We start from the raw sequence: 72,089 nt of genomic DNA, 5'->3' as shown, positions 1-72,089 counted from the left end.
GGATCAGGTTGCAAGCCTCTGCTGGGCGGTACTTAAGTCCCACTTAAGATCTATGTTGATGACTTGTCTTATGTGTAGGACGACCAGATAGCAAGTGTGAAAAAGCAGGACTTTTTTTTTCAGGGGACAGTGTGTATGTGTGTGTGGGGGGGTATAGTTGCATATATAAGACAAAACGCCTCATATTGGGACATCTGGTCACCCTACTTACGTGGTGCCTTTTTCTTGTCCCGGCCCCATGCTTGGGAGTGAACTTCACTATCAACAGCACAATGTCACCTAGCTCTTCTCTATCGTCAGTTCTGTGGCTGTCAACTGGCAGAACTGCCTGGTATAGTCCAACAGCACAGCCTTGCAGAGAGAGAACTTTCTCACAAGCTTTAAAGGCGGGCAGGTTTAAAACCAAGCAGAGTCTCCTTCCCACAGGAACAAATGTCCCCTTCTGAGCTAAAACAAAGCCAGCCTTTCTGAGTGGGTATGAAGCACAGCCTTCACAGAGGCTCCTGATGAGAGCTGGGCACAGAATGGAAAACTGTTTTTGTGAAGCCATTGATTGATGCTAACTAGTCATTTGATTTCACCCTTGCTCCCCGTTTGTGTTTCCATGAACATATATGTACGATTTTAGTCACACAAGCATTTGGGAACGAGCTTTTATTTACATGATTGTGGTTACTGGAATATTAATTAGTGTTATCGGAGGTAGACTAGTGTATTCAGAGAGGGAAGATAGTTTTACGGTTAAGTCACTTGTCCAGAATTCAGGAGATCCAGGTTCAGTTCCCAATTCTGCCACATATTCCCTGTGTAAGCTTGGGTGGGCTGCTAAATCTCTGGGTGCCTTGGTTCCTCATTGGAACCAAATCCTTGCTCCCACCCTTTCTCTGTTTTTAAGACTGTAAAGTCCTTGGGCCAGTGACTGTCTCCTACTATATGTCTATTCATTGCTAAGCACAGTGGGGGCCCTGATATCAGTTAGGGCTACTGCATATTTCAACAATATCTGCAAGTCAATGAGCATACTCAAGTGTCTTTGCCCAGCTCTGCTATATATGGACTTCTCAAGGCCCCTTCCAGCCCTCCATTTCTATCTCTATTTCTATATTCATACAATTATTTTGTAGAAATATGAGAAGAGAAAACCAAATGCAAAATCTATTTTAAAATCTGAGGTCCATGTATATAGACAAATATAATGCTATGGGGTTTTTTTTGAATGAAAGGGAAATGTTTTTAATGTCCAAGAATGTCCTCGGTGTGTACACATGTGTCTGTCTGCTCGGTCTCTGTCTCTTTCTAAAACACTCCTTCCCCACTTTTCTTGAGTGAGCCAGTGCTCCAACAATTTCATCAGGTGCTGCGGCTGTTTAAAAACATTAGATCATCCAGTCAAGGAACAGATACCACCCCATGTGGTTTAGGTGACCAATCAGACAGACCAAATTCTGAACAGCCACAGCTCCCAAGGAGCACATGCTGCGGGCCCTCACTCATGAACTTATGGGGCAATTATGAATATAGAAGAAATTAATAAAAATCAGGGACTGATTCATAGACAGTGTGTCGGGTCGGGGAGGGGGGAGGCTAATCCTAGTGAATACATTGGCTACTCCTTTCAGTGAGAAACAAATAACGTCATCAATTTTAAGGCTAGATGGGATGATTAGATTATTTAGTCTGCATAACACAGCCCATAGAATCTCATCCAGTTAATCCTGTACTTAACCCAATAACATGCGTTTGACCAAAGCATCTCTTCCAGAAAGACATCTAGTCTTGATATGAAGACAATAAGAGAGAGACAATCCATGGTACCTCATGTTAGTTTGTGTCAATGCTTAATCACCCTCACCGTTAAACATGTGTACTTAATTTCTTTATTGAATTTGTCTGGTTGTCTGCTACCAGCCACTGCTTTTTGTTCTGGCTTTTCCTTTAGTAGCCAGTGTTTTCTCCATCTACTGCTTGCTCGTTGCTAACTTCTGTTCTCCCCCACTTTGATTCTCAGGTAACTTCATACCTGATGGAATCTTCTCCAGGAACTCTACCACATTTCACCTCTTCTTGAAAAAAGGATAGTTTTATTTCAAACCAACATCCTCTCCGCTGGTTCTACACCCCACAGCTGAAGCCTCAGGGCAAACTCAGTCCTAGTGTGAGTGGAAGCAACTCCAATGAAGTCAGTGGAGTTTCCATGGATCACACTAGGTCTGAACTTTGGCCTCTACACTTGAGCCCACAACCTTGAAGGAAGAGGCAAAAGCATTACAGAAACAAGCACTCAGAGACGCTGCTCACTCTGGGAGGTCTGTTTCCTGCAAAGATGCCAAAACATCCCTATAATTGCAAATCATTTTTGCAGTGCTCGGAGTATAAAAGATGTTTAAGATGTCATCAGTGATTGATATATTTGCGAATTGCTACTTTCACTTGGGCTGGTAGCTGGAGCATTTTATTGCTTGTATTATTTTAGGTTATTTTGTGAGTGACATATTTATGGCAGTGCTCCTTTAATCTTCATTAGCTAGTCCCGGGAGATAAGTGGTAGAAAAAGCCATGCTGAGCTGATCATTAATGGGCAGAGAATTCCGAGGAAGAGAAAAACTTCTGGACGGAGCTGCAGGTTCAAGGGTGGGGAAGACAGGAAGATTATGATGGGATTGGACGGATCAAGGGACATAACTGCCTGCTGGTTTGTCTCTCTAAAAGGAATGTTTGGGACTTAAAAGGCTTTAAAGATTAAGGTCTTGTTCTTCTCTCACAGACACCAGTGCACAGTAAATCAGCAGTAGTTGCAGCAGGGTAAAGTTTCTCTGAGTGGAAAATCAGGTCCTTGAGAGTTAAAAGGAAGAGGCCCAATTTGCTAAACTGCTGAGTAGCTCCTGCTTCTGAGTAGGATCTGAAGGATTGAAATCAAAGGGGCTTAGGCACCTAACTCCTATGAATTATCTGGACCTTAGACATTGGAAGGATCAAGGCTAAGGTTATGGTTACACATTGAGCTAGGGATGTGATTCCCAGCTAGGAGACACATTCATGCTAGCTCTGATCGAGCTAGTGTACTAGAGATAGAGCGTAGTCACAACAGAGTGACTGGCAGCGGGGCTAGCTGCCCCACGAATATACCTGTCTGAGACCCTAGGTGCCATGGCTAGGCTCAGTTTTTAGCATGCTAACTCAGTCAGCGCGTGAGTCTCACACACACACCCCCAGCTTGAAATGTAGACATCCCTAAGGTCTTTCGCCTGTTCCATTGACTTTAATAGAGAAAGGAAAGTATCCTAAAGAATAGCTCACAGGAGGTTGGGTGATCTTGTCATAGAGCAGGTCACTAGGGAGTCATGGTCCCTAACCCTGCCAATGCCTCACCATATGGCCTGGGCAAGTCATTTCACCCCTCTGATGCCTCAGTTTCCCCATCTGTAAAGTGAGAATATTAATATTTTCCTCAGAGTAGTGTTGAGGTTTGGATAAGTGTTTGTGAAGGGCTTTGAGACACAGCTGCTACTAGAAGGGTAAAGTCTTGTTCAAGACTGGAAGTGCCAACACTGGGGAATATTTAACAACATTTACTTGAGGGGCTTGTTCTGGGAAGAGCTGGTCAACATTTTTTCAAAGTTGCAAATTTTGATAAAAGTTTGAAAGTGGAAGTTTCTAAATATGAAATTTTGAAATCCAGGAACAATTTCATTTGTTTTGTGAAAAGAATTCCCGCCTTTTCTTTAATAGAGCTAATTGATATTTTTTGAATTTTTAAATTTTTCAAAAAGGCAAAGATATTCAAAAAAAGTGGTTACACATTTTGGTCCCCATCACCCCCACCTTTTTCATCTTAGACCAGAAATAACTCCTGGATATTTTATTGCTCACTCCACACTCCTTATATGTTCATCCAGTCTCTTCTCCTCCTCTATCCCTCCATCTCTCAATTGTCCTCACTTAGGACCCTCCAGTTACTCCAGGATAAACCATACATAAGAGTCACTTCACAGTTTGTACAGTTAATCATGTGAGTCTTTCCAGGATCATGGCCTTGCTCTTTAAGGCATCTGCACATGATTTGGCTGAACATCACAGAGTGCTTGGTAACCCAGTTTGGTGGACTCACCCTAATATCTAGTGGACCTTGCTGTGCACTAATTAAACTACTCTGGAATCACTGGTTGTGCCTGTAGGAGACATGCAGGAGTCACTTTAATAAAGGGTTTCAGGGGTAGGCGGAGATGGGTTTGCAGAATTAGGCATGAGAAATTTGCTAATCAGAATAGTGACCCGTGCCTCCCTTTCACAAACCGCATCAAAATCCACGCTAATTAAGAATCCAGCTATCTTTACTCCAGCTTGGGGACTACGTCAGGGCTACTTTCATGTACTCTCCATCCAGTTTAGAATGAACAATCAGCCCGCAGATAACAGAGGTGCCACAGAAATCCCTACCATGATGGCTAAACAGCAGCCTTGTACCGAAAGCCACTTTAGACTGCACAACCAAGCAAAACGCTCAGCATGAAATAAATAAAAAGCAGGAAATGTTCTGCCCTCATGGAGGACTGCCGTGCAATGGGCTCATTAGTGAGAAGTGCACTGAGCTAATTTGTTAATTTCTCCAGTTGCTGTTTCAAGAGAATTGCAAGTTTCTAACATTGCCTATGGAAAAAAAGAGAGAGAATTAAAATGCCAAAGTGCGCAAAGACTAATGAAGTGCTGTAATTCGTTGTGCGATTTCCGCCCCCCCCCGCCCCAACATTTCTTTAAGCTGCCAGTGAGAGTTTCATTGTTTCAGAATAACTAGATCTGGCACAAATACACAAGAGGGAGGGGGAAGAGTTGCCACAGCAATTAAAATCGATTTCCTAGCTCAGCTCAAGTTCCACACATTGGCACCTGGGTGGGCCCTTGGTGGATGAGAGCTTAAAAACATTGCTCTTAAAAAACCATTGAACTAGAACTCAAGAGAAGGGGATTCAATTCTCAGCTTTGGCCCAAACTGCCTATGTGACCTTGAGTAAATCCCTTAATCTCTTTGCCTGTCAGTTTTTCATGATAAAACCTATGCCTGTCTTGGCTATTTTGCTTGTAAGCACATCAGATTAAGCACTGTCTGCACAATGCCTCCTTAATTATTATTTGTGGTGTGGGCAGCACCTGAAAGCCCCAGTTAGGGTACCACTGGGCTCGGCGCTGTCCAGGCATGTAACAAAAACATCATTCCTGCCCCACAGAGCTTAAAATCTACCAAGTGCCATGGGGGCTGTAGTAGGGAAACCATTTGCCTGGCTCTCTCCTGAGGCCAGAGGTGTTTCCACAGTGGCCCTCCATCTGTCCCCTCTCTTCAGGGCCCCTTAGAAATGCCATACAGTCTCGCCCAGGGAAATTATCAGCCCCCCCCTTGAAACTGGGTCAGTAACCCAAAAGTAATTCAAAATAGTCCTCAGTGTCCCAGACACAAGGTCCATCATAGCAATTCCATAGTTCAGACCCATCTCCAATGCTGCTGTGCTGGCCTGGCCTGGCCTGGCCTCCCTCTATCATCAGGAGCCCTGTTCTGAGAGGGAAGACGGCATATATATTGCTCTCCTTCTGAGAGCTCCTCCTGATTGGCTGGGAGAGAGGAGCCCTGCCCCACCCTGCACGACAGAGCTCCCAATCCCAGGCCCTTAAAGTAAGTGTCCTGAGATCTTCCCATCCCACTGCAAACTCCCCGGGACCACTTCCTGTCTTTCTTTTCAGCCAGTTCCCAACCCTGCAACAGGGTCTTCTGGCTTCCCCTAGGCTTGAAAGGCCCATACTCCTCATTACAAGGACCTAGTCATGGTTGGTCCAAGGTCCTGTTTGTTCTCTATCAGTACTGAAGATCCCATTGCATCTTTGTAAGGGAAGTGGCTTGCCCTATTGTCCCTGGTGAAAATATTTCTCTGCCCCCCACTGGAGCGCAGCACATTGTGTGCCCGTTGTCATCTTGGCTGTACCTCAGCTCCCCAGTGCTGGCTGCATTCCAGCCTAGATTCATAGATTCCAAGGCCAGAAGTGACCATTGTGATAATCTAGTCTGACCTTCTGTGTAACACAGGCCATAGGACTTCCCTGAATTGAGCAGCAGGTGAAGGGATTCATATGTGCTTAGTTATACCAATGGTGTGTTACATCTATGCCACTTTTGGTATGAAAGAGCATCTTTAAAGGGAGGAGGGAAGGTAAGATTGCAGGCTTGCGAGTCAGCAGACTACATTCTATTTCCAGCTGAGCCCCAGAGGGCCAGATTTTCAAAGGTGGTTAGGCTCCTGAAGATGCAGATAGATGATAGCGGGATTTTCAAAAACACCAGGGGCTTGAAACCAATGAAAGTTGGGAGCCTAAATACGTCTGAGACTCTGGGCCTAGGTGCCTTCGTAATTAACCACTGGAACAATTTGCCAAGGGTTGTAGTGGATTCTCTATCACTGGCAATTTTAAAATCACAATGGGATGGTTTTTTTTCAAAAAGATCTGCTCTAGAAATTATTTTGGGGAAGTTCTATGGTCTGTGTAATACAGGAAGTCAGATTTAGCATCAAAACCATTAAAGTTTGAGATCTATGAATGTGCCAGCATGTTTGCTTTCAGAATCAATGTTCATCTGGCAGATGGTGAGAAGGCATTTGCTTTTCTTTCTGTTTGCAAAAAGAAATAGATTTTCAAGCATAAAAAAGATTACATATCTGGGAAGCAAGAAAATTATTTTTCATTGTTGGCACATTGGCCATGCTTTCTGGACCCACTCTTGCTAGGATGCAAACAGATTTCAGATCCCATATAGACAGGTAACTCCCAAATTTACCAACTCAACTGTTGTAAATCAACATAGTTACACAGCTTCGCTGACTTCACGTCAGTGGAGCTATACTGATTTATATTAGCTGGAGTTCAAGTGAATGGAATGACACCAATTTATACCCGCCTACTCCCTGTTAGTTAAAATGTCTTTGTGTGCCCTGTAATTCTTGGTGTCCCGTGAGACTTTCTCAGAGGGCCAGCTTTTCACAGCTCCTGTGCATGGGGCTTTCTTGTAAGAAAGTAGCCACCTTTATGTTAACCACATTGGGCTGCTAGAAAAAATAAAAAGACCCTGGCTACCCTCCCAGTTAGCATCACTTCAACAGAACTCTCTGTCCCAGAGAAACAACAGTTACTTACACCTTTGCCTGATTTCTTACACACATTGGGCCACTAATAAGCTACAAACAAGATATAACGAAGCCTGTCATGCCCGTTAAAGCATCCACTGCTGCAGCCACCCCTGCCAGCACTCCATAGGTCGACAATAGACTTTTTCAGTCCTTTTGTACAAGCCCAGCATGAAGGAACTCCAGGATCCCTTTATAAACAATGGGGCAAATTCTTCACTGAGTTATCCTCGGTGCAGTTCCATTGGCTTCACGGGAATTGCACAGGATGTAAGCCAATGCAGAACCCGGCACAGCATGTTGAGAGCCAGTGGAATTACACCAGCAGAAGCTGTGGCCCATTATCTTTCTAGAAATACCTACAAGGCACAGCATATGTATCATTTAAACACACAGCCCAGCAGGATAATAGCGCAAGATTTGCAACAGATCTGGTTGCAGACCCTCGGCAGGGTCATAAGTCTGCTACCCATCATTGGGATTGACTTTATCTGCCAACAACAAACAACAATAACATAGTGTCCCATCTAAATCTTGGTTGCTCCTTGGGTTCTGAGCTCATAGCAAGCAGCTCAACCTCTACCCTCTAGGTCCAGTAGCGGATTAATGATTTTGCCGCCCCCTAGGCCCTGAAATAATTGCTGCCCCCATATGAACTTGGTTTTAGTTTTTTTACAAATTCGCGCTGTCATTGGTGGTTTCAATCCGTGCTATGATTGGTAGAATCGCGGCGTCCATAGACACCGACTCCGTGGGTGCCCCCCCCCACCCCAGCTCACCTCTGCTCTACTCCAACTCCGCCTCCTTCCCTGAGCGCGCCGCCGAGTCCTGCTTCTCCCCACTCCCTGCCAGCGCTTGTGCGCGAAATAGCTTCGTGTGGCTGGGGGGGGGAGGGGGAATGAGGGGAGGAACGCCATGTGCTTAGGGGTGGGGCCGGGGTGGGGATTTGGGGAAGGGGACCAATAGGGGCAGGGAGGGGGCGGAGTTGGGGCGGGGATTTTGGGGAAGGGGTGGAGTGGGGGTGGGGCCGGGCGGGGGGCACGAGCACCCACCAGTGCCGGGGGAAGTTGGCGCCTCTGGCTGCTATTATAAATTTGCCGCCCCTGCAAATTTGCCACCCTAGGCCTAGGCCTTGTTGGCCTAGGCAATAATACGCCACTATCTAGGTCACCACCCTCAACTCTAGTCCCTGCTCTGAACTGTGCTTCCTTCCTTCCTTTGTGTTCTCTCCAGGCTTGCTATTATTGGGGGGTTGTGGGGTGGGGTGTTACAAGGAGTTAGTTAAAAGCAATGTGCTGTCAGCCCAGAAGCATCAGAGCTGCCTAACCTGCAATTCTCTCCAGACTGGTGCTATGATTGGGGTTCTGCAGATTAATGAGGAAGATTTCAAGACAATGAAATTTCACAGCAAACGGAGCCCAGGCCACCTGTTTGAGGCAAGAGGGCTCTCCAAAGTGAAAAAGAGAAGCAGGATTTTTAAAGCGTGCAGCTCTCTTTGATATGTGACTCCCTTCCCCGTACAACTAACACTCTTAACGTTTAATGATCCTTCCTGTCATCACTGCCTGATCAAACACAACTGATAAATGGGGAGCCGGCACTTTAAGGTTTTGCAGCTCCAGGAAAGAGCTTGTTGCTATGGTGATGCTATTTCTTTACCTCTTTTTTTTTTTTTTTTTTTGACTTGGGGATGAACAGGCAGAGTTAAGCAGGCTGCCCGCAGAATTTATTAGCTCCAAAACGGGCCAGAGCTCAGGAATACATCAGAAATATTGCCATTCAGCGCAGCCTGAGCTGGTCCTAATATACAAGCATGCACTCACAAGCCATTTGTGTAAATCAGTCTATGGGCAAAGACTTTGGTAGTGTCTAACTCCAAAGCATTTCGCTTGACTGGACAGATCCATAGCGGTTCCCTTATGGAAAAGTCCTAACGGATTTAATAGACTGTGATGAGTGAGATAGAAAAAAGCCTAGATAGGAAGCGAGAGAGAGAGAGAGAATTTTTAAACCATCCTGTACAATTCAATAGCAGGATATAATTGTGTAAGATGGCTTAAAGCTGGATAGCTGGGGCATCATTCTCTATGCTGTTCCATAGGCTTCGTAAGAGCCATTTCTACAGATGATTTCTGATTGACCCTGTTGATTTCACCCCTGTGCAGTTAGAATCATAGAATATCAGGGTTGGAAGGGACCCCAGAAGGTCATCTAGTCCAACCCCCTGCTCGAAGCAGGACCAATTCCCAGTTAAATCATCCCAGCCAGGGCTTTGTCAAGCCTGACCTTAAAATGTTCTACAGACATTTCTCATCAGGTGATATGATATCTAATGGCATCCCATCAAACACATTGTTTCCTGTGACTTTGAAATTGAAGGCGAGAGGGAGAGCCAGCAGTGCAGGTGCCACTCCCTACTCCTATACAGAAGACAGGGGAGAGGATGCTGTCTCTGTGGCACAGTTCGCATGCTCCCCCACTTGCATGTGGCAGAAGGCCAGGGCTCAGGGGGGTTGATACAGGATGGGCAGATGCAAAGGAGAAGCTGGCCATCCCTGGATCTTTCCCTAGTCATCCAGCAGACCTGGTGGATTTTCTAGCAGGAGTTACTGATGCACAGCCCTCTGAGGCTGCTGCTGAGCAGCTTGAGGAGGATGGAGGTGCTGGCTCAGCTACTCCCATCATGTCTCTTGTACAAGTCATGTTGTCAGGCCTGGAGGTGCAGTTATCTCTTCATGGTGGTTCCAGCCAACCTGAATCTGGCGTACTCTCTTTCTTCTGAAAACTCAGGTTTAAGGGCCCACAGCTTTGCCCGCTTCCTGGAACCCAAAAGCTCAAACTCCACCCCCTGCAGGAGATATTTCTGGGAAAAGCGGTGAAGAGAATTCGGCTGAGTTTGCAGACCCCATCCCACTCGTTCTTCCACAGTGCTCTAGCCCCCGGGGACCAGAGTATGTTTCACTCAGATTTAATCTGAAAACAGTCTCAAAGTTCCAGAAAGATCTCATGCTTTAAAAGTATTAGCAGAGAGCCAGGTGGGAAGAACGATCAAAAGAGAAGGTCCCGTTAGTTAATTTACAGGTTTAGTTAATCAAATCAAAATGGGGAGGGGAGCATTAATGTCATAAAATGTGTTGGCTTGACCTTTTTAGATATGAGAGAGACGAGGTAGGTGAAGTAATATCTTCTATTGGACCAACTTTGGCTGGTGGAAGGTACAGGCTTTCGAGCTTCATAGAGCTCCACTTCCTTCATTTTCAGATCTTGGGGAAAGGGGTGAGAAGCTTTTTGAGTGGGATTGTGAGGAATCAGCAGCTGATTAGCAGCAGGCCAGTCCTTCACTTCTAATGGAACCTGCTGATTTATATTAATTTGATTGACTTTATTTGAGTCTCATTGATTTGGACTAAATCCCACTGAGCTCCATAATGCCTACGCTGCTCTGAACAAAGCTTAGTGGTTTACGTGGCATGTAAATGAATTGCTTGTCATTGAGTTGAATTGAATTTGGCCTATTGGATTCAGTAAACTGGTTTAATTTAATGGAGCGCAGGGAAGTACATTGTCCCCAATTTCTTTAACTGGAAAACACTAACTACAAAGGGATATCTATACTTGGGAGGGAAATCCTTTTTGAAAATGGGAGGATTTTAATGGATTCAATGGAAATTGATGGGCAACAATAAATGTCACATGATTGATCAGAAATGCACTGAAATGTACATAGCAGAATGCACTGACTTGTGATTATCGTATTGCTATAACATTATTGGAAGAATTGGTGGTAGGTATAAAACTTTAGGAGACTGAGTATAAAACAGCTGACATTTATATTGCTAGGCAGCTGGGCTCAGATCCCTATGTATGCCACTTGATGTATGCTGCCTTCGTCTCCTCTCCCCATTTGTCTCTTGCAGCCACTTGTTGGCTTTTGTCATATGTTAAGAATATAAGTTCCTCAGTGCAGTGCCTGTCAATAGGGGCACTGGTGCCTGCATGGACCCTCTAGCTGATACCACAATACAAATAAAATAACGTGTCTCGATGGTGACACGTAACATGAACTACATTTAAATAACAATAACTACAACACTCATCCACCACCGTTCATCTGAAGGTCTCAACGTGCTTTGCAAACACTGAGCTAAATCTCTCAATGCCCCCAAAATGCTTCACTCCCGAAGTGCAACCACCTCAGGGCTGGAATGCCTCTGCTTTTTCACAACACACCGCAATGCTGCACAACAGTTTAAGGGAGGATGTGAGGAAGAACCTTATGTCCTAAGCTAGTTAATTACAGGAACAAATTATGATTAATATTTTATGTCTTTATTGCTAAAATATTCCACCTCAGTGGGAGTAGGTGTCATGGGGTCTACGCAGCTGTAGGGTGCTTCCTCCTGGTGGCTCTGGGGATTAGCTCTTCACAGGTCCAGCATCCACATCTGTCAATTCCCCTCCCATCTCTCTTCCTCTGGGACTCGGGGTGCTCCTTCATGACTCAGCCCTCCAGCAGGTCACTAGAGTCTTCCCCTATCAAAGTCCCTCTATACAAAATGGCAGTCTTTCCTTCAACACCCTGACTGTGCCACTCCAATGGCTGGTAGGGGAGCCTGGGCTCACCCTCTACTCTGAGTTCTAGTCCAGGGATCCTGTCTCTAGCAGTGGTGGTTTATTCACTCCCAGACCATGTTGCTTTCCCCCTGGACTACTTCCTACATCTTCCCACTTCTCGGCGCTACCTTCTAGCTACCCCCCTCCCTAGATTTACCAGCCCAAACTCTCTGCTCCTAAGACGTAACTGCAGGCTACCGGGCACTATAGCCTCAAACATGCCTCCCTTCCCCCAGGGAGTCACTGCAGACTACTTCTCCTGCAGCCCCTTTCTTGCTGCCAGCTATTGCAGATTTGTGCCCATGCAGAGCAGTACCTGCAACGAATCTTCAGGCAGCATTTTCAGGACTGTCACTTCATTCCTTCCTTGCAGAAGGAGCCTGGCTGTGAACACTGAAGGAAGCAGGCAGCCAGCTTGCTGATAGATTTGGAAGTTGCCCCTCAGCAGATTTCCACAGCGCTGTTCTTCAGCACTGAATTTCACACAGTCCTGATTCCAATAGTCTCTCAGTCCGCATCTGCTGATAAGGATGCCAGCATGTCTGCTTCCGGATCTCACCAAACACCAGTCTGTCATTCACTTGGGCGCTTCTTTTACCATCTGGCAGCATAAGGGGGTCAGGCACATCTGTTGTGAGACATTTTTCCGTTATAATTCAGCTGCCCATTTGAAGACTACCTGAGCTGCTGTCACCTCTTCATTTTAGGCTGCTGGAGAGACTTAATTTTGCATTGCATCTCTCCTGCAAACGGTGGGCCAGATTCTGATCTCACTTACACCAGTCAACGGGCTTCAGGGAGTTACTCGGGATTTACACCAGTGTGACTGAAATTGGAATCTGGCACATAGGGCCCTGGGGTAACCTGAAGGCAATGAAACTTATTTTCACCACCTGAATATCTGTCTCAAAGTCTCAAAATGTGCTACAGAGGTAAGTCAGACAAAAGATATTGGATACATTCCATAAAACAGTGGTGCAAAGACCTTGGGGGCTTGATTCTGGCCTCAGTGACATTACTGTATCTTAGAAGGAGCTCCAGACATCAGTTGAGTTACTCTGGTGATAGCCAGCGTAAATGATAGGAGAATTGAGCCAACTGTGATCATTGTTGCTTGGAGTTCTTTAAGTCAAGGCACTGGAATACAATTCTGAAGTGCTTAGCTAAGAGCTTATTGATCTGCAATCCTGGCCTGAAAGCAGGAAGGATGAGAATTCATAAGGGGGCCTTAGTGTAAATCAGAACCAGGCCCTCTGTGTTTTTGACATTTTCTTCAGTGTTGGGTCCAAACATGTCAAAAAGTTGGCAGTGGCTGGAATCTGTATCTGAATCTAACTGTGCAACTGTACCCTGTCTTTTGAATGAGTTCATCTAAAACCTTGGCTCTGAACATAAGTGAATGTTGGGATGTTAAAACTCCAGGGGCCAAATTCTCTGTCATTGTAAATGGGAGTAGCACCCTTGACTTCAATGGAATCTCCCTAGCTCTTGATCCAAATGTGGTGACTTGAGGCCATCTCCAGTACTTAGCAATAAAGCCCAAAATAAGAAACTCCCAAAATACAAATACAGCATATAAAGAAAACAATTCCAGAGGCTGTTGATCAAAATCTCTCCAATGACATCAGTAGTTTAAAATCTCATCCTTTTCCGAGGGACACCTGGAGAAGAGAAATGGAACATCTGGCAGTTGTCATTTAACATTCAGCCTTTCCTTCTCTTTTCTCAATTGTTCCAGCAAAGGAAGTGAGGAAAGAATTTGCTTAATTTGCTGGGAATCTGCCCAGTATTACTGCTTCTAATATTCCTCTTCCTCCCACTCTGAAATCCATAGGAAGATGGGGGCATGGGAGGATATTCAGTCTTCTCCATGTAGAAGAGAAGCAATGGAGTAAACCTGTGCCACACTGGGCTGTAGCAAGGAAATGACAGTCAGCTGTGCTCAAAATATGACATTGTTTTAAGAGTTCCTGATGTTTCTTTTATTAGCAAGCAGAAGAAGTTACAGTGGCTCTATGATTGTTCAATTAAAGTTCACGTTACTAATTTAGTAAAGAGGTAGCTGTAAGTACAGTGAACACTTCACACTGAACAGTGGTGGAACGTTTCTCCTGAGGAGCTCTGAGGAAGAAAAGGATTGATCCTCCAAAGTGCTGTTGAGTTCCTCCGAACTGCTATTGACTTGAATAACATCCCCGTGCGGTCAGTAAACCCAATAATTGACACAGTTTAAAGACGAGAAGATTGAGCTGCAGTGAGGTTGTGACTTGCTGAAGATCAGAGGGTGAATCAGTTGTAGAACCAGGAAAACAGCCAAGAAGTCGTGGTTTTGAGTGTCCTGGTTTTGCCCCCAGACAACACCCTCCCTATTACTTCTCCTACGATAAAAAGTACTATGGTGTCCCACCGTGACGGCTTTAATTCACTACATCCTACAATAGTGATAGTGCAAAGGTCTGGGCAATTCCAGGCTATTTCAGCATAGTGTGGTCGTGTTTCTTGATACCATGAAACCTTAATGAATGTGGTTTATCAGAGCTACATGACCATTAAGGGCCTGATTCCAATCTCAGGTACACCAGCTTCCATCAGTTTAGCTCAACTGACTTCTAAGAACCAGACGGTGCCAGATTTGCCACACTGGGCCAGATCCTCAGCTGGTGCGACTCTCTTAGCTGTGTTGATGTCAAGGGGGCTACACTAGTTTACACCAGCTGAGACTCTGGCCCATTGAGTAGCACCTGATTCCAGGAATCATCCCACTGATATCAATGGAACTCAAAGTATTACTCACTTTGAGCTAGGCTGGTAGAATCCGACCCTTTAGGCCCCGGTCCTGCCAAGATGTAGATGGCTGCTTACCTTCAGGCACTGTGACTTCCATGGAATTTCTATGGAGCCTTATATGGTAAATTCCTTGGACAGAGACCGTGTTTCCCTGTGTGTTTGTACAGCACCCAGAAAAATGGGGACTTAATGCTGACGAGGGCCTTTGGGTGCTACAGCAGTACAAATATTAAATAATCCCTCTTAGCAGCAGCAATAAATACAGTGGCTTCTGAATTGCATTGGTGAAAGGAGTAGGTGTGGCAGGCCCTGAAAGCACACAGAAGTAAAATAAGCAGGGGGTTTAGTCGAGATGCTTGTTAATAAATGTCAGCACTCTTCAATGAGTCAATTTGACTGATGCTTTCTTTATGAGGCATTGTCATTCTCAGTTTGTCTTGACCTTTACACAGTGTAATTTATTTCACCCTCACACAGCAAGTTTCTTTCTACCAAGCACACAGATGCACACCCAGACATACATCTCTTCCCTTCTGATCATCCCCTGTTGCTTACACTGCCAAGCGTTTGACTCTCTCCCCAGCACCAAAATTCTGGAAAAGAACCAGGAATGATGGGTCTTAAACAGGCACACATAAATAAATAACTAGCCTGTATTATTTATGATTATTGCTATCTGCCCTTTGCTGAATGTAGGCAAAGACAACCTCTCTTTTGTGTGTGTGTGTGTGTGTGTGTTGTTTTTGCTTTATTTTGTATTTGTTTCTTTCCTTATAAAACTCAAGTGACTAGGCCGGATGCGGTTTCCATAGCAACGCTCTCTCTTCAAGCAGCAGATGCTGGAAAAGGGGTTTGCAGTTTAATCCTCACAGAAATCTCCTGAGCAGAGATTGTTGGTATAAACTGATATATCGAGAGAGCACAGCAGCAGTGGCTGGCATAATTTAAATCCCATGTGCTTCTGTTTGCAGGAAGAACCTGCCTTTTCACCCTTTGGAAATGGCCGACACTGTAGCAAGAGGAGCCAATGTATCTTAAGGCCTCATCTTGCATTTGTACAGAGTTTTTCATCCTAGAGATTCCAAAGCTTTTTACCAAATGTACAAAGGAAAAAAAAACCACTCTGTGCTTGCCTCCTAGAATGGATTGTGGCAGCTGCTTCAAATCTCTCAACCCCTTCAGAGACAGTCAGCTGAGTTAGAACCCCAGAGCTTCAGCAGGAAAAGGCCAGACCTCTGTCACTAGAGCTAAAGGATTAACTCCATATGCTATTTAGAAGTAGAAGGTTCTTCTTGTCCATCATTGGACCAGTTATTTGTGGAGGATGTTCCCCCATGCACACACAGCAGCAACGCCCAACCATTTAGGACAAGAAGTGAAGCATGCTGAAACAACAAGGTAAGTGTACTTTGAAACAGACATGTTAATATAGACATAATTGAAATACATTAATAAAAACATCACACTAACCCTCTTCTACACTCTTTGGGCCACTAAGTTACGTGAGTCTGCTGCCCAGTCAGGTCACACAGGTGCAGTGGCTTTAATTCCATTCCTGTTCTCTTGTGCCATACACGGATCACCCTTTTGCTCTTCATTTGTGTTTGTGTGTAGACAGAAAGACAGATAGATAATTTCAGCCCAATTTGTTTAACAAAGTTATGTCACAATGAAATAGGAGGTTTAGATTGGAAGCTAGAATTTAACTACAGCAGCACTAGTTGTTCAGCAATCCCTTAAAGAAAAATCCTATTGAATTTAATGGAAAGTGATAACTGTTCTATAGTTGTTTTTAAATTTAACAGACCTGTTTTAGACATAGCAGGATGTTTAATCTGATGGATTTAAATTCAATTTAATTAACTGAAACGGAGTCAATTCTCAACTCTTCAATGTGGAAATCTGCAGGAAACCGCTGTCTCCAGTCTGAACAAGTATCCATTAGTAATAGATTTGGTATTAATATCATTCATAATCATTTGCATTTGTAAAATCTTGGAAGCTTGATTCCCTGCACTAACCATTAGAATGGCTTCAAGAAAAGATCTGCTCTGCTCCATGTTTTACTTCATTGGAAGTTCACTACATAGTACTCCTTAGAGCTTAATTTAGTTTACCCAGGTTATTCGAAACTGAGCCAAGCCTCTTTGTGAGATCCAGAAGTTACTGGACCCTTTCTTAGAAACAATTTAAATTTGATTCAACTTGACAAGATCAAAACATGTTTTAGTGACACCAAGAATTTTTACAGTTATGAAAATGTTATCTTGGATGTCAGAAAATTCCTCTCCATACCACATGAGCTGAGTAAAACTTCTCCCTTTCCAAATTTGCTCCAGTTCGATTGTACCCCTTTAAGACCTATAGTTAGACCATCACCCATTCCTTAAACACGTCTCACAGTGGGACAGAGAGATCAGAGAAATTCAAGAAGTTGAGACTGTAGAGTAATTGTTATCTCAGGTAGGAATGAGTAGGCAGTGGTTGTGGCCTCCTGATATAATGGGTCATGAATATTTACAGGGAAGTTCTAGGTCAGTATTTGAAATCATTTATGAAGAGCGCTGACCCTTTGTACTGTATGGCACCCATCCTTTTCCAGAAGCACCACTCCTGAATGTGCTGATATTGGCTGAATCCCATTCTGCCATTCAGCAGAAACCAGTGAGGAGACCCAGTGGTCAGACTGCATGTCTGTAAGAGTCATGCAGGGACAGTAATAGACAAACACTTAGCCTTTTGCTTTGCCTGACCCCCAAAATCCTACATATCCCACAACCCACAAACCTTGAGGAGAGGAGCTCCTTTGAGATCCCACTGAGGGAAGATGATGCCCCTGAGGTGTCATTTCCCGCTCCCCCTGGGACTGTGACACCTGAGCAAGGAACCCTCTATGGGCGGCAAGTATGACTGTATACAGTTTTTGTGTCTCAGGCAATGGTTCCAAAATACAACCTGACCTTGAAAAGGGTGACTATGCAAGCAGGCATAAGGCATGCTCAGTGCTGTAGCACTGAAATCACCCTGGATTCAGTTTTTCTTGCCAAGCCAGGGGTAAAAGACACAAGACATTTTGTCCATGCAGACTTCAAAAGATAAATGAAATTCAACAGATGGAGTAGAACAGAAATCTGAAGAAGTTGAGATAAATGACCACCCACATGCGTGTGCTACTCAGAAAGTTTGCAATTCATTGCAAAGCTTCATTTCTGTTTTGGTGTACTTGCGTTACATAAAGGGTGAATTTTATCTTGTGAATATACCATCGGAGAGGGGATCAGGACTCTTGGGTTCTGTTGCCAGCTCTGTCACTAATTTGCTGTGTTTCTTTGGACATGTCATACTTGTGGTCAATTTTTCCTAGAGGCTGCTCTCTCCAAACCCCAGATGACATCAATGAGAGCAACAAGGTGCTCAGGATTTCTGAAAAAAAATCAGGTCATTAATGGCTGTGCCTCAGCTTACCCTGGGTAAAGTCTTAACTGCCTTGTAATGCTTATGCATGTATTTAGATTTGTAAACCATTAAACAGACCCCACCATGTTTGTAAGGTGCAATGGTGGCCACAGACAAATGGCGTTATAGCAGTGGCAGACATTATTATAGAGAGGGAGAAACAAAAATACCTACCAGCTAGATGATGACATTACAGACACCTCATTCTTGCACAAATAGATGCCATCCTATATGGTTTTGCCATCCACGTGCACAGTCTTGTTTTGATTTTTATGAACTTTGGGGAGTCTCAGGTCAGATAAATGAGTGGTAGCTGCTAGAGAGAGGGAGTCCATTTCAAAATAACCTCAGCTTTGTTACTAATCACTCAAAAAGTGAGCAGACACACAATACTTCTATTGAATTAACAAAGCAAAACGGGCAAATCCAGTATCTCACAACATAACAGTCTTCACTGTAGGGGTGGTGAGGCGGGTCACGCTGTGGCGCCTGGCTTCTAAAGTCGTTCCAGACATCCTTTGTCTGTGCGTGAACTTCAGGTGAGGGCTAACAACCATTTCCCCTCTTGTACACAGATGGAGACGGATGACCCAGATGAGCAGTAGCTGTACATTTCTTACAGCATGTAGTGATGAATTATCTTGAGTCTATGTAGAATGGGTGACCTCTGCTGGAATGTAATAACCTGCTTGGATATATAACTGTTCGCTCTAGAAATTGAGCTAGTCAAACAGCTTCCTTAGTATGCAAGTGAGGAAGCCTCGCCGGTCAGCTGAAGGATTCAATTTCAAATTCGGTTGATAATCTGTTTGTAGGGCTGATTAATGATTATGGCATATGTGCATATACAAGCTGTATTGTTATATTATGCTTGATATTAAGGTGCATATAGATAGATAGATAGATAGATAGATAGATAGATAGATAGATAGATAGATAGATAACTGTGGTAAACAGATACTCCCCGTTTGACCAGTGTAATATGGTGGCTGTTGGCAGTCTACCCTTTATATAGTCCTCATCTGGCATGACCATTATGTTCCTAATTATTATACAACAACCCACCATGACAACTACTGGGCAAATAACTATTCACATCTATTAGCAGTGAAGTGGGGAGTAGAAAACACTCATCATACTTGCATATGTCCATAGAAGGGACAGAGGCATTCAAGCGGACACTTAGAGTTCATTGGGTCAGCTGTGAGCTGCTTATTAGTACATCTCTTAGCTCTTGTTTTTGAACATCATGTAGCAAATGTGCAGCGCACATCCCGGAAAATTTCTAATTCAGATCAGTTCGCCTCTGCCTAGAAAATAATTGTCAGAGCTCAAATTGGCAGCACACAGTTTGTTCAGGAGAAGATGTGGCCTATTATTTTAAAATTTCTTCTGCCAGACCGGGCTTGTTTTGAAACTGGTAGGTAGAAGTGATGCATGATCCCAGAGCGATATGGGGAGGGCTCTTTCTAAGTGATATACTTGTTAGATAAGTTACACCCACTTTAAGTTTCGCTCCATTCTTTCCTTTGCCTTTGTGTTTCTCTAGATTCTTCTGCTTGGCAGTGATCCAATGAGATAATGGTGAACAGTTCCATCACTCTTAGTGTCAATCATCCGTTGTCAAAATTATGAAAAGTATAATAAATCCCAGACCAGAAAAATGCTATATTTACATATAATTGTTTCATAAAAAGCACTGGGCTGTACAAACCCAGAACATCATCTTCCAAGGCATGGACTGCGGAGCTGGGGTGAGGGGAGCGGGACACTCGGGCCCTGGCCCATCACTTTTTGGCAGAGCGAAACCTGAGTGGTGCTCATGATTCTGTGCACCAGCTCACAATTCCACTCACCCAAATTTGGAGGTGGTGAGTGTAGGGACTTGTGGGCCGAGGGGTCAGGCTGGTGGAGTCAGGGCATCAGAGACCAGAAGAGGGCAAATCTATGCAAATCTATGCCTCCCCCACAACGCGCACACACACACACACACACACACACACTTTAAATGGCATTCTGTGGCCCTTATTTCCAGCTCCTCTCCTTGTCCTTGCTGATGGTTTAACACTGATGGCACTTTCATCCCCTCCCTGTCAGATGAAGTCCCATTAGAGTGACATTCCAAGGCCACAGATGCCTGTATTCAGGAAATGTACAGTAACCAGAAAAGGCAGGGGGAGGTGAAATCCCGGGGGGATGGCTGGTTATTGCAATGACCACTATCCTCCTTTATCTTTCCCTTCCATCCCTTCTGCAGGGGGCCCTCACTGTGAGATCTGCCTCTTCCAGTCCGCAGATGGACAGATGCTATACTTCAGACTCATTAAATGCTAAACGATGGCAAGCGTTCAAAACTTAATTCTGATTTTGGTTTGAAGAAAATTGACCTGGAGAGAAAGTGGAGGCTTTTAAAGCATTAAAATACAGAACAGAGGCTCAGAGGGCCCCACCATGTATTTCACTTAGGGGAAGAGAAAAACAAACAAACTAACATGCCCTTCACTCTGTAAGGCTTTATGGCTTAGTCAGCTTTCCCTTGATACTGCCCATTGAGTTATTGGGCTGGGAGTAGACAAGAGCTATAGTACATTTAGTGCGGGTGGGAGAGTGCGGAGGATGTCGACATAATCATAAATCTGCAATAGCCTGTTGGCAGAATTAACTCTTAATTGGAAGAAGGATGGGGAAATCAAGTGGATGCAGCTTCACTTTAGCGACTAAGCAATCCTGTGGTAACTGACAATGGCGTGGTTTTTACACGTATTTGCCGAGCCTTGTGGGGCAGCAACAGAAGCTTTTATCTTGAAATAATAATGACCCAGGAGAACAATGCAACCTCTTCCCCCATTGCATGCTGGGTAAATGTTGAGAGCAGGTAACTCCACTGGAGTGCAGTGAGATCAGGCTTGGCTGCCAGGAGGATCTGCATTAGGAACTCTCCTCATGTTGGAAAAATTGTTCTTGGCTGATGGTGTTAGCTTGCTAATGCACGTTTAGGGATAATGCACATCCCAGCTCTTTGTGGCTGGATCAGGCAGCACACAAGTATGCTTTTGACTTGCTCATTGTGGCTTAAGGAACATATTTTAGATGCCAGGGCAAAATGACATTAGTTTTCAGTTCATGGTAGTGTTTCATCATGACTTTCCCTAAGGGGCGCATATTCTCTAGAGCTGGGCAAGCAACAGTTTTTCTGCCCTGTGACAATTCTCAAGATTCCAAAAAGGAGCCATGACTCAAATTGGGACAGAAAGTCACAATATCAAAAGTTTTCCACAAATCAAAAAAACTTGCCTTTTTTTCAGGTCAGGCCAGTTGAAATTTTTTGTTTCTGTTTTGATCTTTTAATATAAATTAACTTAAATTTCAAAGGGGGAAGTCATTCCAGCCAGGAAGCAGAACTTTTTGTCAAAACGGGATGGTTCAACGATTTCAAAACTGGGTTTTTCTTTCCAAATTTTGTATTGAAATGGGAAAATTGTCAAAACCGAGCGCCTCCCACAGTAAGTTTGCATTTTGATGAATCTACATTTTCTGACACAAAACTTTTAGTTAAAAAATTCCTAACCAGCTCGAAGGGTCTGCTCCCTCAGGGCCTGAACCTGCGAGATGCTGGGAACCCTCAATTCCTGTTGGTTTCAATGGGAAGATAAGAATTTTCAGCCCGAGAGGAAGGCACTTGGCACCTGTATGGAGACATCATGAGCATGTTACCTGTCTTTCAGGTTCATATCTGTGCAACAGGTATGTGCATAATGCACTGGCTTGGGACTTAGGAGAATGGGGTTCAAGTCCAAGCTCTGCCACAGATAATAGAATCATAGAAGATTAGGGTTGGAAGAGACCTCAGGAGGTCATCTAGTCCAACCCCCTGCTCAAAGCAGGACCAGTCCCCAACTAAATCATCCCAGCCAGGGCTTTGTCAAGCTGGGCCTTAAAAACCTCTAAGGATGGAGATTCCATCACCTCGCTAGGTAACCCATTCCAGTGCTTCACCACCCTCCTAGTGACATAGTTTTCCCTAATTTCCAACCTAGACCTCCCCCACTGCAACTTGAGACCATTGCTTCTTGTTCTGCCATCTGCCACCACTGAGAACAGCCTGGCTCCATCCTCTTTGGAACCCCCCTTCGGGTAGTTGAAGGCTGCTATCAAATCCCCCGTCACTCTTCTCTTCTGCAGACTAAATAAGCCCAGTTCCCTCAGCCTCTCCTCATAAGTCATGTGCCCCAGCCCCCTAATAATTTCCGTTGCCCTCTGCTGTACTCTCTCCAATTTGCCCACATCCTTTCTGTAGTGGGGGGCCCAAAACTGGACACAGTACTCCAGATGTGGCCTCACCAATACTGAATAGAGGGGAATAATTACTTCCCTCGATCTGCTGGCAGTGCTCCTACTAATGCAGCCCAATATGCCGTTAACCTTTTTGGCAACAAGGGCACACTATTGACTCATATCCAGCTTCTCGTCCACTGTAATCTCCAGGTCCTTTTCTACAGACGTGCCGCTTAGCTAGTCAGTCCCCAGCCTGTAGCAGTGCATGGGATTCTTCCATCCTAATGCAGGACTCTGCACTTATCCTTGTTGAACCTCATCAGATTTCTTTTGGCCCAATCCTCCAATTTGTCTAGGTCACTCTGGACCCTATCCCTAATCTCCAGCATATCTACCTCTCCCCGCACCCATTTTAGTGTCATCCGCGAACTTGCTGAGGGTGCAATCCATTCCATCATCCAGATCATTAAAGAAGATGTTGAACAAAACTGGCCCCAGGATAGACCCCTGGGTCACTGCACTTGATACGGCTGCCAACTAGACATAGAGCCATTGATCACTGTCCATTTAGCTTGATGATCTAGCCAGCTTTCTATCCACCTTATAGTCCATTCATCCAATCCATACTTTTTTAACTTGCTGGCAAGAATACTGTGGGAGACTGTATCAAAACCTTCACTAAAGTCAAGATACATCATGTCCACTGCTATCCCCATATCCAGAGCCAGTTACCTCATCATAGAAGGCAATCAGGTAGGTCAGGCATGACTTGCCCTTGGTAAACCCATGTTGACTGTTCCTAATCACCTTCCTCTCCTCCAAGTGCTTCAAAATGGTTTCCTTGAGGACCTGCTCCATGATTTTTCCAGGGACTAAGGTGAGGCTGACCAGTCTATAGTTCCCTGGATTCTCCTTCTTCCCTTTTTTTGAACTATGGGCACTATATTTGCCTTTTTACAATTGCCTGGGACCTCCCCCAGTCGCCACAAGTTTTCAAAGATAATGGCCAATGGCTCTGCAATCACATCAGCCAACTCCCTCAGCACCCTCGGATGCATTAGATCCGGCCCCAAGAACATGTCCAGCTTTTCTAAATAGTCCTTAACCTGTTCTTTCACCACTGAGGGCTGCTCACCTCCTGTGCTGCCCAGTGCAGCAGTCTGGGAGCTGACCTTGTCTGTGAAGACAGAGACAAAAAAAACATTGAGTACTTCAGCTTTTTCCACATCATCTGTCACTAGGTTGCCTCCCCCATTCAGTAAGGGTCCCACACTTTCCCTGACCGTCTTCTTGTTGCTAACATACCTGTAGAAACCCTTCACATCCCTTGCTATCTGCAACTCCAGTTGTGTTTTGACCTTCCTGATTACACCCTTGCATGCTCGAGCAATATCTTTATACTCCTCCCTAGTCATCTGTCCAAGTTTCCACTTCCTGTAAGCTTCCTTTTTGTGTTTAAGCTCACCAAAGATTTCTCTGTTAAGTCAAGCTGGTCACCTGCTATATTTGATATTCTTTTTGCACATCGGGATGGTTTTTTAATGTGCCCTCGATAAGGCTTCTTTAAAATACAGCCAGATCTCCTGGACTCCTTTCCCCCTCATATTAGCCTCCCAGATGCTGAGTGTGACCTTGGGCAAGTCACTTAGTCCCTCTGTACTTCAGTTCCCCATCTGTAAAATGGAAATAATAGCACTGACCTACCTCACATGGCCCTCAGTGAAACTCAGCACTCTTGATGACATTCACTATGAGTTTCTGGGGCTTCATTCTGATCCAGAGCTCAAATTTCAAGAGATGCTAACCTGCAGCAAAATCAAAGAACTATTTGCAAGAACCCCTGAAAACAGTGTCACCAAAGTTGCTCTGTCAGCTTCATGGACAATTGCAAAGCCTATTTATTTTCTTATCACTCTGCTCTCTGGGCGCCTCTTCTTTCATTTGGCATGAAAAAAGTTACTTTTTTTTTAAGCCAGCAGGGTAGGTCTGTGAGTGAACTGTGCAGCTAACTAATGGAACTGTAACTTATAATTATTTATTACCAGAACTGGCTCAGTTCTCAATACATAATTCATTTTCTTTTCAGAGGTTGTAGCTCAGACCAGAGTTGAGTAGGAAAATAACTCCCCACTAAGATCTGAGGTATAATCCGGTTGTGAACACTACACATTCAGAGGGGTTTAGAGAGTCCTCAGTGTACAGAGTCCTTTGCCCCATCTTGTTCCTATTTCATCGGGTGAAGAGGACTCCTTGGGTAGCAACTCTGTTCCTTTTATTCCTCTCCTGCGTATCTGTCATTCCTGCCCTTCCCTTCAGGGATCTGGAGTTGAATAGCAGGGCACTGCTGTTATTCTGTAATGTTTGACGTGCTACAGCATCAGCATCTGTTCACATCTTCATCGTTCTGGTTCTTTTCCTTGAGTAATTCAAACATGAAGCCAGATCCTCAGCTTGTGGGAACAGTGGAACTCCACGGCAGTCCATGGATTTATGCTGATGTCCACCAGCACAGGACCTGGTCCGTGGTTTTTAAAAATGAAGGGGGTGATTGAGTAGCATGGTTTATAAAGGGCTAATAAGTTATTAATAGAGGTCATCAGCATGAGCAGTTTGTGTTGCAGATGGTTTTAAGATCATCCTTAGAAGTTACGGTTGATGGTTATAAGCAACTTATTGGACTCTATAATGATCTATACTAATTGATGAACCATTTATTAAAACATCTATTAATTAACCCTTTATAGCCTGTTTATCAATGGAATCTTAATATAAAGCATGACCAAAACCTGAAATGACTCTTCTGACAATCCCCTTTCTGTAGTAGGGACGGATTATTTCCCCCATTTTACAGATGGAAAACTGAGCCCCCCGAAGGATAAAGTAACTTGTCCAAGGCCACACAGGAAGTCTGTGGCAGAACCCAGAAATAGAACCATGTCTATTGATTCTCAGTCCACGGCCTCTAACCCAGGCGTCCATTCTTTGTTTCCTTCAGTTGAGGCACAACCTGCATTTCATGAGTTAGTTTGGGCCAGTTGTGTTTTTAATCAGACTAGTTCACCCCCACTTCCTGTTTTCTTACTGCAGATGTTGCATTCCATCAAGATTAATGGGAGCTAAGTGTATACCAAGCCCCATGGTGCGTAAGGCCAAACCATTTTCAGATGTGCTTCCAGAGTATGAAAACGCACCAGCCTTACAGTTGTATTTACTGGGTTTTAACCATTTTCTTCTCCAACATTATTTCTCATTAAATATTGGGACGGTTTGCACAGACTGTGTAGGGATGTGTTAGTGAGAGGAGAGGGCTTTAAAAGAGATGGATAGAAATGAAATCCTACATGGAAAGTAATAAGACACCTATGATTTATTTCACTCTCCGTATAAGGTAATTATGTACCTACACAGTCTTAGAATGTGTATTTCTTTCCTCCAACAGACCAGAACAGCCTCTTTGGTTCCAGTCTAGCAAATAAATATGTATTTATGTACTTTATTAAGATAGGTATTACTTACCCAGAAGACTGGAATAACTCTTCCATTCTACTATTTTGGGTAGAACTGCATTTACATTTGTTTGATGTGTGTATTACAGGCTGGGGAGAGCACTGCAGTTTTGCGACTCTCTAAACAGCACTATCATGAGCCAAACTAGCATGTTTGTGTGTAGACACATGAGCATACACACCCACACAGAACATCACATTGGGGAGGAGATAGCTATGTGATAAATAAAGCTGATTATTAAAAAAAAAAACAGGGCTGGGGAAATCACACACATTTTCTCCAAAATTGTCTCTTTTTCACACAACGGGAAAATTCAAAATTTCAAACAAAACACATTTTTAACAGTAAGGGTGACTGGAACAAACTCCAAGGGAACTGGTGAATTCTCCATCTCTTGATGTCTTCAAATGAAGACCTGCCTGGAAGGTATGCTTTAGCTCAATACAAGGGTCACTGGATGAAATGTAATGGCTTGTGTGGCAATGCACCCCTTTTGTCACATCAAGACAGCATTTCTCCCTCTGGCGCCGTGGGGGGCTGAGGGAAATCAGTCCTGCTCTGGAGGTTTCATTCTTGGTCCTGCTTTGAGCAGGGGATTGGACTGATGAGCTTCTGAGGTCTCTTCCAACCCTAATCTTCTATGATTCTTAATGTTGGTTTATTTATCATATTTAAGGGTAGGCCCTGGGGACCAAGAACAAAAACAAACAGACAAAATAATACTTTTCCTAACTTCTGCTGGAGGATTGCATCCTCCTATGCTAGCTACCAGCCACCCACTCTGGTCCCAGCTATGCTGGGAACTAAGGCCTCCTCCTCAGACAGAAATAAACCCAAGATTTCCCTGCTAGCAACAAGCAGCTCTTTATCTAGAACAGTGGTTCTCAACTGTGGTCCACCGTTTGTTCAGGGAAAGCCCCTGGTGCGCCGGGCCGGTTTGTTTACCTGCCGCGTCCACAGGTTCAGCCGATCGCGGCTCCCACTGGCCGCGGTTCGCCACTCTAGGCCAATGGGGGGTGCGGGACGTGGTGCGGGCCAAGGGACATGCTGGCCACCCTTCCTGCAGCCCCCATTGGCCTGGAGCGGTGAACCATGGCCAGTGGGAGCCGCGATCGGCCGAACCTGCGGATGCGGCAGGTAAACAAACCAGCCTGGTGCACCAGGGGCTTTCCCTGAACAAACGGTGGACCACAGTTGAGAACCACTGATCTAGAAGAAGCCTTCCCCCCTTGCTGCACCCAACCCTTTGGCAGTCTGCTCCTCCTCTAGCTCCTGGAAGAGGTTTTTAAAGGTTGCAGGCTGCCCTTTATGGGACTCAGGTGTCCATGTTTAACCTGAGGTAACCTCTTTCAGTTCATAGGAGAAAGGGCTTTAACCATTCGACGACTGATATACCTGCCATTTTAGAACCCTTTTAGAATGGTCAGGTCTGACTTTGTCACACTTGTGATATACAAGAGGTCAGACTAGCTGCTCTAATGATCCCTTCGAGCCTGGCAATCTATGTATCCATAATGATACATGGAACTTTCCACCACTAGATCACCAGTTCAAGTCCAGTCTCAGGTGGCAATGAGCAAAAGTTGTTCCTACTTGCTGGTTGTTCGGTGGCCTATCCTAGGGTTTTATACCAACGCCCATCACCATAGTTTCTGGGCACCTTCCATGTAAAATCAATAACAACAAAGTGTGATTCGAGTGTGGTTGGTCTCTGTCCAGTTCCCAGGGGACAAGTGTCCACATCACAGAAATCAGCACCATTTGGCAATCATGCTGGCAGATATAGGAGAGATGCCTTGACATGCATACGCCTAGGAGGCTCACCTTCCCTTTAACGCTTAGTTTTAGTCCTTCCACACCAGCGTCGGAACAGTCTGGGGAATACAGACAATACAGCACCTTTCAGTTCAATTGTGTATGACAGAAACCCTACAACACACCGTGCAAAGTGAGCATTGGAAACGGTCCAGAGGAGAGCAACAAAAATGGTAAAAGGTTTAGAAAAACCTGATCTATGAAGAAAGGTTTAAAAAACTGGGCTTGTTTAGTCTTGAGGAAAGAAAACTGAAGGGGGGTTACCTGAAAATAATCTTCAGATATTTTAAGGGAAGTTATAACAAGGGTGGTGATCAATTGTTCTCCATGTCCACTGAAGGCAGGACAAGAAGCAATGGGCTTACTCTGCAGCAAGGGGCATTTAGGTTAGATATTAGGAAAAACTTTCTACCTACGAGGGCAGTTAAGCTCTGGAACAGGCTTCCAAGGGAGGTTGTGGAATCCCCATCATTGGAGATTTTTAAGAACATGTTGGACAAACCCCTGTCAGGGATGGTCTAGGTTTAGTTGGCCCTGTCTCAGGGCAGGCAGCTGGACTTGATGACTTCTCGAGATCCCTACCAGCCCTACATTTCTATGAGTCTATGATTTATAATCCACACACTAGAAAACAGGGAGCAAACAGAGAACTGAACAAAAATCAGTTCATGTGAAAGAAGCCCACAAGAATGGAAGAGGTCCCTAGGAGCAAAGGACATACCTCATTAGATTATCCTTTTTCTTCTGACATGTCTTATGTAAATTAAAGAGTAGTCACCTGCCCCTGAGTTTTGTTCTAAACCAACCAGGCTCATTGAAAGGTGTACGAAGCTTTGCATAGTACTAATACTTTGCATACCTGTCGCCTTTCACCGGAGGTTCTCACAGCGCTTTACAAACATAAATTAATTAAGCTGCACAGCACCTCTCTGTGATTATGCCCCTTTTACAGGAGGGGAAACTGAGGCAGAGACGTGATCCACCACCCCCCCAGTCACAGTGGCATAGCTGGTAATGGAACCCTGAGAGCTATGAACAAAGCCGTTCATTTATCTGGTTTATCAAGCAGCAGATCAGGGCTTGATGCTGCACTGTTGAAGTCCGTACGTACTATCCCATTGACTTCAATGACACAGGAATAGGCATTTTGCTACCACTGCAGTTGTAAGCTCCTTGGGGTGGGGGCTATCTTTTTGTTCTATGTTTGTACAGTGCCTAGCACAATGGGGTTCCTGATCCATGCCTAGGCCTCCCTAGGTGTTATTTCAATACAAACAAACAAACAATAGTAATAATCTTCCTTCTTAAAATTAGTCCAGGAATTTTCTACCCAAATAAATAAATAAATAAATAAAGGGGGGGGGGAGGCAGATTTCTGATCTTGTTCCCCATGATTTGAAGCAATGTAACCCTTTAGGAATTGGGAAGGATTTTTATTCTGTACCTGCCTACTTGTACATTCCTTGTTTGTACTGGACTGTCAGCAAGGAACAGTTTCTAGATTACATTAGGGATGATGCACTAGTGTGGAAACATTGTACAGATTAAATCTTGTCTCACTGTGGCTTCACATCATCGCTGTATATGGCTTAGTTGAATGATAAGATTTGAAAGCTGGCAAGATAGAGCTTGCTGGATCAGTAATGTTCATTAAGATAAAATCAAAGACATTCTCTCTCTCTCTCTCTTTTTTCCACAGGGCACATAATATAAAAATAAATGAATAAATATAGCTATTGAGCAATTCACAAGAGAGAATCCTTAGCTTTGAAATCATGGTTTCCAGTCTTTTTTATCAAGAAAGAAAGAAAGAAAGAAAGAAAGAAAGAAAGAAAGAAAGAAAGAAAGAAAGAAAGAAAGAAAGAAAGAAAGAAAAACTTAACAGCATCAACCCGGCTGAGCTTAATTCCAATGCTTTGACAGTGCTGGCTCCTTGAGGGATAAAGAAATGAAAGAAAAAAGGGAAGAAAAGCAAAATAATTGAAAGGAGTAATTCAGTTCAGGAGGAATTATTATCCTAATGATTTATGGCTTCATTAATGACTTTGATTGAACTAATGATTTTTTTTTGTACTTATGCAGAATTAGGGCTGCTGGCTGTAAGGTTATTGGATGTCAACGCCAAGGAGACTCATTTGTCTCCATTTAAATACTTAATGATCTCTCTCTCTCTTTCACCACATCGATCAATGGGATCTCGGGTTCTTTCTTCACTTTATGCCTCGCATGTATTGACGCGGAGCTCTGGGGCGGCAATGGAAAAGTAAACGTTGACGTGAGTTGACAAAAGTGACAATGGGCTATAATCATCAATGGGCTATAACTGATGGCGTAATGGCTGCCTGCTAGGACCCGTTCCATGGCCAGAGCAACATCTGGACATAAGCCAAACATTCAAGTTGCTATCTAATTCATGACACCCTTAACTATACAAAGAGGAGGCAGAATAGCAACTCCTCCCCCCATCCTACAGCACCCTTTCTCCTTCCCTCCTCTCTGCATGCTGGTTTGCTAGGGCTGACATTTTGCATGCTGCCTTTCCTATCTCAGCTGCAGTAGTTTCCTTATCTCCTGCAGAGCTGCATTAGCCAGGATTCTCATGGGCTCCAGCGCACTGACCACAGTGACATTTCAAAGGATGCCCCCCTGTTCCTCGTGCTTCAGGATCATCTTCACTGACTACACAAGGCACCTTTAGGATCGGATTCTGCCTCCCCTATTTACAGGGAGCGCCCTTACTCCACAAGCAGGTCTACTGAGACTGCACCATGCAGTGGATATGGCACCCAACCCATAAGCCGTGAGTTGCATTCCTGGCTCTGCCAATGATTTGCTGTGTGACTGTGGGCCAGTCACTTTGCAGCTCAATGCCTCAGTTTCCCCATCATTAAGCTATGGCTAACGAGACACAACTTCCTTTGTATAATAGTTTGAGGTTGACAAATGAGAAGAACTTGTGGGCAAGGCACTACTCCGCATGAGTGAGTGTGGGAAAGTGCTATGGAGATGGGACAATGAATAGCAGAGGAGCTGCCCCTAGGTCTTGACCAAGGCTATAACACGGTGCCCTAACAGAAGCACAGAACTACATGTTCACGCTAGCAACAAGCATCCTTGTTAGAGTTCAGCGCCCCTAACTGGCCCGAGAACTGTGCTAACCCAGTACTATACTTGTGACAGGGACGGGCCCCTCTAATGCGCTCTGATGAACAAATATGGACCCTCACGGAATGGTTCATCACAAGAAAATCTCTTCAAGAGGATGTTATATTCTAGCCCTGTTTAGACGTCCATTTTGATATAGTCATTCACATGTCAGTGAGACTGCTTCTCCCAGCTCCGCTAGGACCCCGTGCTTTCGAAAAGGAGCCCCATGTTATTTCAGAATGAGACTGGATTTTCTCCTTATTTGCATCCCCAGAGGCTGCTGGATTTTTTTGTTTTTGTTTTTGTCCCCCCGCCCTCCCCTTAATGCAGTAAGACCCTGATGGCTATTACAGTCAGCAGCTAGTCCAACTGAGAGGCTGATGATACAGCTATATTGAGATGCTAGCTTATAAACTCTGCTATGCAGAGAGCTAATAAACACCACCCCTCCACACACACACACACACACACACACACACACACACACACACAGAGCAGCAGTTCATGGAGGACACACATTGACTTGAAAACGTCCCAAATGTAAAACTCCTAAGGGACTGGGGCTTTTGGATAAGCAAACCAACTATAAATTTATTATCTGTCAGTGATTCAAGGTTAGGCAAAACCATTACCTGACTCAGGCAAATGTCCTCTAACTGTCTTCAATTAATTGCCCTGCTAAAGGTCAGGCCCTACTAATTGGCCTCGGAATTGCGCTATGCCTTAAGTGGAACGTCCCTTTCATGAGTTGTCAGGAATGGCTGGTGAACTGGCCATTATGGTCTTGGTAGCTTGCACCTCTGGTAGGGCCTGACTCTTAGCTGGTGTAAATCAGAATTAATGCTCACTGACATCTACTGAGAAGTTGGCCCCCATTTCTTTTTTCAAAGCTTAACATTTACTTTCAACCAGACAAGAGTTGAGTGCATTGGTAGCTTATTGCCTAATGGACAGAGCACTGGGTTGGGACTCAATAAGACCTTAGATCTGAACTAAGCCATGACCCTGTTGCCATGGGATATAATTGCACAGATTATCTGCAAACAAATTTAAGATTTGTTGTTGATTTGCTGGAGCTGCATCAATTTGCAAGGACAAAATCAACTAATATAACTCATTCATTTCTAAAATGTAGTTTATTTGTATGCCCCTTCTTCAGGCGGGAAACTCCAAATATGGGTTCATATGCAAATATGTTATAAATACAACAGTTGCCATAATATTTCTTGAATGATTTTGGTTTTGTTTGTTTTCTCTCTAGTACAATTTTCAAGGCTTGCAAAATCCATAAATTATAATGGGAGCAGACCAAATTCCTGGACCCAAACACCCAAGAACTCTGGGGAATCCAGATTCAGATCCAAATTTCCTGGCTCAATTTTAACGCTATAACTGGTCAGTACAAAACCCTAAGTGTGAATACACCAACATTTCAGATCTAGTTCTAACTTATTCATGACTTTGGGTCAGTTTTAAATATTAGAGAGAGGGAGGGAGGGAGGGAGAGTATTTTCAGATGGACATGAATATTTTAAAAATATTTGCAATACCCTTGATCAAACATTTAACAAATTTGTGAAAAGGTCACGGGGAAAAGAGATAGGTTCCTTCTGCCTGTTCAAGAAGTCTTTGGCTGTGCTATATTATAACTTCTTCAGAGCTGCCTATTATCTAGGGACTATTGCCTATTTCCAATACCGAATCTCCATCCATTGGAGTGGAAGCCAAGGGATTGTGTATTCAGGACAAATCCACAGGCAGAGAACCGAGGCTGCGCACTTGGAGCAATACATTAGAATAATAATGAAAATACCAGCTCTTATATCATACTTTTCAGCAGTAGATTTCAAGTGCTTTACACTATTAACATCCCTACTTAAACAGATAGGGAAACCAAGTCACAGATCAGTGATGTGACTTGCCCGAGGTGACCCAGCAACCGAGCCAGGAATAGAACCCAGCTCTCCTGGTGTAGCATTGTATCTACTAGACAACACACTGGCTCCACACAGATCTGGGGAACACATGATTGTGCAGTATAGAGGCTATAGTGGCTGGTGAGTTACACAGCTAATCCCTGAAACACGGCAGCTGCCTGTTTGGAATGTTAGTCTGAATCTCACACAACTGGCTAGTAGGTAGAAAGCAGGTAAGGAGGTCAAATGTGAGGGATAAGTAAATGCACCGTTTGCCTGACTAAGACATCACCTTCTCACGTATGGCATATTTTCACACCTACCTGTGCCAATTGCAGTGGTAGCTTCCACCCACAGGCTTTTAAAAAAAAAAATTCTAGAACTGGGAGGGTGAGCTGGGAGTATTGTAGCAGGAAATACACCCCTGCTCCCTATGTGTGCATAGATTTTGGGTAAGGGCCTGCTGCCACGCAGCTCTGTAGGTTTTTAGAAGATATTGAGAAACGTAGTCAGCGGTCTCTAAAGTGTTGTGTCAACTACAGTTATTTCTTGTTGAAGAGACGAGTTTATTTTTCATGTAATATATATGAAGAGGGCGATCTGAAGTCATGGGGTTGTTGCTTTTTAAATCATCTGCTCTTAATGTGAAATTGCTACCTTATTCTGAGTGTTGTGCTGCAACAGAACTAGTAATTTTGATCAGTGTGCTCATATAAAATGACAAGCGAGTGTATCATAAGACACACTTCATTTGATCTGTTAAATGTCAAACAATATACAGAAAATTTTACCTTAATAAAGCCATAGAACTACATTTCAAGTCAGCTCCCAGGAATGAAGTGTGTTTAAAGCGCAGGAAAAGGACTGGAAGAACCTGGAGCCAATGCAAGCTGTGATGGTCCTTAAAAATAAACAGACAACAACTTCATCATCATCGCTGACTTGTAGGAGGAAAAGGGTGTTTTAACGGGGAGAGGAAGGATGGGCTTATGAGTAAGATCGTGGATGGAATGTGAATGCAACTCCTGGCTCTGCGATAGACTCTCTTATGGGACTGTGGACCAGATCTGGATCTTGCTACGTCTCAGCTCTTCATTAGTAAAATGAGATTTTTTCACAGGCTGCTCAGAGGCTGAAATTTGTTATCATGGCATGTTCCTTGGAAAGGACAGGTAAAAGTCTCTCCACAGACAATTTGTAAACTGAAAGTGAGGGGTAACAATTCAAGCATTTCACCGAGCTTTGGCAAAGTCAAGTCTTTCAAAAGCGCCCTGAGATTCCTGGCACACAAAGAGTGCTATACTAACCCAAATTCTGTTCTGCTCTACTTCCCTTTGGCGTAAGATACATTGCAATGCAGAACATTTTGCATCTGGCTGAGTTACCTGTGTGACATGGAGAAGACAACACAGTCTGCTTCATTTGTAACGATAAAGTATTGACTGCCAGAGCATCCTGCTCTTCCCAGGGAACACAACATATCCGCTTACATTTTAGTGCATTTTTCAATTAAAACAACCTGCCCTTTTGCCACTGGTCTCAACAGACCCTTGGAACTGCTTCTGCACTTAGCATTGCATGTAATTATCACCTCGCTGTCTCAGAAAACATTTTTTAATATACTTAGCAGCACCTCCTTCTTCCTTGCGAGCCAGCACTTCCTAGGGGCGTAGGATGGAAATGATTCAAATCTGACGGGAGCAATACATCATATGCGATCTTTTTTATGTCCTCTCTGTTTGAAGCTTCAGACATGAATGGCAATACAGCTCCAGGGTTAGGAGGGCCTACCTGGGCCTCAGCACACACTTTGTGACACTGCACCTCATATTCTCCACAGTGATATTATTATGAGATGAGTATGGCATAATTCCGATGTATTTTATGCAAGATAGGTCATGTGAGATATCATTGGAAAGGTTATGAGTTACTGAATATGATTATTCTATTTGTATGAATGTATCATTTTTGTATCTGAGGTTAGGAATATTGACTATGTATCTGTGGTGCAAATGAGTTTACATATGGGCAATGCTCACTAGGCAGAAAGCACTTAGTCTAGATGACTGGCTGGGAAGGGCCATTAGAGAAAACAATAGGCCTTAGAAGAAGTTTATCTCCCACTGGGGTGGGGGCTTCCTGAGGACGCTACAAACAGCCTCTGACTCCTGGCTGCTATGACACTACAGGTCACTTGGTGCTGGATTCCATCTTGGGATACCAGTGTTTTTCTGCTGACTGGCATGGGAACCAAGCTTTGAAAGAAAGGGTTCCTGCCAGATGCAAAAACTATATTAAGGCAGAGGAGTGACATCATCATAGAATCATAGGGTTGGAAGAGACCGCAGGAGCTCATCTAGTCCAACCCCCTGCTCAAAGCAGGACCAACCCTAACTTAATCATCCCTGCCAGGGCTTTGTCAAGCTGGGCCTTAAAAACCTCTAAGGATGGAGCTTCCACTACCTCCCTAGAGTAACCCATTCCAGCGCTTCACCACCCTCCTACAGAGGGTTCTTCACTGACTCCCTGCTTAAAGAGACTGTTGGAAACACCTGAGGAACAAGGACTGAACTGGGGGAAAGTGCTAGACCCAGTCTAAAGGGGTTTTTAGCCTGTGAAAGGAACACCTGGGGTTTTTAAGTGATAAGTTGGCCCCTTAAGAATCTCTGCAGCCTGCTTGAACCATCATTTAGGGTGAGAATTTGCTACTCATATCCAATCTCTTTGGTATATTAAGCTTAGTTTGTGTGTTTTGTTTGTTTGCTAGGTAATCTGCTTTGATCCGTTTGCTGTCCCTTAAATCACTTAAAATCTATCTTTTGTAGTTAATAAACTTATTTTTGCTTTGTCTAAAACCAGTGTGTGGGAGTCATAACTTGGGGCAGAAAACTGTTGCCTATCCTTCTCCACATTAAGGGAGGGGGCAAATTTCATGAGTTTATGCTGTAGAGATCTCTGTGCAGCGCAAGACAGTATAATATTGGGTTTACACTCCAGGGTGGTGGGGGGTGCACTTGAGTAGCAGGGCAGTTCCTGTGCTGTAGCCTCCCCATGCAGAGCTGATCACTGCATCTGTATGTACTGCAGCTGGGCGTGTCCCTACCTGAATGTGTGCTGGAGCCTGGGAGAGGGCTTGGCAGGCTGGTCACAGCAGTACAGTGTAAAGGGAGCCCAGGCTGGTGAGTCAAGGTGGGTTCAGTGGTACCTCAGTTCCAAGTGGCATCTTGGGGTAGGGAACCCATCACACACTCCTCTGGCAATTCAATCATAACAACTTTACCTTGTACGGCTCTTGCAGGGCTTTGAATCCAGAAGGATCCCAAAGAACCTTGAAGGACATTGAGCCAAAGGCATCCAAGTCAACGGAGTCATAGCAGGGATGAATTTGGGACAGAGAGACAAAGGACTAGACTACACCATTTCAGCATAGCTCTGTACTGGGGCTGGGGCAGGAGCTCAACTGCTGCAGAGGAAAAACCACTGCTTTTTGATCCTAGGTACCCAAGCGACATTCTCCTTCCCACTCTTGACCAAGGCTATACCTACTCTCGGCCCCTCCCTGCCCCCTTTCAGGCATCATGTGCTACTGGAGGGAGTAATTATGGTGGAGTCTCTGCTTTCCCCTGTGCAAAGAAAATGCACTTCTACCTGCTCTTCAGTAGGCTCTTTTCTTCCCATTCCCCACACTGCACACCAACTCAAGGACTGGGAAGACTCTAGCTTTATGCTACTCATCCAAGGCCACAGAGGAAAGCTGTACTGGAAGGAGAATTAGACCTCCTGCATCCCTGGCTCCCTTGCTTCATGCATTAGACCACACTGCCTTTTCCCTGTCAGCTGTGGCTTCCCCCATGTAGCTTTTTAAGGTCTTCAAAGGCAAACGCCCTCCTTTGTGGATCCCAGGGTTTCTAGAACTCCTGAGAGCTGGGGACATTCCCCACGCTACCTGCCCAGCCCTGATACCAAAAGAAAATAAAAATCCCAGCTAATAGTGCCAGAGCCGCTAAAGGCCCCTCTCTTGGCTCTCAGTGTTGGCAGAGCCTTGTCATATCAGGAAATGCTTCTGCGGCTCAATCCCACAGCAAGCTGCACTATCTGGTAATTACTGGTACTAAACCTGTATTGATTTTGGTGTAAGCAGGATTTGGCCTGGTTTTGCTACTTCCTTAGCTAGGAGAGGACTCAATGCAGACAGAACCCTTCTGAGTATATTTTTTTCTGACACAGGCCCAAAGCCAAAGTAAAGGGATTATTTTTCTTAATAAACAAATCTCCCTTTCCTCTTTCTTACAGCCAACACATCTGCTCCTCTGGCAAAGCACTTAAACCAGAGAGAAATCGCTTTTACCATATGACCCACGGTCCTTTCTGTATATGTTGATTTGTATGTTTCATATGTTCTTTGGATTATGCTAGTCAGGCTCCTTGCCTAGATGTGATAATAATACCATTCTTTATTACTAAATGCTGTTAACCTTTTGCTCTTATTTGTCTTATAAATTCCCATGTGCTACGGATATATCTTTTGTTATCAGAGAGTGAATCCCGTAGGACTGCTATCAAACACAGCTTCTGAATACAGGCAGGGTGGAGGGAGAGATGTCTTATCTACCAGGCCTCTGTAGTGGTAATGAGCAGCTGTGTTAAGTCTTAAGTCCAGGAGGTTAATGCCTGAAGCTTTTAAAAAAGAAAAGACCTGGTTTAATAAGCAAGCAAGAGCCCAACTTGAGTCTGGAGAGGCAAGGTTGAAAGAAGACAAATTGATTGATTTGTATTTGCATTTGCCGTGATCTAGTGTGCAAGGTTCAAAGAGCTGAGAGTCTAGCTTTCTGCTTCATTCTGTAGTGTTTTATGGTCACGGCTAGAGCTGTGCAACGTGGTCTACTGAAGCGCACAAAATCAGCTTTGGTTTGGACCAGACCGACACATGTTAACCACCAGGGGCTTGTTTGAACGTGTGATGCTTTTTATGCTACCCAGATATGCACAAACTGACGTGATACTGCATTACTCACTTCATTCCTGGGTGCTGCCCCACTCAGAAAAGTGAGAACAACAGTGATCCTTTATCCCAGATCTATGCACCTTTCGCAACTGTTCATTTAGCAGGCTTGCTCTTCCAGAGGCAAAAGTGCCCCAGACACATGAGAGAAGATGCGCCACAATGTGGTGTTATGTTGTAACTAGTGCACCCGAGCACCACGACAGCAGTTGTCAGCAGTTTGTCCCTTGGAGCACATTCTGCCAGAGCCCCTCCTCATTTGCCATTTGTCTCACCCTCTTATCTCCAAAAGAAAAGGAGTACTTGTGGCACCTTAGAGACTAACCAATTTATTTGAGCCTAAGCTTTCGTGAGCTACAGCTCACTTCATCGGATGAAGTGAGCTGTAGCTCACAAAAGCTTAGGCTCAAATAAATTGGTTAGTCTCTAAGGTGCCACAAGTCCTCCTTTTCTTTTTGCGAATACAGACTAACACGGCTGTTACTCTGAAACCTCTTATCTCTGTGACCCAGCCACTCTAACAGAGACCTGGCAACTGTTGCTCTGGTTTTGCAGTCAGCAAACTCCTTTGCATCATCCTCCTCTCCAGATGGTTTCTATCTTCATCTACAAAGTGACAAAACCAGAAGAGTTTCAAACAGTACTGTCTGCAATTAACCAAGAACTGTTCTAGGAGTCAAAATGTTAACCCTGTACAGAGGTCCAGCCCAAGGTTTATGCACCACTTAAGACCCATGTAAACCCTATTTTGAGGACATAGGTGTATTTCAATCCTACTTCTTCCCTATTACTAAGCTGGGCACTTCCCAAATGTTCTCTGTTTATAACATCTCTGTGTTATGGGATAAGAGGTTTCAGTGGGCAGCTTCCTTTCACTGCTCTGAACATCCAATTTGACTTAAGTCACAAGTGGAGTGGATCAAATGACTAATGATGGGTTATATAAACCAATGATCTGACTCTGAACCAAGCTGATGGAAAGTAATCTGTCATCAATACATACATAAGTTTTTCTCAGCTCTTTCTTAAGGTTTTCCCTTATGTTTCCATGTAGGACAGACACACAAAAAAAACAATCGGAGAGCCATACTTTGTACTTTAACAGTACCTCCTGTGGGTGATCTCAAATAGAGCAGGTCATCATTTTTCTCATTTAAACATTTTTCCAAACAAAAGAGTGTTTTGCCCAAAATTTTCATTTCAGTTTAAATTTTCATTTTTTCAACTTAAAAACAACAACCCTGAAAGATTTCCAGGTTGTTTTTTTTTAATTTCCCCCTTCGTTCTATTTTTTCCTTTCCCTTTTCCAATGGAGAAAAGGGAGAGAAAGAGAAAAGAAAACAATAACCAAACAAAATAGTCCCTGCAAAACATTAGTTTTTGTTTGATCAAGAAACAAAAATTGATTAACAAATTTCAAATGAACTAAATTTTTTTCATTTTGTTTGAGCATTTTTGTGTGTGCAGAAAATATAGACTGGTTTTCAATCAGCTCTAATCTCCAAGCCCTTCCCAAACACTAGTGAATTCAGCATCCTTACTGCCACATCATGCTTCCCAGCACATGGTTTATTATCACTATCGTACAGATGGCTCAGCTGAGGCATAGGAAGGTTAAGAAGTTGCCCAAGGACACAGCAAGTCTGTGGCAGAGCGAGGAACAGAACCAAGATTTATTGATGCCCACGTTCTTGTGCTTTAACCACAATGGCATGTCTTGAATGCGCCGCACATTTTGGGCGAGAGTACAGGATCCGTGCCCCGCAAGGTAAGAGATGGGGTAAGCATTGCTCTTGCTTCAACTGCAAGTCCACTGCCGTTTAGATGGAGATGTGTGTCTTGCATCAGATAAGAGGCCATTTTGACCCAGTGACCTTAACAAGAGACTAGATCTTGGCACTTGGTTGGCACATCACAACATGCAAGAAACTAACCCCTTTGCCATCCCTCAGTATTGTCTGGGCATATGGAATGGAGCAGCTTTTCAGTGATTAAAACTGATACTTCCTTAAAAACAATGACATGGTTTCAACTTTGCAAATCACGGCTTTAGGGAGAGGGATGCAGGAATAAAATTAACTCTCAGAGAGGAATAAACAAGTGGGACAGATGTAAATATTATATAACCCGCATTTCCTAAAATATCACCGCTTGGCTCCAGGTTTCGGCTGCAGAAGAGGAGCAGAGCAAGGAGGCTGATAGAAAACAAACAACAGACAAATAGTGATTAATCATTCCTGGCACTAATATAGCACCTTGCATGCCATGATCTCAAGGTGCTTTGCAAACATTCAGCATCACATCACATCACCACTGTAAGTTTCATATGTAAGTGTATCTAAGGCAGGGTAACTAAGGCACAAGGAGAATATGACCTGAATTTTCAGAGTGGCCTCTAATTTGTAATTCCTCCATTTTCAGGTTTAGAGCCCCTATGACTGGATTTTTCAGAGGTTCTGAGCACCTCTAGCTCCCACTGCCTTAAATTGAAATAGGTCCTGAGAGCTTTGGAGAGACAGTAGGAGGGGCCAGAGCAGATCCTCATCTTCTTTGAAGCCAACAGAGCTAGACAGATATACAGGAGTTGAGGATCTAGCCATAGGTGTCTTACAATGGGCAACCAAAAAACAGACACCCAAAATCAGCAGCAGTTCCAAGCCACCTTGGAATTTTTTTTTTGCCTAAGTGACTTGGCCCAGTGTTGCCCAGAACGTTTCAGCCATCAGCTCTGCTTACTAGCCGACCTTTTTTTCAAATTGATCCACATAACAGCAGGGTTAATGATGGGAATGAAATGTTATTTTATGTCTGTCTGTTTCTGCAGCATGTGCTATGGAACACCATTTTCACTGCGGATATGAATATCTAATCTGAGATATCTGACACACAGATGCAATATTCTTGATCGGATATGTAGCTGTATAACTGTATTGTGTACATTTCCATATAAGAACGAGCATGCAGTGACTATGATATTTGCAGGCAGACTCTTCTATCACAGAACAGGGCATGTGGTTGCTCTCCAGGTTCTGGATTTGAAAGGCTTGGGACTTTCAGTGTTGCCCAGAAAGCAACATGCAATTAACATGCCAATAACATGCAATTTCCCAATGGACATCTCTCATGCATCAGCCTTCTAGACAATGCTGTCAGTCAGTGCCAGCGTCAGGATTATAGCTGTGCTGGAAAATAGCAGACCAAAAATAAATAAATAAATAAATCATAGTTTTCTTTTTTTAATTTCAAGTTATTGGCAGAATCCTGTGGATGTTGGTCCCTGTCTTATAATGTTTTATTAGTCAAATAGCTGGCAGGTAAGTTCCCATCATTAAAGTCAGGCAAAACACCTGTTTCTCAAATCCTACTCACACCTTTAGACTGTATACTCTATGTACTCAGGTCAAAAGTTTTATGAGCTAGGGTACGTCTACACTGCATGCTAAACCCAGGTTCTGACTCAGGTTTGAGCCCAAGCCTCCCTTCTGTCCTCACATACATCAGTCTGACTCGGGTCAGCAAACACTCAGGATCCAGATCCTAGGACCCTGCTATGGGAGTGGATCAGAGTCCAAGTCCCACTGTGAGTCAGGTCCAAGCCCTGTCATTTTGCAGGGTGGACGCAGATCAAGTCAAATACCTGAGTCAGAAGGTCTGTGTAGGGCAGTATGGACGTGTTAGTATGGCTGTGAGATACAGGTCCAGCCATTGTAAGCCAAGGTACAGGGCTTGTCTACACTACAAAATTAAATCTACTTTATCTAATTCGACCTCGAGCCTCCGAATTGATCCACCATGCTCATTGTCTCGATGGAGTGTGTCCTCACTGGTAAAGCATCGTGGGTAGCTCTCCCAAACTCCAACTTACTGCAGTGTGTTTTGGGAAGTTTGTTCAATGCCTCATGGGACCAAAACATTGTCGCAGGGAAGAATGGGAACATTGCATCGGCATCCCATGATGCACTGTCCTCCCTCCATCATATCAACTGCACACAACCCAGTGGTTTTTGCTCCTTAAAACCACCACGCACACATCATAACCCCAGAAGCATGGAGCCTGCTCAGTTGTGCACTTTTACTGTGAGCATCTCAAACACCTCGCACCTTCTCCTGCAGTATTTCCGGAGCTGAAGTAGGGTCCTGCAAGCAGCCCTGCTGCAAGCCACTGAAAAAAAAACCAATTCACAGTTGCTGTTGGCAGTCACAGTGCAGCTGCAATCTGTTGAGCACCATTTCTGGTCCCATGAAACAAGCACTGACTGGTGTGACCGCATCATTCTGCAGGTATGGGATGATGAGCAGTGGCTGCAAAACTTTTGAATGCGGAAGGCCACCTTCCAGGAACTTTGTGCAGAGCTTTCCCCTGCCCTGCAGTTCAGAAACACAAAAATGAGAGCTGCTCTGAGAGTGGAGAAGCGAGTGGCGATTGCTATTTGGAAGCTTGGAACGCAGTTATGGTCAGTGGGGAATCAATTTGGAATAGGTAAATCAACCCTGGGAGCTGCTGTGCTCCAAGTGTGCAGGACCATTCATTGACTTCTGCTGTGAATGGTAGTGAGTCTGGTAAATGTGCAGGACATAGTGGATGGTTTTGCTGCAGTGGGGTTCCCTAACTGTGGTGGGGCAATAGATGGCATGTTTATCTCCATCTTGGCAGCAGACCACCTTGCCAAAGAGTACATAGACTGAAACGGATGCTTTTCAATGGTGTTGCAAGCTCTGGTGGATCACAGGGGGCATTTCACCAACATCAACGCAGGATGAAGCGCGCATCTTTAGGAACTCGGGTCTGTTCAAAAAGCTGCAATCCGGGACTTTCTTTCCAGACCACACAGTGAATATTGACAACATTGAGATGCCTCTAGTTATCCTGGGGGACCCAGCCTACTCCTTGCTCCCATGGCTCATGAAGCTATACACTGGCTGTCTGGACAGGAGGAAGGAACGGTTCAACTATAGGCTCAGCAAGTTCAGAATGGGGGTTGAATATGCCTTTGGTCATTTAAAAGGGCGCTGGAGAAGTTTACTAACAAGGTTGGACCTTAGTGAAGAGACCATCCCCATGGTTATAGCTGCCTGCTGTGTGCTCCATAATATCTGTGAAAAAAAGGGGGGAAATTTTCCTCAGGGGTAGGCAGTTGAGGCAGATCACATGGCAGCCATTTTTGAGCAGCCAGACACCAGTGCAATAAGAAGAGCACAGCAAAGGGCACTGCGTATCTGTGAGGCTTTGAAAAGCCATTTCAATAATGAGTCACAGTAATGTGAGCTGCTTGTCTGCATTGTGCTTTCCCAAAGCTTCACCTGGCTTGTGTCACTGTCCCTGTAAAGCCAACCCCCCACCTAAGCCCACTGCTTCTACTCAATAAAGAACATTTATTTCTTGAATCCATTTACTTTATTTAACAAACATAAATAAAGAGGGAGAACAGAAAAAAAGTCAGCCTTGGGGAAAAGGGGTTGTAAAGTTGGAACGGGAGAAACATTTTCAGCTGTGTAATATAACACCGCATTCTAGAGCATCAAAGATCTGTGAATGGGTGCCTCCCATTCCTGGTACCCTCCCCCTGAGTTAAGTGAAAGGGATAACGGACTTTTCGCCCACGCCTCATGTAACTCTTGGGGAAGGGTGATTCTGCACCAGGCGATGCTGGCTGGCTGCCCACCAGAGTCTGCAGAGGGACTCTACCCTCTTGCTTCTGTTCCTGCAGTTCAACCAGATGCCTCATCATGTCTGATTGGTGCCTCATAATCCGAAGCATCTCATCCTGCACCGCACACTCATGCTTATGGGAAGTTTTTGTGCTCTCCACGTCCATGTCTAACTTCTCAGACAGTGAAATCATCCACGCTCTCAGCTCTGTGTCATCTGTTCCGGAGGCGTTCATTATCTTGGTGAACATGTCCTGCATTCTCTTTCTTCTCCTTCTAATCAGCGAAAGCCTACTTTCAGGTGTTCATGACATGCCAAAGGACACATTTCCAGCTGTCAGTCAAGGGAAAAAGGAAAGGGACCATTGTACATGGATAAAATGTTTCCATATCAAGGCTATTTTCATTTAAAAAAAAACTTATTACACTAGGTGCAAGCCATAACATAATCAGAATCCGTAACCATTCACTGAGCCGTTTTGCTGTTCCAGGCAAGGTGAGTAGCCCCTCCACTCCCAAGTCATGGATGACCACACTTTTAATGAAGTTTATGGCAGGCTCAAATCAGGAGCAGAAGTAGCTAGTCAAACAATTGCCCCTCCCCGTAGCATCACCGGAAGCTGTTTACAAATGGATCTGTGGGGAACGTTTTCACTCCCAAATTGCGGAATCTCACATGTGGGGCCCTATTCCCCTATCATCCACTTAAACTACTTGCCGACCCATGCCGAGTACAGTAAAAGTACACTAGCGGCTGCATGGTTTAGCAATCCAGAAAGGGGGGAGATGGGGTGGGTCTACATGCTCTTTTTTTTCTTGTAAGAGCATTTTTAATGAGAACTTCCCCTGTTTCCCCTTGGAGACCCTATGTGGTATCAATGTCCTGAGGGTAACAGAGGTGGAAAGGAAGGAGATGCTGCAAGCATCTGGGTATAGACCTGGTCTTTATGCTGCTATGCTGTGCACCACAATGATGCCAGCAGAATTAATTCAGGAGTTGCATGGGAAAGTGTCCTACCATGGTGGAAGAAATAAGACTGCCCTCCCCAGAAACCTTCTGCAAAGAATTGCAGAGTACCTCCATGAAAGTTTCCTGGAGATATTCATGGAGGATTCCCGGGCTATCCCAGTCCACATAAACAGTCTTTTCTGGGGGCCACCCTCTGTGCAGCTGGAGCGGCCTCTTGTAAGCAGAGAACCACAGTGCCTTGCTTTTTCTTCACAGTAAACATGCAGTACCACCGAATGTGTGTGTCTGCTAAAGTTTAACTGGACTTTGATTGTAACTGTATACTCACTAGAGGTGCCTTCCTCAGCATCGCAGTCGGCCACTGTGATGTCCTGTGAGCCACAGGACTCCAGGGTTAAAAATATTTCCTGGCTCTTAGGGAGAATGGATCCACCGCTTGCCTGCCTCCCATTCTCCTCCTCTGCCTCATCCACCATATCGTCATCCCTGTTGTCCCTAGACTCACACACCTGTGAGGTGTCCACGTTGCTTGTGGGGGTGCTGGTAGGGTAACCCCCGAGAACTGCATGCAGCTCGTTGTAGAACCGGCATGTGTGGGGTTCAGCGTCAGAAAGACTGTTCGCCTCCCTTGGCTTCTGGTACGCTTGCCCAAGTTCTTCTATTTTCACAAGGCACTGCTGGGTGTCCCTCGTGTCGCCCTTCTCCCCCATTCCATGAGCGATCTTGGCACAGATGTCATCATTTCTTCTGCTGGATCGGCGCTCTGCCTGCACAGGCTCTTCTCCCCACACAGCGATGAAATCCACCACCTCCTGTGCAGACCAGGCTGGAGCGCGTTTGGGCCGTGGAGTCTCCGAGATCAGCTGTGCTCAAGCTGGCATGCTCCCAGTCCTGATCAAACAGGAAATGGGAAATCAAAAGTTCCCAGGGCTCTAGCAGGGGAGGGGCTGTTTTCCTGTACAGCGCTGCGGAGTTGAGAACGATCTCCAGAGCGGTCACAGGTGAGCATTGTGGGACACCCACCTGGAGGCCAATTAAATCAAATTACACAACGCTGCGTCTGCACTACCTCGCAGTCGTCCATGAAAACAGAATTACGTGCTGCGCCTCTCACGGAGGTGGATTACAGAACTCGACATTAGAGACGACTTAAGTCGATGTAAAGGACCCTGTAGCGTAGACACATACATTAACAGGTCGATTTAAGGCGGCTTCCTTCGATCTAACTCTGTAGTGTAGACCAAGCCTCAGGCTTGGAAATATGGAGTCCACAAGCCTCTCAAGCTGCAATATTCATGGCCAGCTTAGATGGTAGCAGGGAAAAAAGATACAGGGCTCAACTCTGAGCTCAAGAACGCCCTGCCTTAGCAGTGCAAAGCACCTGGACAGCTGCCCTAAGGGAGCAAGTGAGGATTCTTCTGCGGGATCTGTGCCATTCGCTTCCCCAGCCTCCTGCAGGGCATGGGGGGAGGGGGATGGCCGCGTCGCATGGACTGCACACACAGCAAATGGACATCAGTTGTGGTTAGTGTTGCCACCTCTGAGGTACAAAGAAACAGGACATCTGGGACGATCCCGAGCCCATCGAACTGGGCAGTTGGCAGTGAGCACTGAGACCTCTAACAGATTTCTGGGACAGCTACCTCAAAAAAGGGGTGATCTTGGGAAAACCTGGTCAGGTGGCACCCCTCGTTGGGGTGAAAAGTAGAGTGCTAAAATAGTCGGTTTGACTAGCCCAAGGTGTTACTAAACACTGCACAGATCAAGAAATATGAGTGGGATTTTCCAAAGTACCTAAGAGACCTAGACACCTAAAAGTGAAAGTGTGTGGGAGCTGGGTGCATAACTCTCATAGGCACCTAACTTTCTAACCATTTGATAATCCCTGTGTGTGTCTATCTCTATATCTTTGTCTGTGGAAATGTTAACCTGACACTTCCCACGTTTGAAGTCACGCTAGGAGGAGATAGCCCAACCGATGACTCACACAGCTCCTTTACCCATCACCGCGTTACCTGCCATCACAGTGAGCGCTATGACTAGCCCACACCAGGAGTGACACATCAGAGGGAAATGTAAATATTTTCTGTTAGGTTTTTCTTTCTGAGGCCTCCAGCAAATTTATTTTTGTTTCTGTTTGAAAACAAAACCAAACTCGAGTTTTGGTGATAGTGAAAGTAGGTGGGTTGGATCTGAGGGATCACAGCAGTGTAGGGGAAATTACTTCCCTTCTTATTGTAGCATGGGCATGGGTTGAATGGCACAAAACCTGGAATCGGGCACCAATCATATTCTTTTTAATTTGTAGAATCTCCTTAGTGCTGGGGATAGAGTTATAGTCATAGAGTTTCAGGCCAGAAGGGACCACCAGCTCACCTTCTCTGACCTCCTGTATATCACAGGCTACCAACATGACCCTCACCCACACGCAACCCAACCACCAAAATGCAATCGAACAATTATGTGCCACAGGCAGAGAATAGGAGGGACTGAGGAGCACCCATACCTGATGGCTCTGCAGTGACAGGGAAATTATTAAGTCAGATACACCCAAGTGATCCTGGCAAGTGACCTGCACCTACATGCTGCAGAAAAAAGCAAAATCCCACAAGGTCCCAGCCAACCTGACTGGGGGAAAAATTCCTTCCCCAATCCAAATATAGTGCTCAGTTGGATCGTGAGCATGTGTGCAAGACCCACCACCAAACACCTGAGGCAGAGAATGCTCAGTACCACCTCAGAGCACTGTCCTACCGTGTCCAAGGTCCCAGTGCCAGAGGACGGGGTGCCCAATTTATATACCAAGCACGCGGGCTGGCAGCACCAGCTTCCCCTACACTGGTCCCAGGTTAAAGGATTCAACCTTGACCTGTAGATATACGAGAGGGCCTCTTCTGTTGCTGGTCTCCTCTGGGATTTTCAGCAAGGATGCCAACTAGCTGCCCACTCTGGTGTAGCTCCTTTCCACTAGGAATTATATTGAAGCCACAGATATATTTCCCATTGGCGGTGTGTCCACACGAGATTTATGCATTACTTACAATGGATGGAGAACTGGTGGAGAACACAGTTTAGCTGCGAGTGTAGACAGGTCCAATCCTTGTTTACCATCATTTTAGAAACAATGGCTGACCTAGGAGCAGCCCAGGACAGCAGTGTCAGATATGTTACCAAATACAGTTTAGCCACATTTTGCATCTAAGATGTGGTCCCTGCTAGGGCACCCACTGCTGAATCCCATTGTTGCAACAAGTCAATGTCAAGGCCATTGGTCACCAAAGATCCATAAAAGAGCCACAGCTTCTGGTGACTGGTGACACGGGCTAATGAGCTAGATGGGTGGAAGATTCTGTAGCGCACGACAAATCCTCCCACGCAACCAACCTCCTCCCTTTCCTAGTGGTACCACTCTCTCAGTGGCTGAGCTGTTACGAGCTAAGGTGGGAAATGTTTAGAAGATTTCCCTAGAGCAGGCAGGGCATATGAGGATAAGCAGACACTAGCAGAAGGAAGGGACAATGCAACACAGCACAACCTAGGGAGCCTCACCTACGTGTTAAAAAAATGTTCATATAAACATTCAATCAAATCATACAACCTTTGTGTTCAGTAAATAACCCCCTGTGCCACCCCTTTCCAAGTGGGATTAGCCATGCTGGCTGGACATGTGATCAATACATTAGAAGATTAGCTCTGGCACTTCTGCATGGAGTGAATTCTTGACATTTCTGATCAAAAGCCTTTAGTTAATTTGGGAGACACCAAGGGGGAACTTGCTGACAGCAATTGATTAACTATGCTTAAGGTCTGATTTCTTTAGCGGGAAGGGGACTCTCTCACTGGAATAGGTATGTTCTCAGCTGCCCTGGTGACATCAAAAGGGGTCTGGTCCCACCTGCTACATTTTTTCAATCCAACTTCAGTCCAATACACACAGAAATACCAAGCTACCTTCTTCCTGTTGAACTGTAGCAGTACCAGCAAACTGAACACTGGGAGGCTAGAGAAGAGGATGGTTCACGGTTGGGGGCCTGGCCTGGGACTGTGAGGTCCTAGTTCAAGTCTGCCCCAGACCTTCTGTGTGATCTTGGGCAAGTCACTTCGTCTCTCCATGCCCCATGTGTACAATGGAGATAATAGTACTGGTCTACCCCACAGGGGTGTTATGGGGATAAATACATTAAGATTATGAGGTGCTCAGACACTGCAGTAAGGGGGGGCTATATTCGAATTTAAGATGAATAAAAGCCCACAAAAATCTTTCACCTGTTTAAAAATTAAAGTGGATGGATCAGGGGATTGGCAAATGGATACAGAGCCTTTAGGTCACTAGTCTGAAGTGACTGACACTCGTTACCCATCCAATGAAATGAGTTTGATGGTCTCATGCCAGTTCCTGTGGATGATGGATCACAAAATCCACCACCATAATTGGTGCTAACTGGCAACCTAGTTGGCAATCCCAGCAGAGGAGCCTCAATCAGAGTGGGATTGGGGATATGAAGACTGAGCTGCCTTCCCCTGCCCCGAGCTCAGAGCTGAGACTCAGTGAGAGGGCCTTGTAATGGAAGCTTGCACTGCCCTTGCCCAGGCTGTCCCTACCCCATGGGGAAGAATCCTTCAGGCAAGAGGTCAGCAATCTAGCCACTTTCACTAGCACTGTATTCACACACACCTATCATGTGAATGAACTTGTCTTATATTTTGGGTCTGTCCCTCCCATCACGCACAGTACTCAAACCTGCCAACCCTCCATAACCAAGTACTGGGTTGCTAGTACCCAATGCATCTCAGAGGCAATAGGAAAGATCAGTGACTAGGCAGGAGACAATTAAAATGTCTTTGTCCACCATTCTCAGAAGCAGAGAGAGTAGTTCATCCACCAGCCAGCACTATACAGATGCAGATCTAAATGCACTGTATATATTAGGGATGAGCAGGAGACATTTTGGTCAAAACAAGAAGCAACTCAAATCCCTGATTACAAGCATCAGCTGAATTCCTTCCTTTGCAAATCTGGTTCAGATAGCATTTCCCCAGTCTGGTATTTTTCTATTCTTCATGCCCCTTAATTCTTATAGAGAGATTATGGATCCTATTCAACCGTGGTATATATCTCCATTGATACCAGGAACAAATCTGGCCTTGTGTGTTTCACAAGACCTTGGTATGGATCACATCATGTGACCCTATGCATTTAAAAAAATTTAGACCCAGATACACAAGGGAACCACTTAAACCAGATTTCAATTTCATGTTCAACATAGGTTTCAGAGTAGCAGCCGTGTTAGTCTGTATTCGCAAAAAGAAAAGGAGTACTTCTGGCACCTTAGAGACTAACCAATTTATTTGAGCATGAGCTTTCGTGAGCTACAGCTCACTTCATCGGATGCATATAATCTCAGCATGCAAAATGGGCCAAGGACCATGTCCCCAAAATGAAGGCATTCTACTCGGCGCTAGGGCTTTTTGGTTTAATATTGAAGGGAAGCTGAAATCAAAAGAATAAAAAGAAGATAATGACTAGAGAGAGCATAATTTTTTTGCAAACCTGTTCCAATTTCCTTTGAAGTTTCAGCCAAAGATTTTTATAGTACGGATTCCTTTTTTTCCCCTTGTAAAAGTCTTAGTCTCTACACACCAGTTTGCTACTGTACTTCTTCATAAATGTATGCCGTCTCATCAACACCACATTAAACCAACATTTCGAATTCAAACCAAGTACACGAGCGGATAAATGTAGCAGCGATGCTAGGAATCAGAGAGCAGGATGTGGGATTTAGGCGGAGATGATTTATGAGACCCAAGCAGAAACAATCAAAGGCAGCAGTTCACTCCTCTGCAGTGCACTCCTGGCCCCGTGTGTCCCCATTTGCATTTTATTGCCGAAGGTTTGATTTTGAAACTCAATTCTCACCTGACTGAAAAATAGCTACGACAGGAGACAAAAGTCATTTTCTTTTTCGTTCACAGATGAATGAACTAATGAGGAAATGGCCTTAGAAGTCTGGGATCCCTCCCCCCACCAACTGAGTTTGTCTGATTGCTTTTCCAATATGTTTGGATAGTGCCCAGCCCAATGGGGTGCTGATCTGATTGGTCCCGGTGGGCTATTTGGTAATGTAAATATCACTGCAACTACATTTTAACATGCAGTTTTCTGTTTCACAGCCACCATTGTGTTACCGCAGGTGGTACAATTTGTGTGGCTGTGGGTCCCAATCATTGGTGCTTCTGGGTTTTCTAGACTATGCTCCCCAAAGGGATGGGTTTGCACTTGAGGCACTGATCTAGGGCAAAGAATATCAAAGATCAGTTCCTCCAGAGTTCCTGGCTCTGCTGCCGATTTCCTGGGGCAAGTCACTTTTTCTCTCTGTGTCTCAGTTCTCCAGTTGTAAAACGGGAATAAAGGTACTTCCTGACTCACTGAGGTTGAGGGGAGATATGATTGCTCTCTATAAATATATCAGAGGGATAAATACTGGAGAGGGAGAGGAATTATTTAAGCTCAGTACCAATATGGACACAAGAACAAATGGATATAAACTGGCCACCAGGAAATTTAGACTAGAAATTAGATGAAGGTTTCTAACCATCAGAGGAGTGAAGTTTTGGAATAGCCTTCCAAGGGAAGCAGTGGGGGCAAAAGATCTATCTGGCTTTAAGATTAAACTCGATAAGTTTATGGAGGAGATGGTATGATGGGATAATATGGCTTTGGTAATTAAATATTCATGGTAAATAGGACCAATAGCCTGTGATGGGATATTAGATGGGGTGGGATCCGAGTTACCCAGGAAAGAATTTTCTGTAGTATCTGGCTGATGAATCTTGCCCATATGCTCAGGGTTTACCTGATCGCCATATTTGGGGTCGGGAAGGAATTTTCCTCCAGGGCAGGGTTTTTCGCCTTCCTCCGTAGCATGGGGCACGGGTCACTTGCTGGAGGATTCTCTGCTCCTTGAAGTCTTTAAACTACGATTTGAGGACTTCAATAGCACAGATATAGGTGTGAGGTTTTTTGCAGGAGTGGTGGGTGAAATTCTGTGGCCTGCGCTGTGCAGGAGGTCAGACTAGATGATCATAATGGTCCCTTCTGACCTAAATATCTATGAATCTATGAGGTGTTGTGAGGATAAATGCATTAATGGTTGGGAGTCACTCCAAGACCATGCTGATGGTACCTGACACGTGGCCATTTAGTTAGACTCTAGCGCACTGCCATTCATCGTTCGTCTCCCACGAAGTTGGCCACACTTGCAAGTGACGTGGCTGGGCCAAAAGAGCATTTGTACCACAGCATCAGGTATTCTTCATAAATTACCACTGAAATGCACTCTGCCTCCCAAGCTGCTGGTCCTATAGTGCGTCCCCTGAGCGCTTGAGGAAGAGGAAGGGGAAGCTAAACTGGAATGACCCTCTGGTTTTCCAGGGAGCAGGGAGCATCCTGTACCTGGGCAGAGTGACCAATGACTTAGGGTGAAATTCTCCCTCATGCAGAGGGCCAGCACAGAGCTTATGTCCTGTGTAAGTCCTCAATATAGGACTTAAATAGTGCCTAGACACTGTGCCAGGGTGGGTTTCATCCCACGGGAACAGTACATAGACAGAGAGAATAACTCAGAAGCAGAAATCCGTTCGTATAAATGATTCAGTAAATAATGAATGCAGATTAGCAAAGCTAAGTGGGTAGAGTCACCGGATGATTTATTCACAAGGAATCAGGGGTTTTGATCAGTTCTAGCAGTGACCATAAAATCCCTTGATGAGTTCAGAGAGGTGTAGTCTGCCTAATTATTTCCCATCTGTGAAGCTCAACAGCATCATGTGCTTATTTCTCTAGAACACAAACAGGACCACCAGGGGAGATCTTTGAGGGTGCAGCAGGAACTGGACAGGGCAAACAGCCAGCAACAAGGTCAGTCAGAGGGACAGCCAGTTACAGGCAACATGGCTGGCATTGCAAAGGGCAGGGTGTGGAGGTCTTTGCAGAGTTCCTTTGTCCAGTCAGGCCACAGCTGAATCTATCAGGGTTTTGCATGTACCTACTAAGGGAAGCGCCTTCCTTGTCACAAAGGGTGAGCTCTGCTCTCCTGCAGAAGTGTATGCAGAGAAAGAGTCCCACTTCAAATAGGGCTGGGGTGGGGTACCGGCCCGAACTGGCTCTCTGCACAAGGGTGACTTGAACCTTGTGGAAGCAGTCCTCACTCAGCACCCAGAAGGATACCAGGCCCCATCACTTTTTCTATTAATGGTATTCCAAGGGGTGCAAATACGGAGACGCAGCCTCCCACCAGATGCTGTTCCGTACCCACTGGAGCCGGAATGGAGTCAGACAGTGTTACACCAGCCAGTTATTCAGAGATGATTCCACCCCCACTCCGTCTGTTCCTTCCTTGCAACCAACCACCAGCCCATTAATCTTTTTCCTTTGCCAGCATGAAGAATCAGAGCGCATCTCTGATCCATTTTCTTTCCAAGAAGATCCATTTGCTTGGGATGGGTATTAAAGCTGCCCACCGCCCCTTTCAGTTCCATGGAAAGTTCCTTTGATGTGTATGTTTGCTCCTCTGCCTTCTTTATTAAGGATGGTTTTAGAAGAGCAGACAAGTTAAAGCAGGAGTAAATCCTCATCGCTCCACTTTGGCCGTTGCTTCTTTACTCAGCTCACCTGTTAGAGGACTCGCTTTCAGAATGGGAGCTTTTGTTATGGGGCGTACTCACTCACCCTCACCTAGATTGCCTGCCTTGCAGAGCTGCAAGGAGGACAGGTTAGTTCAGCCAGCAACAGAGATTTAATATGTCTCTCCAAACCTTTTCTTATGTGGGGAAGTCATTGCTGCTCTTCCCCTGTGTATACAATGATTTCTCTTCCCGCTTTGCGCCCTGTGCCCAGTGACTGTAAGAACTCTACCAGGTGATTGGTAGCATTCTACATCCACGGGGGCAGATCCTGGCCCATTCTGCAGCCTTTTTACCTGGCTCACTCTTCCAGGCACAGGGATGCAAAGGGACCAGGCTGCCATAATTGGGCCTAGGGAAACCCAGGCCAACATAGACCAAAGGTAGTCAGCTGTACACTACCCCTTCCTGTCCCTTATAGCATAGGGGTAATTGTGAGTATATGCTTAGAGTAGCGGGGCATGGCCAGCAATCCTCAACTGGCATAATCTGTTTGTCAGAGAGTGGAGATGGATGGCAGGAGAGAGATCACTTGATCATTACCTGTTAGGTTCACTCCCCCTGGGGTACCTGGCATTGGCCACTGTTGGCAGACAGGATACTGGGCTGGATGGACCTTTGGTCTGACCCAGTATGGCCATTCTTATGTTCTTATAATTTATACCATAGATTGAACAAATTCTAGCAATCCTGGGGACTGGGGGAATACAAGTGAGGTCATGCAGTACAATCACCGTTGTCACCTTTGTGCTGGGTCCTGCACTGAGCCACAGGGAGATTTCTCTCTCTCTTGTCTCCTGCCTGAGTTCTCAAAGTATTCTTAGGTAGTTCTCATACTAAGAAGCCCAAGATGTTAGGGAAACATGCTTTAATCTTTCAATTAAGTTCAAAGGTCTGTCGGACTTCTGGAGGTAGCCTTCAAAACTTGTCCTAAATGGTTGGATCATGCCCCAGCCTAAACTCTCATGAGATATTATGGTCCCCTGCAATCTTACAGCTCAGCACTATGTCTGAGTCTCTCTTTCTTCCCTCTGGGCACAGTCTGCTTTCCTTCACAGCGCTGGATTTAGCTTCTAGACTTAATTATTTGGGAGCCCATAAGTTCTTCAGACATCCAGTGTCACCCCAGGTCTGATTTGTCTTAAAATAGCCCCTGAGACCTTCAGTAAGGTTAACATTAGCTTTTTGCTTGAGTCGAGAACTAGCTCCACCATCCTTTTGTCTGAATCTTAAGAGCCCCCCAGAAGAGCAGACCACACTTCAGATGTCAGCAGAGCATTTACAGTAAATTTTATCCTTGTAGAACTGCAGGATTTGTCGGTTTCCACCACCCTAACAGGGCTAATAAAATGACCATCTCTGGATGGGTTAGCCCTTGTATTCTTGAGGCCTACAAGGCCAAGGGGCTTGCAGCTTCTCCCGCTGTCAGAAGTCATTCTACAAGCTTCTTGAGTAGAATACAGATTAGATTCATACCTGGAAGACTGGAAAAGGCTGCAGCGGCTCGGGATTGCTTAAACACATTTACACCAGACTAGGAGTTAAACATTCAAGGTCTGATCCTCAGCAGATCTAAATCAGCATAGTTCCACTGACTCGCTGAGATTTTATGGCCACATGCTGCAGTGCACAAGATCTGACCAATGGAATACATTAGAAGAGGCTGAAACTGCAAATGAATAGGTGTGCATATCATCCCACAAACCTTGCACAAGTAAGCAGGACTTCAGTGAGCTCACGTGTATGAGTCAGGGTTGCGATGGGGCCCTGTCCCTTTCAGGCAGAAAGAAACCAGTGAAGCATTTCACCCACTCCCAAAATGCAGCCAGCTCTGGTATGGAACCTAGAAGCTGTTTAGTAACATTTTAGGACTGGAAGTGAAGAGGAATATTGCATCCAATTGAAATGACAGGGAAGGTCTAAGTCAGTGGAATTGAACTACCCAAGCTGGAATTTGGCCAGAAGGTCAGGTCTGTCACCATTGAAGTGGCCATCGATGGGTATCGCCGTGTGTGTGAGTCCTATGTGGCTATTAACAGTCCGGATCTTGGCTCTGCCTCTCATCTGAAAAGATGGCATGTCAAGCAGCAGCGTGTGCGCTAATGGCATGGTGGTACACTGGAGTGCTGAGCTGAGGGGAAGATGAACCACCAACACCACCCTCCACATCGTTCTAATGCCTGGTCTGCACTTAACACGTAGGCCAAACTTTTTTGGTGTGATGTAATTAGGTTGACTTGACCCCTCTGTAGAGACAACTAGGTGGATGCATTAATTCTTTCGTCAACCTGGAGCCTGCCTCTCGGAGAGGTGGATTATCCACATTGACGAAGGAAGCATCTACCGTGGCATAGCTGCATACCATGGTTGTGCCGCTGTAGTGTAGACATGCCCTAAGTGTAACTTGGAGGGGTTCCCAGTCCAGGTCCTGACCAGGCCCAATGCTGCTCTGTTCATGAGAGCTGACAGGCTCGCTCCTTTACGGTTGCAGGCCAGGCGTGTAGGGCTTTCGGAGATGCTTTATTAACCAAACAAAACCCTCGTTTGGTCAAAACATCAAGAACTTGCTGATGGGACATTTTGGGTTGAGTGCTGGGGAGAGTAATCATGTTTGAAACGACCAGAAAACAGGAAATGCCAGGAAAATGTGATTATGGAAATGTGTCAAAATGAGAAGAAGGCTGCTTGCCACCCGGACTGCATAGGAAATGAAAAGGGAAGACATTCCCTCTCTTTGGGTGGTTGAACATAATGTGATCTTATCCCTTTATCAGTCAAATGGTCCTGCCTGGAGATCACAGTCCTTTGTTTATTGAGAATGAATATTCTCTCTGGAAGAGAGTCAGCACAAAGGCTCTTCACCACTTATATCCTATTTTGGGGACTTAAGTGGAAGGGCTAGAGTGGCACATAAGCCTTGTTCTGCTCAGGGGTGAAATCTACCCACACAGAACAGGTGGCAGTACAAGGTTCCTCCATGCCACCCTGCCAATGTCTAATGGATAGGGCAGGGGACTGGGAATCCGGAGGACTCCTGGAATCAAAAGATGCTCCATGTGAATTTGTGAAACTAAACTGCTTTCTACCTCCGTTTTCCTATCTGTAAAACGGGGACACCTATCAGACAGGAGTGTTATGGACTTAATTCCTTAGTGCTTTGAGATCCTCTGATGACGGGAACATAGAAATGCAAAGTATTGTTATCAATAGGGCACAAACCCCTGGGACCCACACTGTAAGTTAGTGGACAGTACGAGAAGTTAAAGCTGGCAGGTGTATAATTTATTCCCCCTCCAGCTAGTGACAGTACTGCGTGGGAGATAGCTACTTTGCTGGAGCATGGATGGAGGGCACTAGAGATGTGTACAGAGGTCCTAAGATCCACTCACTCTGGCTGGGACTTTCATATCAATGGTTGGGCTGTCTATGTTTCTTGGGCCACGCCTTCTGCTCGGTCCATCTCACAGTGGGAAGAAATGCAGCAGCTTTTCCACAGCCACCCTTCAGGGTGTTTAACCCAGATTCAGACACGGGCTGGTTGGCTCTAACCCTTTCAAATACATTGCACGATCCATTCCTGGTGCAGAGTGTTTTTCATCTTGTGGCATGTTAGATTGCTGAGCTGAGCAGAAGGGACAGAGTTTGTTTGTATTTCCCCCACTTCCAACCTCTTCTCATCCAGGATCTGACTCTAATATTTTTTCTTCAAGCTCTTTCATGCTTCTGCATGCATTTCAGCCAACTTCTCTCCACCTGCAAAGAAATGCCTTGCCAAAAAGGAAATAACTCCCCCCATTCCCATTTCCCATGTCAATCTAATTTCAACAATTTGAAACTCAGTTATTTTAAAAAATGCAATGATTTTTTTTTTTTGCACTTGACTTTCTCTGTACCCAGGGGGTGAAACTGTTACGGTGATTAGCTTTGCCTGATCATCAGATGTTACTACAATAACAAGACATGGAATGCACAGCAAGATAACCAAATTAACCAGTCCTGGCTATTTTTATGCTAAGCCTTCTGCACTGAAAAACATTACCTTCCTTGGAACAAAATAATAGAACTGGAACTGATCTGTTAGTGCCCTGCTATTGTATCATTGTCCCCCCTGGTTTCTATTCCAGTGTTCTGCCCAATCCACTTTTAAATGACTCAGGTGCTGGACCACTCATCAGGTCCCTCAGGAAACAATTCTATAGTCTAATAGACCTCAGTGTTGGGAAATGTGTCTCGATATTTAGCCTAAATTTTCCTTTGCTTTCCCATTATGTCTAATGATAGCCCCTGAATCATTCTAAGCACTTTGCCTTCCCCTTTGTTTAATCCTTTCAGCTACTCAGTTCTCATACCCTCTTTTCTCCTTGTAGGATGGGGACAGGCAGAGAGTCTCATGGGATTAGGAACTTCAGAGCGGCTCTTGATTTTGATGGGGTGGCAAGGAAAGAATCAAAGGATGCCTTAAAAAAAGACAATACATTCTGAGGACTGTATCTATTCTGCTTTCTAAGATGCCTCTGCAGATAGACAAATTTCTCAGTCAGCAGAATTCAAATGGTTTCCTGGGGGGTGGCGTCCAACCTCCAGGATTTTAGTACAGGGTAGAGGTGATATGCTCAGACAGCTGATGTTTTCTAGGTGCACTTTCTTGACCCCCACTGCTGACTCCTTCCCCATACTTGGCTACCAGTGGCCAACCGGACTAGGCCCACAGTTTCTCTATATTTAATACAACACCCAGTAAATCAATAAGCAACACAGACAATAACGATCTCATCCTTCCTAGCCCTAACCCGTCTGCTGGAAACCAAAGAAGTACCATGACGTTAAAACAACAATAAGAGCTAGATATTCTAAAGTGAAGTTGAGCATTTTGAAGGCATTGTTGGGCTATTTCAAAGGAAATCCCCGCTCCCTACTAACTAAGAGGCCCTCTCAAGGCTCATTTAATCTTCACTCTCAGCAATGGCTATTTTACTTGCCAGGTGTTCCTAGGTAGCAGGAACAGTCTTTGACTTCAGTGGACAAACCCCAGTTTATACCAGCTAAGGATCTCACTCCTATGTTTAGCATCAGTTCTCTCATTGTGTCTCTCAGAAAAGTGTGTGGTGTATTAGCATGCATTTAATTGGGATTGTATCTCTTGTCAAACCCTACGTAGCGCCCTTGTCATAATATTGCAACTTGGGCACTTCTATTCTGAGATTCACTAATCCAACTTTTGCTTTTGTGATTATTTCATACGTAAAAACTGATGGTGGGGGGGGGGGTGAGAGGGGCGGGATTTCTTCTCACCTATGAGCCAGGACAAAATTTCAACTATTTCTACCAGCAAGCACAGTTTTCCCAGGTGAAAATGGGATAATTTCAATGAAAACCTAAGCTAATTATTCATCAAAAAAACTAACTAAGATTTGCAGTGGATTCTCCATCAATGGCCATTTTTAAGACAAGATTGGATATTGCTCTAAAAGAGATGGTCTACTTTTAAAAGGAATTCATTCAGGGAAGTTGCCTGGCTTGTGTTATACAAGAGGTCAGTTCTCTGGCTTGCAACACACCATCACAATGGTCCCTTCTGGCCTTAGAATCAGTGAAAAACACTAGGTGACCATTAAAAATATTTCCTTGATTTCACACAGCTGGGAAATGTGTTCTTTCCCTGTCTTATGCATCTGGAAGAGCATTTTACCGCATCTTCATTTAAAGCACGGGGAGAGAATTTATTGCCCAGTTGTAATTTATGGTACCCTATGGTTTCGCAGGGACAGAGCCAGCGGTATACACAGCTTAGGTGGTTGGTGCAGAACCTTCCAAATGCCTTTTGTTCCTTCCTTTTTTTTAACATATGCATGACTAGGAGCCTTAAGAGACTTGGGACTTTGAAAACAAAAATGGAACTTGAGGCCTATTATGCAAAAGCTTATTCAGGAATAATGAGAGGAAAGAGTCAGTAATGGGAGCCTTTGTGTCTAATAAAAGGAAATTTATTCAGAAGGCACCATGAAAGTCAGAACATCACATTATAAACCTCAGCCAGTTGTTTCCTGACAAAAATCTGGAAGTGGCAGAAAAAATTAAACTCCCTCTTTGTAGAAACAAATGTAACTCAGGACACTAATGGTTAAATGTGATAATAAAAAATACAGAAGAAACATTTGCAATGCGCTGCCCTTCTCACCTGTTCAACGCAGGTCACAGGCCAGGGATGATCAAGAGAAGTGCTGCTGGATAAGAAGCTCAAGGTCAGATTCCTACACAGTCTGCCAAAGTCAGAGGGGCAGATTCAATAAACTTTCATTGTTTTTTTCTTTCTGATTCAAGATCGTTGCAGAAGGCAACATTCATTTAACAGAGCAATGGGTGTGATTGAATAGAACAGAACAGAGCTCACCTTTTAAAACCTGACCGTGGGACGCTGGGCTGTTATTAAAAAAAAATTGCAAGGCGTTATGGATAATTTATTTTATTTTTGAAATTTTTTATGAAATTTCAAAACAAATTGAAATTAAAAAAAGGTAATTTTTTAAAAAATGGTGAAAATTTGTATTTTTTTTTCAACCAACTCCAGCAAATAAGTCTTTGCTGGCTAGAGCTGAATGGGCAGAATACTCTTCTGAGACCAGATTGATCCCTGCAGGTTTTTCAGCTGAGTTAAGATGAGTTTATGTCTGTGTAATTGACAGCAAAATTTGCCAAGTGGCTGCTTGTTTAAGCCCTGGTCTACACTAGGACTTTAGGTCGAATTTAGCAGCATTAAATTGATGTAAACCTGCACCCGTCCACATGATGAAGCCCTTTATTTCGACTTAAAGGGCTCTTAAAATCGATTTCCTTACTCCACCCCTGACAAGTGGATTAGCGCTTAAATCGGCCTTGCCGGCTCGAATTTGGGGTACTGTGGACACAATTCGACGGTATTGGCCTCCGGGAGCTATCCCAGAGTGCTCCATTTTGACCGTTCTGGACAGCACTCTCAACTCAGATGCACTGGCCAGGTAGACAGGAAAAAAACCGCAAACTTTTGAATCTCATTTCCTGTTTGGCCAGCGTGGCAAGCTGCAGGTGACCATGTAGAGCTCATCAGCAGAGGAGACCATGATGGAGTCCCAGAATCGCAAAAGAGCTCCAGCATGGACCGAACAGGAGGTACGGGATCTGATCGCTGTATGGGGAGAGGAATCCGTGCTATCAGAACTCCATTCCAGTTTTCAAAATGCCAAAACCTTTGTCAAAATCTCCCAGGGCATGAAGGACAGAGGCCATAACAGGGACCCGAAGCAGTGCCGCGTGAAACTGAAGGAGCTGAGGCAAGCCTACCAAAAAAACAGAGAGGCGAACGGCCGCTCCGGGTCAGAGCCCCGAACATGCCGCTTCTATGATGAGCTACATGCCATTTTAGGGGGTTCAGCCACCACTATCCCATCCGTGTTGTTTGACTCCTTCAATGGAGATGGAGGCAATATGGAAGCAGGTTTTGGGGACGAAGAAGATGATGATGAGGAGGAGGTTGTAGATAGCTCACAGCAAGCAAGCAGAGAAACCGGTTTTCCCTCGTCAGCCAGGAACTGTTTCTCACCCTGGACCTGGAGCCAGTACCCCTCGAATTCACCCAAGGCTGCCTCCTGGACCCAGCAGGCGGAGAAGGGACCTCCGGTGAGTGTACCTTTTAAAATACTATACATGGTTTAAAAGCAAGCATGTGAAAGGATTACTTTGCCCTGGCATTCGCGGTTCTCCTGGATATACTCCCAAAGCCTTTGCAAAGGTTTCTGGGGAGGGCAGCCTTATTGCGTCCTTCATGGTAGGACACTTTACCACTCCAGGCCAGTAACACGTACTCGGGAATCATTGTACAATAAAGCATTACAGTGTATGTTTGCTGGCGTTCAAACAACATCCGTTCTTTATCTGTCTGTGTTATCCTCAGGAGAGTGAGATATAATTCATGGTCACTTGGTTGAAATAGAGTGCTTTTCTTCAGGGGACACTCAGAGGAGCCCATTCCTGCTGGGCTGTTTGCCTGTGGCTAAACAGAAATGTTCCCCGCTGTTAGCCACAGGGAGGGAGGAGGGTTGAGGGGGTAGCCATGTGGTGGGGGGAGGCAAAATGCGACCTTGTAACGAAAGCACATGTGCTATGTATGTAATGTTAACACCAAGGTTTACCCTGAAAGAGTGTAGCCACTGTTTTATAAAATGTATCTTTTTAAATACCGCTGTCCCTTTTTTTTCCTCCACCAGCTGCATGTGTTTCAATGATCACAGGATCTTCTCCTTCCCAGAGGCTAGTGAAGATTAGAAAGAAAAAAAAATGCACTCGAGATGAAATGTTATCCAAGCTCATGCTGTCCTCCCACACTGACAGAGCATAGACGAATGCGTGGAGGCAAATAATGTCAGAGTGCAGGAAAGCACAAAATGACTGGGAGGAGAGGTGGCGGGCTGAAGAGAGTAAGTGGCGGGCTGAAGAGAGTAGGTGGCGGGCTGAAGACAGGGCTGAAGCTCAAATGTGGCGGCAGCATGATGAGAGGAGGCAGGATTCAATGCTGAGGCTGCTGGAGGACCAAACCAGTATGCTCCAGTGTATGGTTGAGCTGCAGCAAAGGCAGCTGGAGCACAGACTGCCACTGCAGCCCCTCTGTAACCAACCGCCCTCCTCCCCAAGTTCCATAGCCTCCTCACCCAGACGCCCAAGAACATGGTGGGGGGGCCACCGGCCAACCAGCCACTCCGCCACAGAGGATTGCCCAAAAAAAAAGAAGGCTGGCATTCAATAAATTTTAAAGTTGTAAACTTTTAAAGTGCTGTGTGTCATTTTCCTTCCCTCCTCCACCACCCCTCCTGGGCTACCTTGGTAGTCATCCCCCTATTTGTGTGATGAATGAATAAAGAATGCATGAATGTGAAGCAACAATGACTTTATTGCCTCTGCAAGCGGTGATCGAAGGGAGGAGGGGAGGGTGGTTAGCTTACAGGGAAGTAGAGTGAACCAAGGGGCGGGGGATTTCATCAAGGAGAAACAAACAGAACTTTCACACCGTAGCCTGGCCAGTCATGAAACTGGTTTTCAAAGCTTCTCTGATGCGTACCGCACCCTCCTGTGCTCTTCTAACCGCCCTGGTGTCTGGCTGCGCGTAACCAGCAGCCAGGCGATTTGCCTCAACCTCCCACCCCGCCATAAACGTCTCCCCCTTACTCTCACAGATATTGTGGAGCACACAGCAAGCAGTAATAACAGTGGGAATACTGGTTTCGCTGAGGTCTAAGCGAGTCAGTAAACTGCACCAGCGCGCCTTTAAACATCCAAATGCACATTCTACCACCATTCTGCATTTGCTCAGCCTGTAGTTGAACAGCTCCTGACTACTGTCCAGGCTGCCTGTGTACGGCTTCATGAGCCATGGCATTAAGGGGTAGGCTGGGTCCCCAAGGATACATATAGGCATTTCAACATCCCCAACAGTTATTTTCTGGTCTGGGAATAAAGTCCCTTCCTGAAGCTTTTGAAACAGACCAGAGTTCCTGAAGATGCGAGCGTCATGCACCTTTCCCGGCCATCCCACGTTGATGTTGGTGAAACGTCCCTTGTGATCCACCAGAGCTTGCAGCACTATTGAAAAGTACCCCTTGCGGTTTATGTACTCGGCGGCTTGGTGCTCCGGTGGCAAGATAGGGATATGGGTTCCGTCTATAGCCCCACCACAGTTAGGGAATCCCATTGCAGCAAAGCCATCCACTATGACCTGCACATTTCCCAGGGTCACTACCCTTGATATCAGCAGATCTTTGATTGTGTGGGCTACTTGCATCATAGCAGCCCCAACAGTAGATTTGCCCACTCCAAATTGATTCCCAACTGACCGGTAGCTGTCTGGCGTTGCAAGCTTCCACAGGGCTATCACCACTCGCTTCTCGACTGTGAGGGCTGCTCTCATCTTGGTATTCATGCACTTCAGGGCAGGGGAAAGCAAGTCACAAAGTTCCATGAAAGTGCCCTTACACATGCGAAAGTTTCGCAGCCACTGGGAATCGTCCCAGACCTGCAACACTATGCGGTCCCACCAGTCTGTGCTCGTTTCCCGAGCCCAGAATCGGCATTCCACAGCATGAACCTGCCCCATTAGCACCATGATGCATGCATTGGCAGGGCCAATGCTTTCAGAGAAATCTGTGTCCATGTCCTGATCACTCACGTGACCGCGCTGACGTTGCCTCCTCACCCGGTATCGCTTTGCCAGGTTCTGGTGCTGCATATACTGCGTGTGGTGTTTAATGTGCTCCTAATTGCCAAAGTGAGCTGAGCGGCCTCTATGCTTGCCTTGGTATGGCGTCGGCACAGAAAAAAGGCGCAGAACGATTGTCTGCCGTTGCTCTGATGGAGGGAGGGGCGACTGACAACACGGCTTACAGGGTTGGCTTCAGGGAGCTAAAATCAACAAAGCGGGTGGCTTTACATCAAGGAGTATTTCAGGCAGGACTTCACAGAGGGTTCCAATAAGAAATGGTGCACCTAAGTTATTGTTCTTATTGGAACAAGGAGGTTAGCCTGGCCTCTGATTGATACATGGCTAGATTTACCTCGCTGCACCTTCTCTGTGACTGACTGCAGTGTGACCTAGAGGAATGAGTCCCCTAGACGGGGGAGGAGGCAAATGAGTACAAAACAAATCTGGTCTATTTCTTGTTTTGATCCACTCCATCTATCTTTTACATCTTTGGCTGGCAGCAGACGGTGCAGAAGGACTGCATGCCATCCACATCTCATGGCTGCTCGGCAGAAGATGGTACAATAGGACTGCTAGCCATCCTCATCTCTTGCCTGCCTGGCAGAAGATGGTACAGTACGACTGCTAGCAATCCGTATTGCCTGCCTGCTCACCATAAGACGGTTCAATAGGACTGACTGCAGGACTAAAGAGAATGACCTGGTCAAGTCACTCCAAATTTAGTCCCTGCACCCATGTCTGCCCAGACGCTCCCAGCCGACGTGGCCAGGAGCACCTCGGACATGACGATGACGGCTACCAGTCGTATTGTACCGTCTGCTGCCAGAAGGCATGGGTTGCTGCTACTGTGTAGCAATGCCGTACCACGTCTGCCAGCACCCAGGAAACATACGGTGACAGTTACCTGAGCGGGCTCCAAGCTTGCCGTGGTATGGCATCTGCACAGGTAACTCAGGAAAAAAGGCGCGAAACGATTGTCTGCCCTTGCTTTCACGGAGGGAGGGAGGGAACGGGGGCCTGACGATATGTACCCAGAACCACCCGCGACAATATTTTAGCCCCATCAGGCATTGGGATCTCAACCCAGAATTCCAATGGGCAGCGGAGACTGCGGGAACTGTGGGATAGCTACCCACAGTGCAACGCTCCGGAAGTCGACTCTAGCCTCGGTACTGTGGAAGCGCTCCGCCGAGTTAATGCACTTAATGCACTTAGAGCATTTTCTGTGGGGACACACGCACTCGAATATATAAAACCGATTTCTAAAAAAACCGACTTCTATAAATTCGACCTTATTCCGTAGTGTAGACATACCCTTAGTCCCATTTTGGTCTCATGTCCTGGGTTATTGGAAGTAGTGTAAGTAAAGACAGCGTAAAAATCAATAGCTATGAGCTTTATTGATCACATCTGCACCGTAGCAACATTCACACAGCACTGACTCAATGGCTAACATCCCAACCCAGCATGCACTGGGCTCTGAAAACCTGGGATGGATTATCTAGTTGTCAGGTCAGTCTTTTCTTTATTTGTTCCAAATTTCTGGTCAGGAATTTTGAGGGGTAATCCCTGGGGTATTAAATTCCCATTTTTCCTTGTAAATTACAGTCACGATTTTCAAAAATATCTATTGACTTGGGATGCCCAATTTTGGGGCACTCCGCTTGAAGCACTTTAAAGGGGGCCTGATTTTCAGAGGCATGGTGTTCAGCACTTTCTGAAAACTGAGCCCCCAAAACTGCAATAGCCAAAATGATGAGCCCCTTTGGAAATTTCAGCCTAAATCTTTTCGTGTGGCTCGTCCACCCATCACTGTGAGATTTCCAGCCCAATGGTGAAACTAAAGAATTTCAGGGAAGTCAACATTGTGGATGCTTACTAGAAATTGAACCTACCAGCCTTGTCCTTTGGATGGCTTTTAAATTACTTGACATCTAAAAGTTTGTGCTGGGTTTCTGGAGCACTTTTTGTTTAAATGTCAAATCATTCACCCTTCTGTCCTGTTAATTTTATTTCATTTTGAGGCCTTTTTTTTTTTTTTAATCTTTCAACATCAGAGTCCTTAGAGTCAGATTTTCCCCTTGGAAGTTCAAAAAGTCTTCCAGTGAAGCTGGAAACATCCCCACGCATTTTAGGGCTGGATTTGACTTTATTTTATTTAAATTAGGGAGAATTTTACCCTTAAATACTTCGTTGAAAAATGCTCTCTCTTTTTTTAGATCTCCATCTTGGAATGTGGCGTTTGCCCATGCCTAACACTATCTTAGCCTTGTGATCAGATGCTTTAATCTATTCCTCGGAAATAGGAATTGCTACAGCGGATCAGACTCATGGTGCTCTTAGACCAGTATTCTGTCTTCAACAGTGGCCAATAACAGATGCTGCAAAGAAAACTCATTGTAGGCAGATGTGGTATATCCTGCCTCCTATTAAAGTCTCATCCAAAGCCCTAGTAGCTAGAGATTGGTTTAAGCCATTGATAGGTGAGTTATTTTCCTGTCCAAAGCTTTTATTTTGCATGAACTACAACATACAATTACAGTTAATGGAGTTCCACTGCTTTAAATTAAAGCACAATTTAGCCCCATGGCTTTTTACTAAAACAGTAAAAAGAAAAGGAGGATTTGTGGCACCTTAGAGACTAACCAATTTATTTGAGCATAAGCTTTCGTGAGCTACAGCTCACTTCATTGCATCCGATAAAGTGAGCTGTAGCTCACGAAAGCTTATGCTCAAATAAATTGGTTAGTCTCTAAGGTGCCACAAGTCCTCCTTTTCTTTTTGCGAATACAGACTAACACAGCTGCTACTCTGAAACCTTACTAAAACAGTGCTATTTTAGATTGTCTGCCAGCTTACACTGTTTACCTCTGAAGCATTTTGGGATCTCTATTTCAAAAAAGAAAGAGGTGATCCTGTGATACTTGCTCATCTAAAACTCCCACTGGCTCTAATTTTGAACGATTTAATGTTACGCTCTGCTTACGTACTACAGTGGCAGGTGCTATCCACAAATCTTCGATGGACAGAGCCCTAAAGTTGTACTGAATCAAAGAAATTAAAGATGGAAAAGAAATAGTAAGCCATAATTTCAGTCTTACAACATGTATGTGTGTGTGTGCTGAGTTTACGCAAAGTTGATGGCAACCCACTTTGTTCCACTATAATACAGAATCAATGTTTTCCTCCAGAAAGGTGGAAAGCTTCTGTACGGGGGTTTTATCTATGCTTAAAACTTGACCCCAACACACTCCCAAGGATCATCAAATGAATATTTATTGCCTTGTTTAAAACAAAATTGCAATTTTGCTGTCAAGCTATTAAATCTATTTTTATTGCTGTCAAAGTGTCTCCTACCCTCGGAGATGAAGTCAGGTCCAGGGCTGACTGTATTTCTTGCTCGTCCTCCATCACTACCTGTTTCCCAGGGGCATAGAAAATTGTGATGACTGGATTTGTTTTGTGCACTTCCCTGGCATTGATTGACTTGTGGGTTGATGGTTTCTCCTCACCTTTATATCTGGGAGAAATAATGCTTGTCAGAGGGAAAGTACCTGGATGACTACCAAGACACTTTCCACAGCAAAGGGGTACAACAAAAAAGGACAGACAGCTCTCTTAGGAGTGTAAAGGTATAATCACTTCTTGCTTAACTCTGCCAACCTTTTCCAGACAGAAAGTCCGCAATTATTACCTGGATCATGACAGCTTAATTAAGCAATTAAGAGGGAAAGTTAACAGTCCTTGCAGAATGGGATGCAGGGGTTTAGCTTAAGAATGATCTGTGTATGTATGGATGCGTCTGTTTGGGAAAAGGGGACTTAGTTGTCTTAATGAAACAACATAATATAATAACCCGTAAGCCAAATCCTGAAGTCCTTACTCAGTTAATGAAAGCTTTGCCTGAGTAAGGACTGAGTAAATTAGAGAGTGAAAACTTAACACCCAGCATTGCAACTAGCAGGCCTAATATCTACTGTGAGTAGTGCCCCAAAGTGAAGGTAGTCTGAAGTAAGCACCTATGGTCTGGATCCGAAGCCCACTGAAGTCCATAAGAAGCTTTCCATTGACTTCAATAGTCATTGTACCTGGAACTACAACTGGTAGTAGAGTTTTGTAGGATTGGGGAGGTGGGGGGGTTGGGGGGTGGGGGGAGGAATCAGCATTTGGTGCAATAAGCTAATAATCAATAAGAAATAGCAATTATAAGCCCCCCACGCCACACACACATCCCTGGCATAGCTTCCTGTGATGGAGAGGTCAAATTTGGTCCCCAGCACCTCTGATTAGATTGGTGCTATGGGCTCCTACTCTGCAAAGGGATCCACCAGAGTGGAGCCATTCAATCAATGACTCTAACGGACATCTGGTCCGGGTAAAAGACCATGCTGACACACCCTTTGGCAGGGTCAGGGCCATGCTGTAGTGAGCATTGGGGCTGGATGAGTCTCTACCCCGTGAGTTACCACCCTCTCCTTCACTTTCTGAAAGGTGGAAATGCTGCAGTTCCTTTAGCATCCAGCACATTTAGACAGGTTTCAGAGTAACAGCCGTGTTAGTCTGTATTCGCAAAAAGAAAAGGAGTACTTGTGGCACCTTAGAGACTAACCAATTTATTTGAGCATGAGCTTTCGTGAGCTACAGCTCACTTCATCGGTAAATTGGTTAGTCTCTAAGGTGCCACAAGTACTCCTTTTCTTTTAGCACATTTAGAGATGCCCATAGGTGGGGAGCTGGATTTGACAGATGCCAGGCAGACCCCGAGCTGAAAGAGTTATATTACTGAGAGAGGCGCAAAACTCTGAGTGATTTTAGACCTGGCTTAGAAAATCTTTATGGTAAATAAGAAGAATCACTTGAGACCTGAAATAGTAAAATTCTGGTTTTGGGTTGCTGGTCCTTCAAATTAAATTCCCAGTCTGCAGTTTCAGACGCACCTTACACAATATTTTGTTTGCACCATGAGAGCCATCTATTGGTGTCACTCACCAGGCTAGATCCCATGACCTCAGGGCGCCAAAGAAGTTAACCCCAGTGGCCTTGTCAGTCCCCTACCAAATGCAAAAGCCATCTCACACCGAGCCAAAATAAACAAAAAGAAGATTGCACCTCTTAGTGTTGCCCCAAACGCTATTGCAAGAGCATTATCCTCTACATTTAGGAAATATTTCTCAGCTATTTCCACTCTGGTCATTAAATAGCATCAGTCAAATGCATCCGTCTACACTGATAAACCCAGAAAGGCTCCCGCTCAGAACTGTAGATGGTGTTGTGTAGATTGCTTGAGAGGAGAGGTCTTTGATTGTAAGGAAGCACTTTGGTGTCTTCCTCTATCTTTTGGGCCTAATTCAGGGGAACTGGAGCAATTTTTATATTGGGGATCCTGAGAGTCGTTGAACCAAACTGTAAACCTGGTAAAAACGTCAAGCCAGGTGGTGTGGCAGCCTCCCCCCACACCGCACGTTTCAGCACCGATGGCCGAATCCAGTGCCTGCTGAACTCAATGGGAATCTGTTGAGACCCAGGAATGTCTGGTCCTCTTTTAACGCCTTGCTGCAGAAGAAGCTGCAGGATGCCCGGCACTCTGGGTGTAGCTTAAAGAAGTAACTTCAGAGGAAAGAGATGTATGTGGTAGAGATTATAGTGCTCTCTTAGCGGCCATGGGTAATTGCAAACCCTTCTGTACTGACCAGGAACTACCACCTTTCGAGCACTGTTTCCAGAAAGAGTGAGAAAGGACTAATAATACAGTGGCGCTTAGCATCCCTTTTTGAATCCTAAGTATCCCATACCTTTTAACAAATAGAAATTGACACACCAGCTTTATACAAGAATCCCTTCCCCCAACACTGAAATGCAGCAGCTGTTTAACTGTGCACAGAAATATCTCTAGCCTCTCATTGCCTCTGAACGCACTTGCTGGGGATTGGTTCAGAATGCTTCCTCGGAGAGTTGTCCCACCCCTGAAACATCAGCACCACGTCCTCCATCACACTGACTGTTGGTTGCCTGAGAAGTCTCCAATCCGATGCAAGTGTGGACTTGGTCTAACCCAGCTTACTTTTCAAGAGCAGTCAGGATCATAACATAAGGCTGCATGGCTGAAGGAGTAATGACCCAAATGCTGTTCCGTTTACCTGTAGATAATAGGGCATTATGTAGAGATGACAAGTTTGGGCAGATGGTCGTTATTTCCAGTCCAAACCCATCTACAGGTGCAGATGGCTGCAATATGCTTTAGAGATAGGGTTGAAATATATTGATGATAAAATAGATCTAACTGGCATGAAATCCCTTGGCAAAGGCTGATAGCTAAGTTAGTTTAGCACTAATATATTTTGGCATTTGCTTTTAGCTTCAGTACCAATGCCAAAATATTTAAGAAACCTTTTTTTCCTCCACAACTAACTTGCACTTACAGGTATGATCCTGTTACCTCTGAAGTCAACAGCAAAACAGACATACACAGAGCCAGGACAGTGGCCCAACTAATCAAGAGAAAGGATGTCTTGTGATTAAGGCACAGGACTGGCATTTGGGAGATCAGGGTTCAATTATTGGCTCTGCTACTGACTCGCTATGCTATCTTGTTCAAGTCACTTAATCCATTTGTGTCTCAGTTCCCCACCTGTAAAGTGGGAATAAGACATTCTGCTTTCGTCTGTCTTCACTATTTAGACTGTAAGCTTCCCCAGGCAAGGATTGTCTCTTCCTACGTGTATGTACCGAACCTGGCACAACCTGTTCTTGGTTGTATTACAAATAATTAATGATCAGTTCTGCTCTCAGTTTCTTTCTTGTAAATTTGGAGCAATTCCAGCAATATGAACATTGCAAAGGTCAAATTGCCTGAAATACAAACACTTTTTCTTTAGTCTGTTAGAATGTCCTTGTAATTTTTTTCCCAAAGGGGGCATTTTTCCCCTTTCAAAATAAATGCTGCAATGTTCTTGTTCCCCCCATTAAAAAAATCAATGCCGGCAGCTCAATACTCATTCAAGAAGCAGCTATGTGAAAACAAGTACATGTGCAATGAATAGAGAAAAGAATGGGGGAGGAAATAGGTTTTCATTTCACACCTTCAGTGGGTTAATCTAAGCACCTTTCTTGGCACACCTTTAAGACACATGAAAAAGTATTTAAAGACTACAAGTACAGCTTCCTTAATAACTTTGGGTAATGAAAATCTGTCAGTGGGGGAGGATTAGCACAGTTATATATAGTATTTCAATTTAAACTTCTTAAGATCTCTTGACGTTCTATTTATTTATTGATTTAAAGGAACTTTTCTTTAACTTGGGTTGATTTTCAGAGTTTGTACCCCTTGAATCCCTTTATATCCCAACAACCGCTTGTCGATTCTGGGAGGCGTCTGACAACCAGTTTCATCGCCCCGCCATTTTGTGACCCCACAATTTTGCATTTAGTGACTTTAAAAATAAATACATTTGCAAAGCAGAAGACAACACATTTCAAGAGTCAGCTCCTCAGCTGATGGAATTGATATGCTGATTTGCACCAGCTGAGGATCTGGACCCAAGTGTCTGGATATAAGAAAGCTTTTTCCTTGTATTCTCCTGTTGGTCGGTCTGTATCCATCTGTTCTTTTTTGTCTTATGCTTATATTATAAGCTCTAAGGGACCACCTTCTTTTGTTCTCTGTTGGCACAGTGCCTAGTAGAGTGTGGTCCTGGACCATGACGAGGGCTTCTAAGCATGATGATACTACAAATCAATAATAATAACAATGCTCTTCATTAGAATTACATTCAAAAGCAGAGAAGCCCAAGACTGAATTGGCCTGGAGACTGTATTAGCCTCTTTACCCGAGAGGTGGTGGGGAGCCTTCCAGGGAAAGGCACGTTCATGGGATGGAGTTGGGAAATGTGTCTGCTGCTTATGGCATGCAGGTTCTAGCACTATATGCACTTTGAGGGCCCAAATCTGAAAACTCAGCCTCCTTTTCATGCCAACATGGTAAAATTCACCCCTGTGCAGAGGTCAGCGTGTATGAGACATAAGTGATAGATTGCCCTGGTGCTGGAACATCTGTACTGGCATGAGAGCTTGTAAATAGCTAACTCCTGGACTGTGCCAACAGTCATTTACAGGAACAAAAGGGAAGCTGGTTTCAGGTCGCTTTAAACATCGGGCCCGATGAATGTATAGTTCGTGGCAGTATGTGATGGCAAAGACTTTCTATTTGCTCTCGCTCAAAGGCACAGTGCTGCAGGCTGTACTAACATGAGTTGCTCTGTTGTCAATGGGACTATTCCCATGAGTGAGAATGGCACCTAATTCAGCAGGTAATGATGCCTTCTCTTAGGCCAGCACTATGCTACAAACTTATATCCATGGGCGGTTGGGGAGGCCAGCCCAGTGGCCATGCAGGCCAGTCAGCCTCACCTCAGACCCTGGAAAAATCATGGAGCAGGTCCTCAAGGAATCAATTCTGAAGCACTTAGAGGAGAGGAAAATGATCAGGAACAGTCAGCATGGATTCACCAAGGGCAAGTCATGCCTGATTAACCTAATTGCCTTCTATAACGAGATAACTGGCTCTGTGGATGAGGGGAAAGCAGTGGACGTGTTGTTCCTTGACTTTAGCAAAGCTTTTGACACGGTCTCCCACAGTATTCTTGCCAGCAAGTTAAAGAAGTATGGGCTGGATGAATGGACTATAAGGTGGATAGAAAGCTGGCTAGATTGTCAGGCTCAACGGGTAGTGATCAATGGCTCCATGTCTAGTTGGCAGCCGGTATCAAGTGGAGTGCCCCAGGGGTCGGTCCTGGGGCCGGTTTTGTTCAATATCTTCATAAATGATCTGGAGGATGGTATGGATTGCACCCTCAGCAAGTTTGCAGATGACACTAAACTGGGA

This window comes from Lepidochelys kempii, chromosome 16, assembly GCF_965140285.1.
Source record: "Lepidochelys kempii isolate rLepKem1 chromosome 16, rLepKem1.hap1, whole genome shotgun sequence".
In the NCBI taxonomy this organism is placed as follows: domain Eukaryota; kingdom Metazoa; phylum Chordata; order Testudines; family Cheloniidae; genus Lepidochelys; species Lepidochelys kempii.
The sequence above is the reverse complement of the archived record's forward strand: the minus strand, read 5'-3'. Positions refer to the sequence as shown.